Consider the following 54,873-nt stretch of genomic DNA (forward strand, 5'->3'; position numbering starts at 1 on the left):
TAACAAACAAAAAAGTTTATATAATATTTGCAGCCTTGAAATGTAAAATTAAAGATGGACATCAAAAATCAATCAGAAAATGTTGTTTTAATGTTAAAAAATCCTCTAATTTATCATCTCAACATCGAGATGTATGAATATATATAAAAAAAATATTTTTGAGTCCCAAAAATAATGCATCTTGCAATACATTATCTAGACCGACCAATTTCAATATTTTCATATGTTTATAGATCTACTTGATTTTAATCATTTTTTGAGTTTAAAATTTTATAATTAGATATGGAAATAGATTTTCAAACAATCCTAAGAATGTTTTACACCAAAAATATATGTTATGATAAAATTTGGAGGTGTGCCTTAATTGGATAGTTTAAGGTGGCAACTTTGTAGAAACCACACATAATAAGAAAAGCCAAAATATTTCTTGCTCATGAGCATATTGTCCATTTACTCCCACATCTTCAACCCATAAACTAACCTCAAAAATGAAAAACTTCAAACTGCACTATTTTCCCACTTGAAAATACAATGTCTCAAAACTGAACCAAGACTGTCCAATTTTTTAGGGTGAAATCTATGTGTTTTGAAACTCATAATTCAAAATTTTTCTTTTAAAAATAATGCTCCAGTGATTCATGGGTAGCTCCCAAAATTTTAGTTGAAAAAATCCTTCCAAATAGGTTTTCTGCCTAAGGGAGCAAATAGATAGTACAGGCTCTCACGGGAGCATAGCATAGTGTTTGTAATAAAAATATCATGAAAGTTTCATGCAGGAAAATTTAATTTAAAAATGCATATAATGTGACCATTTACTTTTGCGTTAAGGAAGTAAGGTGAAACAAGGTGGTTGAAGATTACATCATTAATAGGACTCAAAGTTCAAAATAAAATTTTTTGAACAATCGAGTTTCACATTCAATGGTTATTGGTTAAGAATAATTGTGCCTTGTACCAAAAAAAATGAGTTTTATAGTATACAACCCCAATGTTTGTAATATCTCGGCTTGTTCAACTCAAAACTGACCGGTTAGATTGGAATCAGGCACTGACCGATTTTGATGATCCACCCAGGTATTTTAAAAAATTCAAAAAAAAATAAGGGCTTTGTTTGTAATGCATTTTTTATGTTTTTTTATTATTTTGGCAAAGATTGCAAAGTGATGAATACTTACGAATCGATATTTTAAAATCTATTTTTTCACAAATTTTCAACTTCATTTGGATGTGCTGAATTTAATTATGCTTTAAATATAGTTTTCATTTTTTTTTAGATTTTTTTGTAGTTTTAATATATTTTTTACCATCAAGGACTTGTCAAGTTAGACCGTTTGAACCAGCCGATTTACCAATTACCCTGAACCAACCCTTGGCCAGTTTTCGAGGCTCGGTTTGATTTTTCGAACACTAATACAACCCAATTAATTTTCCATTTCTTCTCATTAAAAGGAAAATTGTCGGGAAATTTGAGCACATAAGAGAGAAAGGATTTGGGGAAGGGTTTATCATTCGTATATGGCACATATTGAGGGATATGGCACAAGTTATGAAAACAGTCGGATCATAGGGTTATCACCGTTGCTTCCATAGTTTGGACAATCATCATAAATTTTAATAAACGGGAAATCATAGATTTCCCCTCATGATCACACTTTCTAGACATGTCACCCCTCAAAACTTTCAGGAAAATTATTTATTTCAGGCAGGCTAGAACGCATTTCTATAAATACGATCCATAAGTATAAAGCATCCATTTTAAAAGATGTATGCAAATATGTGGTCTATCTAAAAATAATTGAAATTAACAGTCCAAATATTTTCTTAATAGAATTATTATTTTCAATTTTTAAAATTTATTTATTTTTGAGATTCATGATCTCTATATTAGCGATTATATATCCTTAAAAATTAAATTAAAAAATCGACATAAAAAATAGATTTATTAAGGGCCCAGCATTTTACATGTATGGGCTTGGCCCACATGCTAACCCCATCCAAACTTTTAATAACCCATAGCTAACCCGATACTATATATTTTTGCATCCATCCTCACAAAGTAAAAATAATAATGTTTAAGATGAAAATACCTCATGTATTTAGGATAGTTTTGCCTATTTAAAAGTTTAAAATTTTAACTTTTAGAAAGAGAAACTATCTCAAAATTTGTAGATAATGAAACTATATCAAATTTTAAAATTTTAAATAGATAAACTATCTTCAATTTTTAAAGATGAACTATCTCAAATTGTGAATTTTAGAAAGAGAAACTATCTCAATTTTTTTAGGGAGTGAAACTATATCAAATTTCAAGTTATCCCAAATTTCAAGTTTCTAAAAAGATAAATATTTAAAAATTTAAAAGCCTTAATAGAGAGTAAAGGTATGAGAATGAATGTGAGTTTATGCATTAGAGTTATTTTCGTCTTAAGAAAACCACTTTTCTGCTCGGGGGTTTGGATGCAAAAATAAATAGTATTGGAGTTAGAAGCGCGGTCGTAAAATTTATGGGGATGACGATGCCTACAAAGTATGATCTAGGAGATATCTATATTTTTTTTTAAAAAAAATGAGAATACTTAGATTAGTAAAGTAGCCTCACTATTAAGGATCATGTTTGTATAAGGTGCCCACCTTATACTATATAAGTAGGATGTGCCTCTAAATTTTGTCTAAAAATGTATTCGCGATGTTGGAAATCTTACAATAACTTGAAAAGTCATGTTCAACTCTAATTATGAAATTAAAAATTATAAAAAATATACAAATTAAGCATATCTATAAATACTTTAAAATAAACGGTCCAAATAACTTGCTACAATATACGCTATTTTAGTACTTGAAATTCTTTTGTTATTTATATCTATTAAGGGTGGCAATTGACCTAGACCCAGTCGTGGACCCTCCTCGAGTCTATGTATGGGTAAAAAAAATGGACCCAGTAGATTGGGTCTAGGTCCGGATATTGGACCCAAATACTATTTGGGTCCGAGGTTCATGTATACTCGACATGAATAGTGTGTCTATTTAAATAATATTTAATATGTAATTAATATTTAAATATAGGGTGGGTGCGGTTTGTATAGAGTCGAGGCTCTAGACAAACAAATTAGAGCCCACCTTCAAATAGTGTCGAGAAATGTGGTTTCAATGTTGGAAATCTTTGACTAGCCTTAAAATATATTTTTACCTTTAGTTATAAAAGTTAAAGCTTACAAAATAGTGTAGATGGAGCAAATCTAAGAAAACTTGAATAACTTATAAAAATTGACAGTCGAAAAATACGTTATAACGTGCTATTTCCAAAACTTGAAATCCATTTTTTTCTCAAGTCCATGCATCTTGATGGCGAGATGATCAATTTGAGGATATTTGGGTATCAAAATAACCTCTTCTAGTGAAAATTTTGAGGTAGGCTCTAATTTGATTGTTTAGAGTATAGGCTCTATATAAACGTTTTCCTTAAATAAATATAACTACAAGTTTGAGTTATAATATTTGAATTATATATATATATAAATTTTAAGTCAGGTCTAGACAACCCGACCCGATGCCACCTCTAATATCAATACATCTTGAGGTTGAGATGATCCATCTTTTTTAACTTCAAAATACTATTTTTTACTTGATTTTTCTAGGCGCATCTTGGTTCTAAAGTATACGGTTGTGACCTTGTAAAAACTTCTTCCCATCATGGTTGAAACTTGAGACCAATGAAATCAGGAAGGAGCATAAAGAAAATATAGATCAATTATAAAAAAATGTATCCATTTAACAGCCGAGGGGATGTAGCTCACATGGTAGAGCGCTCGCTTTGCATGCGAGAGGTACGGGGTTCGATACCCCGCATCTCCACTCTTGTCACTTTTTTTTTTATTTTTATATAACCAAATATTTTTGTGAATCACTTGTTTTTTATTTTTATATAACCAACTATTTTTGTGAATCACTTGTTTTTTATTTTCATAGAACCAACTATTTTTGTGAATCACTTGTTTTTTATTTTTATATAACCAAATATTTTTGTGATATAAAAAGAAATGGTTGTTTGCACAGTAATATTCACTTTTTTATTGAAGTTGTGATATGAAAAGAAAATTTCTATAAAAATATAACCAAATATTCTATAAAAATATAACCAAATATTATTTCTCTTTTTAAGAGTTTGTGATATGAAAAGAAATGGTTTGTGCAGTAATTAATATTCACTTTTTTATTGAAGTTGTGATATGAAAAGAAAATTTCTCTTTTTTATAGAAGTTGTGATAAAAATAACCAAATATTCTTTTGCTTTTTAAGAGTTTGTGATATGAAAAGAAAATTTCTCTTTTTTATAGAAGTTGTGATAAAAATAACCAAATATTCTTTTGCTTTTTAAGAGTTTGTGATATGAAAAGAAATGGTTTGCGCACTAATATTCACTTTTTTATTAAAGTTGTGTTATGAAAAGAAATTTTCGCTTTTTTATAGAAATTGTGACATGAAAAGAAATTTTCACTTTTTCATAGAAGTTGGGACATGAAAAGAAATGGTTTGTGCAGTAATATTCTTTAAATAAAGGATGAAGTTTTCTATAAGTCCTAGGTTTTATGAAAATAAAATAAAGCAGCACTTCAAATACTCTGTTTAAAAAGCACTTTTAGTAACAAAAAAAAAGAAGAAGTAAAGCACCACCTCAAAATCATCGTCTAAAAAGCACTTTAAGCAACAAAATTTTTATGATCATTCTAAACAATTTTTAACACCAACGATATAATTTGGAACTAAAAAAATGATATAAATCTTACGGATCTATGAACACTTATTTTTAAAGTCAAATAGACGGTATATATAATTTGCTCCAATATAAACAATTTTTAGGGCTTAAAATCTTAAAAAAAATTCACAACTAATATGTTCAAGCTGAGATCATCGATGTATAGATTTTTTAATGTATAGATTGTAATTTTAGTTGAATTGACGCTGTACTTATTAGAATCAGACCGCGGCTCTATCAAACCATTTTCCTTTAAAAATATTTTAATTGTCCTTACAAAATATATTTTAATTTTCACGATGATATATTATAAGACTTACTACATTCTACTAATCATTAAACAAGAGTGGGACCCACTTGTGAAAGCCAAACATAGAAACGGTCCCACATGTGGGTCCCACATTCTTGGTTGCACCTCCAACTGTCGGCACACTAAATAAGTTTAGCTTTGCCCATGGCTTTATCAAAATCAAATCTTAGTCCTCTTAGCATTATTTGTCAAAAATGTTTTTTTTATTTTTATCAAAATGACATTGAGCGTGTACACTAGGGAGCACGTGTACACCGATTCCATCGGCAAGAAAATGTACTCAGAGAGATTTTTTTTTTTTTTTTTTTTTTTAAATATGAAATTTTGCGAACCATCGAGGATTCCTAGATAATATTTTTTGGAAGAAAATATTTGAAATTTGATTTCTCAATACTTAGATCGCATTATATTAAAATTGGATTGTTTGTGTTCAACCTTGAAATATTATATCTTAAATCCGATGGTTTGTGTTACAATATTATTTTTTAGTGAGTAGATAATACAACTTTTATGTAAGCGTGAGGGCTAAAGATGTTAGGTCCCAGAGATCTTGAATATACTCTTCTACCAGGTTTTATCATTTTGGATAACATTTTTTTGGTAGACGTGAGGGTTCAAGATGTTAGGTCCCAAGATTTGAGATCTTGAATATATTCATTCCTCTACTAGGTTTTATCATTTTGGATAAGCTAATGGGTTAAAGATGTTAGGTCTCAACACTTGAGATCTTGAATATACTCTTCCACTAGGTTTTATCTGAGGGAGTAAACAAATACTATGCTCCCACAAGATCGCAAAATATTTTAGTAAAATGAAATATGAGATTTAAGAAAATGAAAATAAATTAAATGAAATATGAGATTTACAGTATACTACAATGATAAGAAAAAAAAAAAAATGGAAATAAATTATGCCAAAAAAAAATGCCTCTATCTTCAATTATTCTTTTTCTACTGCAAATAGCATTTTTTTTTCTCAAGCTCCGACTCAAAACTTAGCAGAGCATCATTACGTTTCCGGGTAAACATTTCCTCTTTTCATCATGTTTCCGGGTAAACATTTCCTCCTTTCACTCTCTTAAACATTTTTTGTTTGCAACTATTCAGTCTCTCTAACATCCCATATTTTTTATTCTATTATTCAGTCTCCTCCAACACCGCATATTTTTTCTTATTTCATTGTATTGCATGACGAAAATTCCAGTTTACTAACAAAGCTTCTGAAGCTTGTTTTTATAATTTTTAAATATGAGAAAAGCCTCACAAGTTATTTATATTATATAGATAAAATGCTAAAAAGGCATAAGAAGTAAAAAGAGGATAGAAGAATGAAGGTTTATCACAATAGAAGCGTGTTATTCTAATTTCTTATCATACTGGAAGTGTGTAATTTTATGTAAGCGCAAATGCATGAATAGTTTATATGCCCTAAGTTTGAACCAAGGTTTAAAAAATCAGTGACTTGATCCGGAATCAGACGATTTGAATCAAGAATCACCTAGGATGCTTTGGATTAGGCCAAAAAAATGGGATTCAGGCAGTTCCAAATAGTAGAATTGTTGATTTTTTCACGAAACCGCCGATTCCGACGATTATTCACCAAGTCCGACTGATTTTTCACCAAGTCAAGCAAAAAAAAAAAAGAAAAAAAGATGAAATTTTCAAGTCTTCATAGATATGCTTGATCTACACTATTTTTCAAGCTTTAAATTTTATAATTAGAGATGTAAACAAATTTTAAGGCTATCACAAATATTTCTAGTATTGAAACCACCTTTCTCGATACTATTTGAAGGTATGTTTTACTTTGATTGTTTAGAGCATCGGTCTTGTACAAACCGCACCCTTTTTTTAAACACTTAGACGTGGTCCCACCATTTAAGGACATGTTTTCTCTAAGTCCATATAGAAATGAGTCACCTCTTAAAAATTTATAGTATTGAAACCATATTTATCGAAAGCTGCGCTTTACTTTGGTTGTTTAGAGCCTCAGCCTTGTACAAACGAACGGGTACCTTTTTTTTAAACACTTAGGCATGGTTCCACCATTTAAGGACATGTTTTTTATAAGTCCATGTAGAAATGAGTCACCTCTTAAAAATCTATTTTTGAGATGGAATTTTGGATTTAATTTTTAAAGATATGTAATCTCTAACATGGAAATCATGAATATGAAAAAATAAAATAAAAATTGAAAAAATAATAATAATAATTTTATTAAAAAAACATTTAGGCCGTTAATTTCAATTGTCTTTAGATGGATCACCTATCTGTATCCATCTTTAAGATGGATGCTTTATACATATGGGAACCGCAAATGTAGAAATGCGGTCCTCGCAGCATGAAAACAATTTTCCCAACATTTAATTCATACTTCCCCATTTATAATTATTCAAAATAAACAAATATTATCCGGATGTTTTTGCCATTTTAAACAAGAGTTGGGGCATTTTAGTCATGTCGCGCAAGTAACAAACACCACCGACATTCGCGCCCTGAGCCAAAGAGCTTTAGGTTCGGAAAATACGCTCATTAGCTTCGGCATCAAACCGTACCTACTCTCTCTCTCTCTAGATTCACTGCCAGCCTGTTACGTCGATCCGAGCCTCTCGCTCTCTAACTCTCTCTCTCTGCACTGACCACCTTTTTACTCTGAAACTACAAAACCTCTTCTAAGTCCTTCAATGGCGGAGCTTATGAATTTCGTTCTCCTATTTATTTGCAGTTTTCCGCTACAATGTCCTATTTTTCGCGGATAATTCTTTAGCAGTGCAATGTCATGTTACTGAGTTTTTTTTTTGAGAGAATTCGAGCGGTGGTTGGTGAATTTTGCAAAGGCTTTAAGGTCCTTGCTTCTGCCTTGCAGTAAAATTGAACAAAGCTGACTGTAGTGTAAGAATTGCCTTTTTCTAGTAAGAATTTGGAGAAAGCTTGATGGTTTTGGATTTGTAAATTGGTTGAAGCTTCTCATTCTCATAGTTTTCGGAATTTCCTTGTTTTTGCTGTAATTATGGAGTTATACTCGTTTAATTTTGAGATATTTCCATTTTAGAGAAGAATGTGGAAATCGAAACCTTACTGTTTCTGAAACTGAAAATTGTTTAGGAAATTTGCTTGTTCTGTGTTGATTTATTTGAATTGCAGAGGCTCTAGGGCCTTACTTTCTCATTAGAGGAGGAATCAATGAAAGACTCAAACTTGGGAGAGCTTTTGGAATGAAATTTGTTGTCAAATTCCTTAATTCTGTTTTCACTTTGCAATGAGAAGTTTCTGAGTCTTTCTCCCTACAATCTTGAAATGCTGAGGCTATAATGATATAATTCAAACCTTTCTCTCTCTAGAATGGTTTACTTGAAATGCTGAGGCTCTAATGCTATATTTAGAAAATCAGGACTTTCTCTCTCTAGAATCACTTCCCTGAAATGCTGGGGTTCTCAAGCTCTAGTTTTAATTATCTCTTTCTAGACTGATTTCCTAGGTGCTTAAAATTTCTATATCTAAACACTTGATTGATAGAACCTAGTTGATCCTTAAATGCAGGTTGTTTAGGCTTCCGTTTTTGTTTCCAGCAAAATCCTAGGTTTTTGCTCTCTAGAGCCATCCATTGCCTTCAAGTTTCCTTTTCCTGTTAAAAATGGCAGAAAACTTATTATGTTTTATACGAGAAATTTCATAGGTCGTCGCACTTAACAAAAGAATTACACATATTTTATGCCTACCTCATAAATTTTGCAGAGATTATTACTGTAAATAAATTTAAATTCGATTATTTAATTTTGATTTTTCTGTATAGAGATAATTGATTTTCTCAATTTTGCATTGTTCATTTCATTGAGGTAAATCTGAAATTTATCTATTCCTGGATGCAGGATTATTCAGTTTTTCCTTTTCTCTGAGAAGTTTTATCAGAAAAGAAGAAAGAACGAAAGAACTCGAGTGACTTTCAAGTTTCCATTTTTGGTAATTAATGGCAATGGATCTTGGGATTCTTGTATTGGGTCTCTGAAATATTCGGTGCATTTTAGTGAAGGACTGAGGCTCTCGATTTCCTTTTTCTGGTAAGAAATATTGAATTTGCCATTAAAGGACATCACTTTTGTTGTAGGATTTTTTTATCCACATCAGTCTTGGACTTTTGTTATAAGGGTTTATATCCCTCCGTGTTAAAAATTAAAGATATTTTCAATCCATTGGACTCAAGGAATATTTTTTTTTAAATCCCTTACCTTTTCTGAGCACATAATTTGTGCGACCCCACTCTCTCTAACTATCTTTAAAATTAACTCGTTCCGCATGGTATTTGGGTTGATCTCTGAGATCGGCTCAAATCTGAGCATAAACACCTTCTAATTTACTATTTGGCAAAGTTCCAGATATAGTTTTTGTGTTACAGCTGATATGAACGTCAAGGAATTAGGTATTCTGTTTTTCTATGTGTTCGTCATTATTGACAATGAAGACTCTCTGAGGCTTTATCCCAGGACCTCATGATGGTATTGATTTCAATAGTCCAATGTTTTTAACCATTTCCGGAACTAAGAAGCTCAATGGTCTTTCTAAAAACCAATTTACTTTCTCTAAGTCCTTAGACTTGTTGACTCACCATTTTTGGCTTCAAACCTTAGACTTCCCACCATTTATAGGATTCACAAGCTCCAAATTCTATTTCAAGAAAAAGTTTCACTAACCTTTCTCCATCTCCATCAAAGATGTTAGCTTCATCAGAATTCTCACCATTAAAAATAGAGAATCTCTCGTTATCGTACCCAATTTGGGTGCCTATCTTTCACAGCCTTCTCTATCAAAGATGTAAGCCATATATATCCATTTGGGGTGCCAATTTTTTTTGCAGTCTTTCTTTATCAAGATGCATGCCAAATCAGACTCCGATGTCACAAGCTTGGCCCCTTCTTCTCCTTCAAGGTCTCCAAAGAGACCCGTTTATTATGTTCAAAGCCCATCTAGAGATTCTCACGATGGGGATAAGTCCTCTTCTCTGCAAGCAACTCCAGTTTATAATAGCCCAATGGAGTCCCCTTCTCACCCTTCTTTTGGAAGGCATTCTCGAGCTTCATCGGCAAGTCGATTTTCAGGGGCTTTGAGGTCTTATGGTCGCAAGATTAACCCACATGAAAGGGGTAACAAGAAGATGAATGATAAGGGTTGGCCTGAATGCAATGTGATCCAAGAAGAGGGCTCTTATGATGACATTGAGGAGAATGCCGGCTTCTCTCGGAGATGCCAAGTCTTGCTTGCTGTTCTGTGTTTTGTTCTTATTTTCACAATGTTCTCTGTCATTCTATGGGGGGCCAGTCGACCTTACAAACCAGATGTTATTGTGAAGGTATGCCCAAAAACTTTAAGAAATCAAAATGTAATTTTGCTGTGTGTCTGGGAGGGGTTTGATAAGGGACAATGATGGGTTGCTGGCTCTAATAAATCATTTTCTGCAAGTATTTGGTAATTAGAAGATTCAAAGGTCGAAAACTGTTCCAGATAATGAGAAACTGCCGGATAAACCTCTAAGACTCTTTTAACTCTTTCTGAATTTGGTATGTTATTTTGGATTATTTTATCCTGCAGGGAGCAAGTTTATAGTTACATAATAGTTTTTGGTAATTGTCATGCTGCAAAAAATGTTAGGGACAAAACACCGACATTTGCACCCAATGAAGCTGCTTCCTTGGAGGAACAAAACCATCAAAAGAATAGTGTTTCGATCCCACAACAGCTCTTGCAGTTTAGCCTAAAAAATCACAACTGCTCTCGTAGAGCCGTTATGCTTTCCCTTGTTTTTTGCAAGAAAAATCCACCGACCGCAACAGACATAGCATGTCTGGTGCGGTCAATTTTTCCACGCCGTCCAAAAAGATCCAACGGTGCCAAGCCTATGGGTAAAAACACTGTTCATTTTCGCCCATAGGTGTTACATAGTGGCATCCTTCTATATAGATTTAAACAGATCTTGTTATGTACTCAGTTACTGTATGATCTATTCTAACATTGTTGAGCATCTTCTGGCTTTCTTGGCAGCTAACTGGAGAATGGAAAGCCAAAGTGGCTTTCTATGCAACTTTTCCAATGGACAAAATGGCAAAAGTGCCCCTGAAATAAAAATATTGACCAAGTCCAAGTTCAATATCCTAATGCTGTCCATTCCAATTTAGACAAAGATTGACTAATCCTTAGTTAACTGTTGCAGAGCCTGACAGTTGGTGACTTTTCCTTGGGGCAAGGGACAGATTACTCCGGGGTGCCAACCAAGATGCTCAATACAAACTCCACCTTGAAACTAAGCATATACAATCCTGCAACTTTCTTTGGGATTCATGTCAGCTCCTCGCCAATCAACATTATGTTTACTGAGATACCTATCGCAACAGGACAGGTAACTTTCGTCTGTAACTTCTCTCACACTAAAGCTCTCTTTGTTTCTACTTGAGTACCCCATTTAAGTTTGAGAACCCTTTGTGTGAGTCCCCCTACTCGTACAATTTGTGTATTGGGCCTGATGTCTGTTTGATCTTTATATGAAAGCCAGCAGCTAGTCGGCAACAATTGCACAAGTTGGCACCTGTTGTTCTCGTGAGTTTGCAACAAATGTGATATTGTTCGCAGCTGACTTTTAGTATGCTTCAGATTCCAGCATACTAGAGATTTCCAGGAGCCCAAAAAACCTAATCACAAGCAGGGGCCTGTGCCGCTCCCAAGATGGTACTTGAAATTATGGCACGAATGTTATTGTTTGAAACACTGAACACCAGGCCCAGGAGGGCATAAAGCTAATTGCAATGTTCTATTCAATTTACCTTTGTGCCCTCCAGGGCCGTGTTTGTAGTTTACCACATTGACCTTGGAAAGAATTCGGTTTGCCATTTCAAGTACAAGACTGAAAAGGACAGAATGGTACAAGAGAAAGTTAGATTTGTCCAAGTACCTTCATATTACAGGCTGGTTTTGCAGTTTCTTGTTGTAGTTTGGTTTCTACAGGCATGAACTCATCATTGGAATTGGGCTTTTTCTAGCCATTATAGCTCTCCTCTCAGGCCTCTCCTCACTTGTCTTATCAATTATTTTTTTGCCATATTGATTTTAATTTTTTTGTGTATTTACCTATAATATTCTTTAGTTTGGCTTAGTGTCTTCCTATTTCTTTTCCCTTTCAATTCCTAGGGATGTGGGTTGCGTTAGAAACCTGCTATGTATTGAATGATTCACAATCTAAATATATAGTTCTCATATATGCAATACGTTCATGTCTTTCTGGCATAACTAGAGAGAGTAGAAAGCACTCATATGACCGATGCTTGTTATACTCTTTTTCTCTCTCACACACACCCACCCGCCCGCCTGCCCACCCACCCACACGCACACCCATCCACCCATACACACATGCACAAACACCCACACGCACTTGTAGTCTGAATGTAGTTCTTAAGTTCTTATATATGTTCATGTCTTTCTGCCATAATTAAGTGAACTAGAGAAATTAGAAAGCTCTTATCTCACCATGCATGTCTCTCTCTCTCTCTGGTGTCTACTTGTTCCTTTCACAAAAATGCCACTATCTTTGCAGTTGAAATCTCTCCTCTCTCTCACACACACACACATGGCCACGCAAGCACACATGCACACACGTAAGTAGATTTTGCTACGCACCATCTATACTTGCTCCTCACGCAATGTATCACATCCTTTGCAGTTGAAGAAATATTACCAACCAAGACAGAGCCAGAGAACCGTGTCCATTGTATTGCAAGGGAATAAAGTCCCTCTGTATGGAGCTGGGGCTAGTTTGACTGGATCATCAACTCTAGGTGCGGTTTCTCTACGGCTTGAGTTCGACATAAAATCCCGAGGAAACGTCGTTGGAAAGTTGGTAAAATCAAGAAACCGAAGGCGTATTACTTGTGATTTTGTCCTAGATTCGAGTAAGCTTAAGCCCATCAAGTTCTTGAAGGATTCTTGTACTTATGGTTAGTTTATTCAGATTTAGGGCTTCTTGTACCAATGATTAGTGTCATTTGGATTTAAAGGATAGGGATTTAGGGTTTCGACTCTCTTGTTAAGTATGGATAGTGTCCTTGGGCTTTTGCATTGCTTGGTATGTTCATTGCCTTAGTATGTTATTTATGGGGTTAATTATTTATTTCTATCTAGTGAAATCTAAGAGTTACGTGGGTGTGAAGTTGTAATATTTGAGTACATCTCTCATTGTCTCCTACAGTATTACTTTTATACCCTCTTGGAGCTGGTGTCCAGTGTTTTGAACTCGAGGTAAATTTTAAATGTTTTGAAAAGTTCTCTGCGGAAAAAAATTTATCAAAGTATACTAAAAGATGGAAGTATTTAATATAGAAAAAATATAGACCGAGACAATTTATCTTTAGTACGGTCATAATTAATCTTGACTGAAATTAGATAGTTGTATTTATTCCATTGATCAAGCTCAAAGTTCAACAGATATTTTTTTTAACTTTCAAATCCAACCAAATTATCCGATTTCCCATCAGATGGTCACGAGTAAGTGTCACCTTTTTGTAATAAAGGTTGATGGTGTCATTGAATACAATCCTTTTACTATTTCACTTCTTATTTAATATTTCACCTCTTAGTACATCGAAGTGTAACTAACATCAATGCTTGACCCATTTAATATCCCATGACGCACATAGTTCTAAGTTCTAACATGGCATTTTACGAAATGATAAGCTTTTTCATGGAGTTTGACATAATGTCTCGCAAAAAAGAATAGACATTATTGATTTTCTAGTAGTACAAATATTATTTGATCCCAATTAGTTAAGAAAAGACTTTGATGATCTCTTTAGAATAAGGGTTGGCCCAGCCCATGCATGTCCAATTGCGAGCCCTTATTACAAACCAGCCACCAAATCAATACAAAGGAATTGTCCAATTAAAACTACTCCAACCACGGCTCAAAGGTTAGACCAGATTGTTTATAGAAGAAAAGAAAAAAAAAATTAAAACTAAAATTAAAATTTATTAAATCAGAGAATTACAAGAAATATGCTTTTTTTTTTTAGATTATTAAAAATAGAACCCAATTTTTTTAAAACCCATCCATACCATTTTTCTCCACCATTAACATTTACATTTTTTTTTTTTTGATAAAAATACCCTTCAATCTTAGATCTTAGATCCGTGAAGGCGTCACGGTCGACCCAAAACCGTGATAGAATTTCAAACATCACAGTATTATAAAATACCTCTGAAACACCGTGATGCCTCTCATGACCATCCCGGAATTTTAAAAGATCAATATACAGTGCAGCAATGCTTTTTTTGTACATCACGACCTTTGAAAAACTGTTATGCCTCCCTCGACCATCATGGTAAAACACATGATGGCTATTTGGGTACTAAAATTTCAAGAGCATCACATTCCTTTCGCCACACATCACAGTTCTGGATCGACCATGATGCTTTCACATATCTAAGATTACCATGAAGAGTATTTTTGCCAAAAAAATTAAATAAATACAAATAATGGAAAGAAAAGGTACAGATGAGATTCTGAAAAAATTCGGATTTACTGCTAATAATCTTTTTTTTTTTTAATAATTTTCATAAAGTTTTTACCTACAACAATCGAACGGTTCTAAACTGGTTGGTTCGACCGTCGGAAACTTGCAAATGATAGTTGTTAACGGAACTTCGACCAAATCCGTTTTTTAATCTTAAGACCGGACCAAGTTAGTTTCGATAACCATGGTGATCTCGTGATCAGGCCTTTAAAATATGACGTTTCACGTGAGCAAAAACTTGTTGGACATTAAATGCCGGACAACCTGTGAGCTTTATTTGTATTTTGGAGCACGAAGAAAAACAATCAGAAAGCGCGTCTTTCACTTAAAAAAATAAATAAAAAATCACAACCTATCAGATGCCAAAAGGCACTTCTGACAAACCAAAAACTCTTCACTTCTTCATATCAGATAATAAACCATTCCAATATTAGAACCCACCAACAGAAACAAAATGAATACAAAATCCACAAATACCTTATACATTAAACTCCATAAATACACATTCATAATGGTCTGACAAATACCCCGAGGGCCCCTGATAAAATCAACAAATTATAGATGGATAATCCTCTGAAGATTAAACCCCCCTATGGGGAGGGGTTCCCACTTTATTTGTTCTTCTGGAGGTGTGAGAGAGAGCAACTAGAATATAGCGAGAGAGGTGAGAGAAACAAATATAGGAGCATGGAATAGAAGGATTACCCTGATATTGAAACAACATGGAGAGAGAGGCAAGAGAAAGCAAGAAGAGGCATCAGTTGGCGGCCTGAGCTGAATCTCGGTTATAGAACTCGTCCAAAATCTTGGCAGGGATACGGTGAAGAAGCTCACGAGGGAAGATCCTGAGAAGGGTCCATGCCAAATCAAGGGATTGGAAAACGTCACGGGTGTCATAGGCTCCCTGAGCCACAAACTTCCTCTCAAACTTGTCGAGGAACTCAAGGTATAGCTGTATTAATGAATGATGGTTAGAAAGTTGCGAGTAGGGAGGGGTGTGTGTGTGTAAGAAAGAGAGGGAGAATCTTTGCAATAAATTGGAGAGAGACAGAGGGATACCAAGTCTTCGGAAGAGAGTGCTTCCTCTCCCACCACGGCCTTCATTGCTTGGACATCCTTCCCAATAGCATAGTTTGCATACAGCTGAGCAAATGCATCCCAAGGATTAGCAAATGACCCAAACCAATAAAACCAATAAACTAAATACAGAAATATCAGAAAAATGCAAGATTCTCTAATTTCTTTTACCTGGTTAGACACATCAGCATGGTCTTTACGCGTCATCCCCTCACCAATGGCACTCTGAAAGATAATGAAGCCATGACCAACAATGTTCAACGTTTCAGTTTGAAAGAAAACTTTCTAGATTTACACCCAATATAGTCTCCTTTTGAGTGATCATTTCAACATAAATACAAACTTGCATTTTACCTTCATCAATCGCGATAGAGAAGGGAGCACGTTAATTGGTGGGTATATCTATAGAGACCACAAATCAACATTGATCAAAGTCAAATAATAGCTCATCAAAAAGTACACGTCATAAGTCAGCAATGTGCTCAATTCATTATCCAAAAGATATGTTCATGGGTTTAATAATTTTAAAAGCAAGAATGTGCAGGCTTGACAGTATACCTGCCGATTTTGAAGTTGTCTATCAATGTATATTTGCCCTTCAGTAATGTAACCGGTAAGATCTGGGGTGGGATGTGTGATATCTGGTCCATAAGAAAGAAATAATGAGCCCATCACCAGCAAAACAGCCCTTGGATGGTAGAACTATTCCTTCTCTTTTGACAAGAATATTAAAGGAACTATCCAACAGTCAATGTTATCTTTTTCCAAGTCATAGCATGAAAAATGTACAAAGCATATTTGTAGTAGTAATGTGGAACACCTACTATTTGATAACTGTGATTGGCAAATTTGAAATACTAAAATCCCAAAAGAATATTTGCAAACAATAAAATCAACGACATGAAAGGGAAAAAGTGAATTTTCTCATAAAAGGCAACGATTCAGTACTTTGGATGAATTTTCCTAAGAAAAATGGGGAAAGCCCAGCGACTTCATGTGATTCAACATGGATAGATTCATTCCTTCATTGGAAACCTTTAGTTGCTTCAGAAAATAGTAGAAATGTTTCACATGCACCAAGTTCCAATGTTCAAAGGACATGCTGTAAGAGCTAATCAAATTCGAATCTCTTAACTAGAGAAGCCTAGAAAGAAAAATATACAAAAGAATCATATAATCAAATGCATATAACATAGCAATCTACTTTATAACCAGTAAAACATCAGGAAAACCTCCAGTTGCCACTACAGGTATCCTAAAATCTTTTGTTTGAGAATACTTTGGGTAGCCAGCGAAATCTCAAATACGTAAAATGTAAGCCAGGTAATTCGTTGCAACTACTGGTATCCTAAAATCTTTTGTTTGTGGATACTTTGGGTAGCAAGTGAAATCTAAAATATGTATAATGTAAGCCAGGATATTACTAGAGAACATGGCTGCATGGCATGCATAGCTCAATTAGAAAATGCTTGTGGGGGTTGATTCCAGCATACTTATCAAAGGAACAACAGTTACATAAACATCGGCACATTGCTTACCATCATTAGGCATGGTCAAAATAGGGATCTGTGTGATAGAGCCTTTTCGTCCTTGAATACGTCCAGCACGCTCGTAAATGGTTGCCAAATCAGTGTACATGTACCCAGGATACCCACGTCGACCAGGCACCTCTTCTCGAGCAGCAGATATCTATGCCATAATGCAACAACTATCTTTCAAAACATTACCAATACCAACAATGACACTCCCAATATAAGTAAGAAAGCACTTTTCTTTTTCTTAAGCTATTATCCCAAAGCAACAAATGGAAAAGCAAATATCAATCGCATTAAAAGACAAAGAATATTGATTCCAAACACTACAAATACCCTTCAATTACTTGAGTCATTTCAAAACTCTGCTAACCTGATTTTCTAAGCAAAAACTCCCTATTGAATTTTCAACTGCTATTCCCTAACGGGTGTAAGAAGGGATCTTCTACAATTATATCTTTTGATCTCTCAAATAAGCAATCAGCTAATACAACTACATTGTTTGTTACTGAACAGGAGATTAGCAAGGCTCGTTTCAGTACCTCACGAAGTGCATCTGCATATGAACTCATATCTGTTAGAATGACCAAAACATGCTTCCCACACTCATAGGCCAAATATTCTGCTGTTGTCAGTGCAATACGAGGAGTGATAATACGCTCAATAGTAGGGTCATTTGCCTGTAGAGAGAGCATGAGACCAACAAATAAGATTATTAATCAGCAACTCATTTTTCTTTATCGAAAGATAAGTAACAATCCTCATTGAATTAAAATCAGAAAGTATTTCTTTATTAACATTACATTATACGAAATTCAGTTTTTGCAAGAATACTTGGGCAAAAGAGTGTCTGGTACCAGGTTTAGGAAAAGAGTAACTCTCTCCATTGACCCATTTTCCTCAAAATCGCGCTTAAAAAATTGGGCAGTCTCCATGTTTACTCCCATGGCAGCAAATACAATAGCAAAATTGTCATCTTCCCGATCCTGCCAGCTCATGATGAAAACAAATTAGAGGCAGCAACATTCATTGGTAACCTTTCCTTTCAGGGATAAGTTAATTAGTGAAGAGCAAGAAGCAAAGTTGGCTCATTGTTGCTAATCATAAAAACATCATCAAATAGTTGCATGTGGGAGATGGAACCGCCGTGCATGGGAACAGCCAACCTCATGCATTGATAACATAATCTTAATATAAGACTACCATTATTTTTCCATAGGACTATGGGTTTCTAAATTAAAAAAAATGGCATCATAGGTTTTAAATCTTATGAATTCTTATTCTATCTTTTTTATTACAATCAAATAGTTAGAATTAAAATCCTCAACCTAGGGGCTGAAATCCATAAGTAGGTTATTATTGAACCCAAGTCTGGTAATATTCAAAATAGGGGGGTAAAACAGGATTAACTGGCCAATACACCCCAAATTTCAAAACTTAATCAAAAGGCAACTCAAGGTTTGCCCTTCACTTTCTACGGGTAGATAGGGTACACGCTTACTTCAATTAAGTGAAGTTGGGCAATTAGGAATGTGTGTATGTATGCATGCATGCATAAACGTACATACAAACATATATATGTGTTTTACAAGTAAAGTTAACAATAAAAGATATATATACACATCATCATCATCATCATCATCCAAGCCTTGTCCCGGTTATTTGGGGTCGGCTAAAAATATATAAATATACATATAAACCATATATTCTTTTCTATTATATCCTACTAGAAAAGGGAACAAGCAGACAATCTCTCCAAATTTCCACATGATCTTTGAAATTTCAGTAAATTTCAATACTCTCAAAGGAAACTATGAAAATGAACCAGTTCCAAAGTATAATACCAGAAGTCCAGAACTCTCAGCAGTTCCACTAGATTTAAATCCCTCTGATGTGCACACAAAGTGTAGAATGCCTTTCCACAAGAAATAGGTAAATCCCATCATATTTTGAATATCCTAGGATAGTTCAATTCTCTTTGAAACCACTCATAGTTAAACATATTTCAACATCATCGTTCAAAAAATATAAATTTGAAAACCATAGAACTCTTGCTTTTTTTGCTGGTTTTTTCAGTAAAAGATATAATGCATAATGATATCTCAAGACTAAAATATTAGTAGCTGGGTCTGTCCCCAATTAAGGATATCAAAGGGTTTGTATTACCTATTAATATGGGACCATTATCAATTGGTTCAAGTGGAAGGCTCAAAAAGGGCAAGGGATAGACCCAAAAGGACAAGGTTGAGAATAGTGAGAAAAGATATAGGGACTTATGGCCCCACTGAAGGTATAGCCCTTGATAGAGCAGAATGACATCACGATTCGTGTAGTCGACCCTAAATAGTTGAGAAAATGTTCTGATGATGATGAAAAGTATTTGTATTACCTCGAGTAGATTTCCAGACTTCTCCTTCCGCTTTACAAGACCGGCTTGACGACAAATCTGAGCCGCAATCTCATTATGAGGAAGCCCAGCAGCAGAGAAGAGAGGAATCTTCTGTCCTCTGGCAATGGAATTCATAACATCTATAGTGGATATCCCAGTCTGAATCATTTCTTCAGGGTATGTTCTCTCACTAGGATTGATAGAACTTCCTGTAACATATTAGCAGTAAGGAGGTCAGAATCAACATACCAAAATACCCTCAAGAAAAAGGATGCATGTAAACACTTGCCAGACATTGCATGCCACACCTGAATGGACAACTGACAACATAAGAACCAATGAGTTACTGTTAACAGCTTACCTGAGATATCCAAGTATGCTTCAGGCAATATAGGAGGACCATTATCAATAGGTTTTCCAGATCCATTGAAAATACGCCCGAGCATATCCAAAGAGACTGGAGTTTTCAGAACCTACAAAATAAAACCAAAATGTGAAGAAACTCTGACAAGGAAAACAAAATAAAAGGACTCCTCAATCAGATATGACAAAAACTGCCAACGATTGATAATTGCAAAACGCCACATTACGTGTGCATGTCAATCATGTGCATTTGCTTGTGTATGTGGTTATGGAGTTCCAGGCGAATAAGGGTTACAGAAGGCCCACAAACCTCCAAGGGCTTGGTGGGAATAGGTGCGACACTGCAAGAGTCTCAGTGGGTATTCATTTTACAGTACATGGGAAAAGCTAGGAATGAGTTTCAGGGAGTAGTTAAACTAAAAGTGGACAGAGAGGCCCATATTGCAGATTGTTGAGAGGAAGCTGTTTTTGCTTTTTTTTTGGGGGGGAGGGGGGAGGGGGGGAAGGAAGGGAGAAAAGTAGAGGGGTGTCCTAGAATTAGGCAGGATTTGAGGGGCAGGTTAATGAGTAGGTGACTAACATGGCTGTTAAGAGATATCCATTCCTAGAGGGGACATAAACAGTGAAGTTTGAATTTTGCAAATTCCCAGGGTTTACTTGGTTAGACCAATAGATTGTTGAAATAGCCTTTAAGGACCCAAGAACAAGAACCGCTGGAGAAGATTGGTGACTTTTGAGTGATTTGTCAGTATAGCTGCAGTCATTAATAATAGCTTTTAGTTTATACTATCCAGCATGAAGTGTAGACAAGTAGAGGAGATGGTACTCTTATCCACCCTGCACTCACAAAAAAGAATGGGGTCACATCTTATGCTCCTTTGGTAATATAAGTGCTCCCTAATATCCAATAGGGCTAGTTATCATTTGGTTGTAGAAATTCATTTTATCTAATATGATCGGATCTTCAAGTGCCCATGGACTTCATTCTTACATTCTGTGAAGCTTAACTGATTTCCTCATTTATTACCATGGCCCAAAAACAGGTGCCCGCAGCTATTTGAAATGTAGTTCCAAGAAAAAAATTATATCCTGCATAAAATCACATTAAAGAAAGCTAAAAATTTGTCAGATCGCAGCAGACGACTGGAAAAATGAAGCCCTTTACCTCCCCAGTGAACTGTATAGTTGTAAATTTGTTGTCGATTCCTGAAGTTCCTTCAAAAACCTGGCAGACAAAACAAGATATAACCAAATATACCTTACAGTACAAACAGCCAACCAATTCAAAAAGAAAGGCAAGCAGGCAACAGTTGGAAGTAGTCTACCACACATAAAAGGAAGTTATTGTAAACTGAGCATGTATAGACACATTTCATACATCTCACAAATTTCAGGAATATGAAACATATCATGCCCCAAACCAAGCCCAGAAGACCGTAACATCAAATTTCTATGGCTTTATCTTTAACTCATCCACCTTTTATCATTTAAAAAGCAGCTTGCACCACATCTAAGCCGCACTTCAACCGCTAAAAAAATAAGCTTCAACCATATAGTGACAGTGTTTTCATTAAAAAGACTAAACACAAGCACCCAAATTGGAATTACGAAAAGATCTATGTTTTTTAGGATGCTCGCTAGGTAATTAAATTTCCAAACTAAAGACCCATTTTGAAACATTTCGTTCTAGATGCCTTGCAAAGACCGTGCAGACATTGTCATTCTTCTCCCTATTTTTGTTGCTCTCTTTTTCATACATAATTGGAATGCCTCTTCTTCGAAATAAAAAGCCACAACAACTATAGAATACAACTGATAGAAACAGTTACTTTGCCAAGAAAATACAAACTACTCATCATTGATCTGCATATTGTTTAGCAATTAAGACAAAATCTTCAACTACTACTTGGAACCAATATCCCCAAAAAGTACTGTGCATTCTGAAAGCTCACAAGTATAACCACACAGAGATATACAACCCTCCTCAATAACGGAAGTTAAAGTAGGAACCTGCACAACAGCTTTCTCTCCATCAACTTCCAGAACCTGACCACGTCGATTTGTGCCATCTCCTAGACGTATGTTGACAATCTCTTGGTATTTCGGACCCTATGATTTAGAGCAGTGACTCCAAATTAGAACGAAAAATACAAGTTTCAGAAAATACCCACAATAAAAATAAATACATGTGTATGCATGTATAAGCAGAGAAGCTTCGATTGAATAGAATAGGAGATAGCACATCAGCATACCTTAACTTTCTCCAAGATAACGAGTGGGCCAGCAACACCAGAGACAGTTCTGTACTCTGAATAGAAATCAAAATATATTACATTAGAATAGATTTAGGTTGAAATGGATCACTGATATCATATCAAAGCTTGTTCTAGTAAATGAAATCTGAACATCAAAATCAAGCATCTAGATCAAGTTCTTTATAATATCATAATTCACAGCTAGTCTAAGCAATTCATATTTAACCAAAAACACAACGAATTCCGAAATCAGAATCCAAAGCCCAGATTTTGTGAAAAGACATCAAGAAAAAGTACTGAACTCAATGCACTTATTCAAGCATGTGCATGTCATATAGCATGAACACCCAATAAGCGTAAACAAACATCAGTATGGCTGCTTCCCATACAAAGCAAGCTGAAAAGTCAAAGAATAATCCCAATTTTTCTCGGGAATTACTCAGATGATTAATAATTCTAATGTTTTTGAATCTAGTGAAAAACCTGGAAAAATGGTGAAAACTCTAGAAATAACTTACCCAAAAATCATGAAAAAAGTTGATTAATTTAAGAATCTCAACAAATGACGCTATACTTGTGTATGATTAATACAATTTAAGACAAAACTGAAATATCAATTCTCTCAAAGTTTTAAGAAATTTTACTTCACAAATATGGATATGTTTTCTTACAACTACAGATGAAAGAGAAAGTTTTTCTGATAAAAAACGGAAGGTTCCTTCTAAAATTTCTATTTCTAGTAGTAGTAAAAGGATATTTGTAGTTAAAATGAGATGAAGCATAAGGCTAACTACATTTGATTTCATAGAGACCCCTCAAATGATAATGACATGTTATAATATAATAATCAAGCAGTCCAGAAAGGTCACCTTACATGAATTTTGAATAGGATAAATTGATACGAGACAAAAACATGTACAATCATTGTTGAGGGTTAAAGTGCTATTTGTATGATTTTCTTGAACGTACAAGAAACATACCAATTCCAATCTCCAATGATCCTTCCTCCATGTCAGGAGTCTTTTGTGCGACACCCATCTTCAAACAATAATCTGAAAAAATTAAATTGCATCATTTTCAACTGATCATAAAACACCCAACAGATTCCTCATAAATTGATGAAGCGGGCTCAACACTCTGTTTCAACATAATACAACACTTTGACAGCAAAGAAAGTATGAAGCTACCATCTAGAAGTGAAAAATCCTATGAACAAGAAATTCTAGCAGGACATCAAATATGAAAAGCTAAAGAATGGATTATCTTATCAAAATCAGTGTAAAATGGACTATAGTTCCTAGCAAATGTAGGCATTTCTTGTGGAAGTGGTGAATCACATATGAGCTGTATAAATAATGACAAACATACATCATATGTATATCGATCACAGATACAATCTGAATATACTTTCATCATTCAGTTGATTGTGACAAAACATTTATTTTGTTTTGAGGAAATTGTGACCAAGTGTTAACCCAGTAACTGCAGCACAAACTTATGTTTTTTAAATTCGTATAAACTTATAAACAGTATGCCATAGCTTTTTCGAATTGTAATTATACCATATCTCTAATCCTAATTTCTGAATTCCAATAACACAATTAAGCAAAAAAAAAAAAAAAAAACCGAAAATAGAGCATGTTCTTCAACCCTAACTATCATGAATTATCATCATCATCATCATCATAGCCTTTTCCCAATTAATTGAGGTCCGCTCATAGCCTTTTCCCAATTAATTGAGGTCGGTTACACGAATCCTGGTCCACCATTCTGCTCTATTTAAGGCCATACCTTCAGTGAGGCCATAAGTCCCCATATCTTTTTAGACTACTTCCAACCACATCCTTTTAGGCCTACCCCTTGCCCTTTTCAATCCTTCCACTTGAACTAACTCGTACCTCCTAATAGGTATTGTACAAGATCAACGCCACACATGGCCAGCCCACCTAAGTTTTCTCTCTCTTATCTTATCACCTATTGGTGCCACACCTAAACTTTCCCGAATTGATTTATTTCGGATTCTATCCTTTCTTGTCTTGCCACTCACCCCCCTAACTTTCATTAATATAAATCCCAAAACTCTTAGTGGTTGCTGGTTGCCTCCATGGTTCAGGTGATTAGAAAACAATAATTTGCTGACCTAGCAGGATACTAAACCTAGTCAAAACCCTAGTTAATCAACTTAGTTGCTAGTTTTTTGTTTACAAATTTCAACTCTCACTTTTATATGTTCTCATTATTCATGCTTTTCGCCCTACAGTTCCCGTCATCCCTACTTGAGTAGTGAGAGACTCAATTAAGCCGAGTCCTAAACATAATCATGATATATTTGGAACCAGCCAGACTCTACAGGTTCCCATAGGTTTGGTCCCAGAGCAGGCAGGCCAAGTCTGAGCAACTGTGGCGAGTCCAAGTTAGAAGTGCTGAGTGTTGATTCACTACTTTTTAAGGCACATAATCACGCTTGCTCCATCACATCTTAGTGTTGGATTCTTAACCAATGAACACAAGCAAAGGCTCTTTCTAAGCCAAAATTTCTCAGAACTCTTATCCTAGGAGAACAGATGAGCACCAATCATGAACCAAAACAGATTAATCAATGCAACTCAAGATCCTCAAAGGTCAATAGTTTCCTTAATTTTGGCAAAAAAAATCCCAAGGAAAAGTATCCTCAAGAGCTCAAAAATATTCGGACATTCAAATGTACTCGAAAAGTAAAACATTCCACAAAACTGCTACCGCATAATTTCTGGACCAAAGATACACAGTTTCATATTAAAAGTTCCCAAAATGTCACAACTCACAATAACTTCATGACCAATAGCAGTAAGTATTTTCCTGTAAACACTAGAATGCAATATACTCTCTGAAATACTGGCCCAAAAATATGTTAACTCATCAATCATGGAACATTTTATAGCATGATGAGTCCAAAAAAAAAAAAGTACATAGTTTCTTCAAAGTTCGCCACAAAGCAACACTTCATTAATGGGTACTTATCAAGAAATCATTAATGGGCTACACCAGTATCAGATCACCAAAGATTTTTGGGCTGATCTGAACCGTCAAAATACTTCAATCAACTGGTCAATAATAGCATATACAAAAAACAAAATTTATAGAACGCAGTCTCGAGACTACAGAGTTAGGGTTTTCCAAACCAGAGATCCACTTATGTAAAAAGCACATCCCTCAAAAAATTTTACAACAACATACATTGGACATTATCAAATCAAGCCAAGCATTCAGTTTCTGAGAAGAAAGGATGTAAAGATCATAGTGAAATTAGTCTCACAGAGAAAGAGAGACCAATAAAAGAGACCAAAGGCAGGAGCTCATCAAATCAAACTTCACAAAGACCAGAATCAACCAAATAAAAACCCTAGCTTCCAGTAACGGACCTCAAATCAACCTAACAATATAGAATCAGGGAAAATTTTATAAGTTTGAGGTTAAAAATGATACCTAAGATCAAAAGCTCAAAGGTTCAGGGCCAATTCCACTGTGCTCGTTCTCTTGAATCTGAAAAAAAAGGAACAATACAGACATCCAGTATCAGAAGAATATATATACATCTTGAGAGAGAAAGTAAATAAATCTAGAGAGAGAATTTTTCTTTTTCATTAATTTTGTTCATGAATTTCTCATTTCACCAATAAATTTTAACAAAAAAAGGAAAAATATGGGGAAAATACCTTCGAACACAAAAGATGTAGAATCTCACATGTCAATGCGTTTTGATAATAAAGTTCGCTGCGGTTCATTTATGCCCGCTACTTTTAGAGAAATTACATACATGTCCTCAATCAACGTGGTGTCCGAAAATAGTAAAAATAAATTAATTATAGGGTGAGTTGGAATTACGAGAATGCCACTCCCCAGGGTTCGACAGGGTTTTAATGAGTTTGGTTCATTGGGAACAATGTTACCTAGATGGTATCAAATTAGTTCATCTATGCTTAAGTGGTATGATCCAAAACAAAAACCAAATTTCAGTAATAATCAGTTAAATTAGTATTTAGCAATTTTGATTCGTATGATTGGTTGACTTTAATAGGATAGATCTATAAAAATAAATTTTGGCATAGAAAACTTGCCTTTTTAAAAAAAACATTTTATATTTTAACATGAATAATGATCCTATAGGACATCATAGAAAACTTGCCCTTTAAAAAAAATATTTTATATTTTAACATGAATAATGATCCTATAGGGCCCTCCATCACCCATGTGTATAGGACCTCAAATGATCACCATTAAATTTGGTACGAATTCCTAGAAAAGTTATGACATGGTGTGGGACTTAAATTTTTTAAAGATCCGTGTCAAATTTAATAATGATCATTTGAAGTCCTATACACATGAGTGGGAGAGGGTCCTATATGATCATTTTTCTTTTTAAATTATTTTATTTTTACTTTATTTTTAAAAATTTTGATTCAACCGTTTTGATTGATATGGAGCGTAGTTTGACTTGATTGCAACTGTTTCAAATACCTGTTTGATTTTGATAACATTGATTGGAGTGCAGACGTTTGGGAACTAATGATTTAGACTACTTAATGGTCGATCTAGGGCCGACATTTTGAGTCATGGCATTCAAGAATAACCCTAAAAAAAAAATGGTACATATGAGTGTTTTAAAACCTAACAGCTAGATTGGGAATTGCCGATCGGTTCCTACGAGGAATAGGGAATTGGTCCAATTTTTATGGACTCTTCTGGTTCTGTTAAAGAACTAAGCGAGTCTATCAAGGAACCAAGAGATCTGGGCTGGCTAGATACCTCAGTTCCAACGGTCCAGATTGATTTGGGCCAATTTGACGATCACAGATATCTTGTAGTGTTTAAATTTTAAGTTTTTTTATACAAATCTAAATCACTTTAAATTTTAGGTGTGTGTTATTCTCATCAAGATGCACCTAATAAAAATATAAAAAAATAATTCACTAAAAACAAATTAACCAAAATACCCTCGAAACTTTTCAAGGGTATTTTGGTTAATTTATTTCATGTAAAATATATTTTTAATATTTCTTGAAGATTCACCTATTTTTTATGTGCACACGCTCCAAATTTAAAGTGATTTGGTTTTGTAGAAAAAAAAATTTAAATTCAAACACTACTGGACATCCATGATATTCAGATCGGCCCATATTCAATCTTTGCCGTTGGGCTCATTTTTCCCGTAAGCTAGTGGGCTCACCCTAGATCATCGATTTGCCGATCCATACCAAATTTTTTGAAGCCTTACTCACCGAACCGATACAACTTTTTGGTCCAGATGAATGTCTCATTAATAAGAATTACTCTAAGGTAACTCCACCCTAACAATGGACTTAGTATTATTACTCCTAAAATTTCTAATCATAAAACACCCTTTAAAATCTAATGCTTTGGATTAACAATAACAACAATAACTTGTTCAAAACTTTTAGTCCAAATACTTAAATTAGTGCCCTGGAAATATTGAGCAGGGTAGAAAAGAACAGCTAGACATTGGGATCATTCATGACCAGCTAGGGTAAAATCTTCCAAAAGATCCTAGTCACTCCTAGGTAACGACCAGGGGCATTTAGGTCATCATCAACAAAACCAAGGGTACTTTGTACAAGGCCCTAAACAACCAAATTAAGACACACCTCAAAAATTTATTAGAATAAGTTGTTTCCATTCACAAAAATCTCATATGAATATAATAAAATGGGAAAATGTCTCTATGTCCCTTATTTTTAGGTTTCATTTTATAATAGACCTAAGGTTTTAAAAGATATATTGGAGTATAAAAATTATAGATTTTATTTCTTCTAACTCCCAGAGCTACTTTAAACCTGTTTTTTTAGGCCAAACAAATCTAAAAAGACATACATTTTCTAAAAGCCCTCCAAAACTTCACTTTTTCTTTTTCCTTGCACCTCTGTGTTCCCATCTCTAATCGCTCACTCTCGCTCCTCCCAAACACTTTCCCACTCTAACCTTTCATTCTGTCTCATCTCGTTCTTTCTCTCTTCATATTTTTCATCTCTCCCCTCACACTCTCTCTCCTCCTAAATACACAGTAAGTATACGGAGAGAGAAAGAGAACAACATATAGATAAGGAAACAAGCTTGAATCCATCTCTCTCCCCTCACTCTCGCGTTGATGGGTTGGCCAAAAGCTTGAATCCATTGAGTGTTGCCTTGAAAGCACCGGCTTAGAGCCTTTTGGTCATGATAAGAAGCAAATCTGGCTGCTCTATTGCCTGATTTTGGCCCATTTTTGTCATTTTGTTTTTTGCTATTATTTTGCTGGAGATAGAATGGGGCTCTTGATGGTGTTGCTTCCTCATCTGATTACAAAGAACCATAAGAAATAGAAGAACTAGGCCAAGAAGATGAAGTTTGGATTCCATTGAATTTCCCAGTGTTGATGCTGGATCAAAAGCAAGATCTTGAGCATCTCATGCTAATTGTGACTGTTCTGATTGGGCTTATTGGTGGCCAATTCACGGCATTGGTTTTACTATGTTCTTTTATTTGCACTTGAAATATCCTAGAACATTGTATCATTGGAATCTTCATTTTGTCAAAATGGATTGAGTTTTATGAAATATTTGTTATAACTTATCAATAGGCCCGAGAGAAATTGGAAAGGAAAAATCATCAATGGACATGATCACACAGAGTCAAAGTTATGCATGCTTATGAATAAACATAACATTGGTGGCTTACCTACTCATAAGCCCTAGCCATTTGAGATGGGCAAATAAAAGCTTTAGTTGTAATTTGGGGTGAGCGAGAGACTGTGATTTAGAGAGAGAGGAGAGACATGGCTTTGGGCAAACATAGGAGAGAGAGATTCGGGGAAACATAGGGGAGAGTGAGATGGATATAGGGAATCATAAGAGATGAATTTAGGGAATCACAGGAGAGAGAGAGAGATTTGGGGAAACACGGAGAGAGAGAAAGGATGGGAAAAATAAAGAGAGAGAAAAGGACTTAGAGAAGCATAGTAGACAGATGATGGACAAAAAGAGAGAGAGAGAGGGGTTTGGGGAAATAGAGATAGAGAAGGGTTTGGGAGATTCACGTGGAGAGAGAATATGAAACACTGGAGGAAAGAGAGGCGGTTAGAAAAGATGTATTTATAAATTTGTTTGGGTTAAAAATGCTGAAGTAAAAATAGATAACGGTATATAGGGATTTGAAGATAAGGTTTTGAACTTTCAGTTTAGAAAGAAATAAACCAAATAAAATAGAGTTTATAGAGATATTTTTCTTAATAATATAACAAGTATTAAAAATAGGACATTTTGTAATGCATTTTTTAAAATGACAATTTTCAATATTATCAAGTATTCTGCTCAACTACATTATTTTTTAAGTTTTAAATTTTATAATTAGAGATAAAAATAAAATTTTAAACCATCACACAAAATTTATGGTACTAAAATAACATCTTTCTATACTATTTCAAAGTGTGATTTACTTTGATTATTCAAAACATCAGGTAAATATACTTTTCTAACAAATATTCAATAACCCACACTTGAGTTTAATGGAAACTAATAAAAATATTTTAAAAAAATATTTGATAGGACTACTCCATTAAAAAAATTTGGAGCTGACTCCGACCATATGTAACATCAAAGAGTCAAGACCTTAAAGTTACATTCATGCCCTATGGACTTCCATAGAATGACATACATAACCCTATCATGGCTTGGGATTTTTTCTCGCGTCTCTAGCTAATAGCACATGCCTTCACTAATTTAAATGATTTATTAATTTGTCAAATTATAGTTTTTTCATTTTCAAATTTTTACTATAAAATAATCAAATATCATTATTATATTTACTAGCCTTAAAATTTATTATTGATAATGTTCATTTATGGCAAAATTTTAAGAGGTTAATTCATAGATATTATTAGTTTCAAAGCCAATTCAAAAGGGTTTTAAAAAATTTAGGAAAGACTTGATGCAAAGGTTCCATTTTTTCCTAGCATTTTTAGTGAGGGAAATAAAAGTTACAGCCCTGAACAATCAAATAAAAGTTACACCCCTGAACAATTAAATTAAAAACGGTTAAAATCAAGTAAATCTATAAATATATGAAAATCTTAAACATAAACTGTCTAGATAATGTGTTGCAAGATACACTATTTCTGGAACTCAAGATTTATTTATTTATTTTTTCATATTCATACATCTCAATATCGAGATGATCAATTAGAAAGTTTTTCAACATTAAAACAACATTTTCGATAGATTTTTGAGGTGCATCTATGATTCTACAATTTAACGTTGCAACATTATATAAAACTTTTCCCATTAAGTTAATTCTTGAACCCTTTTCATTTCTTTAACTTTCTCCACAGTTTTTGGATACTCTCTCTCTCTTGTGACCTCTCATATAAACCTGGTAATAAAATATAAAAAAAATTATTTGGAGCTTTCCTGGAATAAATTACAAGCATTTGAACCCTTAACCTCCTTCACCCAAACCAACATGTCTACCACTTTGCAAGGGCCGAAAGGAGATGGCTTCTTTCGGCTCTGGGCGATCAACTTCGAACCAAAAGGAGATGGCTTATCCCAGCTCTGAGGGATCAACGTCGAAGGTTCGAACCCATGCCTCACCAACACAGGTGTATATGCTGAGATAGAGCCAAATAACATCGGGATATTGTAATTTCATTAAAACAAATGAGGAGTCTTAACTTTCCATTCATGTTGTTTCAAAACTGTAAAATTTGGAATTTAGAAAACTCTTTTTACTTTCCATTCATGTTGTTTCAAAACTGCCAAATTTGGAATTTAGAAAACTATGGGGTTTTCCCTGTATAAAACTGGATTTTCCTTTCCAGCACTAGCTACCCACATTGATCCATAAGGAATATCAAAAAAACCATAATAATGCCACCACACACAATGATCAAGGTTCAAGGTTCAAATCTTACACAACCCACCAAACTAAAAATCAAACCCATCACAGTAGTCCTAGGTTTACTCAGCTCATGAAAAATCTCTCTCTCTCTCTCTCTCTCTCTCTCTCTCTCTCACACACACACACACACACACACACACACACACACAAAAAGCACACCCACATCCACTCTTAAAAGTCAACCTCTCTCTCTCTCTCTCTCTCGGTGTTTTCTCTCTCACACACCCGCACAACACATCAACATCCACTCTTAGTTCTTAGGCCCTAACATCTCTCTCTCACACACACACATCCACTCTTAGGCCCTAACATCTCTCTCTCACACACACACATCCACTCTTAGTTCTCTCTTTCACACACACACACACAAAAACACACACCAATATCCACTGTTAGTATTATCCAAGTCAAGAAAAAGGAGAAAAGCAGTTTAGTAAAATAGAGATAAGAAAATTACCAGTTAGCTCTGGTAAAGTACCATTTAGAGCCACCAAATGAGCCCAAATTAATGTTCATTATGCCCAATGGTGGGGATTATACATTACTTACCCATAATTCACAAGTCTCAGTAAAACTCACAATTGAAAATCAGGTGAAAAGAGACCAATGGAAACAGCAATCAATAATGGATTACATTTACCAGATTCATGGTCCAGCTCATGTGTCGATTATAGTCACCCCGTTCATGGTGATAATCATGCATGAGTACCTGGTGATATCAGAAGAAAAACTTGGTTATAAGAGTGAAATCAGAATTTATGGGGGAACACAAAAAATTATGGTTTTCTTTCTTCATTTTTACTTTTCTTTTTTATATTGATAATGATAATTACTAGAACTACTTCATTTATCACAAAAATATTTCCCAAATATTTATTTTTTGAGAGAACAATCACAACGCACGTGAACAAGATTAGAAGAAAAAAAGGAATGGAGTAAATTGCAATTTTATGACAAACCAGCAAGAAGATACCCAGCCAAAAAGAGCGAAGTGATATATTTCCCAAATTTCAAGCACTCGGCTTCTCTCTCTCTCTCTCTCTCTCTCTCTCTCTCTCTCTCTCTCTCTCTCTCTCTGTGGTGTTCGCCATACCTCACATGAAGTCTTCTTCGAGCTCCTGCAGAGATTTGTTTGTTGAAGCAATCTGCTTGTTGGAAGTCATCTTGTCTGAAACCATGAGACCCTTGTAGCTCCGTATCTCCACCTGTTTCTCCTTTTCAAGTCTCTCCATCTCTTCACGTCGTTTCTAACATTAAAATAAAACAGGAAATAACAATGAGTAATAATTTCCCTCGATGCTATATATAATCTTCTAAAAAGCAGATATAATCCCAACAACATGGCTATAATTGCTCCCCACTTGCAGCAATAAGAATGACCTAATTAGGATTCAAACTATAATCATCTGATAAATATGTTTAAAGTCTTTTTGGGCAAGAGGGTTTACCTTGTCTCTCAGTTGAAGTTTCCTCTCTGCTCTTTCTGCAGCATTAACAGCTTCCCGTTCGGCTGGTTGTCAAATCATAAAAAGAACAATAATAAGATAAAGAAAGCCCAGTTTCCAACAAGCATGAAATTGATAGCTCGTCATTTAAACAGAACTTAAGGCAGTTTCCTCCTGTTAAAAATGGAAAGAAAGTATGGATTGTGTTGGGTTCTAATTGAAAAGGTACACCGGTACATTATTCTCATCATTTTTTTTTCTGAGGGAACATTATTCTTGTCATTTTCATTTTATCATTCAAAAAATGTATAGTGAGGCAGAAGAATTTGCAGGCTCCCACATCTCTCTCTCTCTCTCTCTCTCTCTCTCTCTCTCTCTCACAGAGACACGCGCGCACACACAACACATACATATGTGCGCGAGCACAACGCACACACACATACAGATTAAGTTAATTATGGTATGCATGACTGCATACAGGAATGCGCATAGAGAGAAAAAGAATGACCTACAGATCTCTTACTGCCAAGTATTACCTTTCAGATCTGGCTTCCTTTCAACCTTTGTCTTGTTCAATCTATTTACAATCTCATTTATGCGCTTCTCCACCCTCACTGTACGAACCTACACATGGACTAAATCTAGTTATACTCAAGCAGAACTTAGTTCACTTCTCATATTCTCTTTTCTTTCTATGGTAAGTCAAAACACGTTTATTCGAGGCAAGCCATTTCCAAGATAGAGTCCAGAGAGAGTTCAATAATCAAAACCTAGAGAAAATCTCATTATCGAATTGCAGGACCCATAATAAAACAAGCTGCAGTAATGTGTAATATCCAGACAATAGGGCTTTTAATATCGCTATTCTCTTGCATATAAGATAAAAGCATCATGACAGAAGACTTCTATCACTTCTCATGTTCTCTTTTCTTTCTATGGTAAGTCAAAACAAGTTTATTCGAGGCAAGCCATTTCCAAGATAGAGTCCAGAGAGAGTTCAATGATCAAAACCTAGAGAGAATATTCATTATGGAATTGCAGGACCCATCATCAAACAAGCTGCAGTAATGTGTAATATCCAGACAGATAGGGCCTTTAATATTGTTATTCTCCTGCATATAAGATAAAAGCATCATGAAAGAAGACTTCCATCACCATTATCAGTCTTTATTATTAATAGAAAGAATAAGATATGTCCAACTTAATTCCTCCAACGTACCTACATCAACCAATTATCAATAAACATGTGTTATATAATAGATAGTCCAGATCATGGTAGGTAAAACTAAATGCAAGCCATAGAATACTGTATATAACATTAAATGCATAAAGCTGCATTGTAAATCACAGAATGCTTCGATTGCAATATGCAATCATAGTAGCTTAACCTTCTTATACTATAGAATAGCTTAGTCCATATATACATTTCTATATTTTATAAGGGGCTTGCCTCGTCCATCCCTCTTAGGGAATCATCATACCAGCACCATTGCACTGGATCCCATTAGACCTCCCTCTATATAACAGGATTGATTGGCTACTGGCCATTTTTTTAGTGTAAAGACGCAGAAATATGGTTGTTTGTTCAATCCCAATCTCAACCATCCAAGTGACAAGAAAAATAAAAAGAAGAAGAAAAAAAAAGAAAAAGGGAAGCACATGTCTTTTGTATCTCATACAAGTATCATTATCATACCATTGCCAATATTGACACGGGTACCCTTACATCCACAATGCTATCTTTGCTAGCCATACTTCAGTAATACACATGTTTGGTGATAAATACTTCCATGTCCATAATGGGAATAGTAGCAAAAAGATGTCCTGTAGAATGATTAAATTACCAATAAAAAACCTATCCAAAAACACAAGGAAGTTTGAAAAAGGGCTAGCACACAACAAGTGGCTTGTCAGCAGCAAGCATTTCAACAAAAAATGCCATCTTCAAGTGGTACAGCATTACAGGATACCATCAGAATTAATGTCATCCAAATTCAGCTTCGGTATCTCTGAAGTGTACAATTCCTGAAACTACCCATAAACCACATTGCCAATTGCCCAAGCGATTTCCCTCTGAAAACACACGTATATAGAACTACACATGTCATGGGCATTGGCAATATTCCAGAAGAACAGAGAACTCTAGTCTTCCATTAATTTCATCGCCTTCTATCATTATGCTCATTCAAACTATTGTTCTGAGTCATTGCACGGTCTTGTATGAACATTGAATTGCTTGTAGTTGAGTCACCCAGCCAAATGTCTTTCATGCCCCTAATGTTTTGATTTAGTCAATTCATGTATGTCAAAAAGTAGATAGTCATGGCCAGTCACATCATTCATTGGAAATACAAAGATGCATGAATGAATGACACATCTTTCTTTGATATATGGGAAGCACAGCAAAGTCAATCCTTGACACATGCTACATTTGTTTATGTTCTACTCCAAATACATTAGATTAGAAAGATACTGCTGATTAGTCCAGTTGGCTTCTTTAGAGTCATACATAAAAATTTTTAATGCTGCTAGCTGTTGTCTGATTTTATTGCAGACACTTTCTTAAGTTGAACAATTACAATAACTAAACTATATGTTTTTGATGTGGGGAGGTTACAGCAGTTGTCTAGATAAAAATGTGCAATTGCAATTAACAATAATTATCCCAATACTGAGCTTCAAACTCATATAATGAGGATCAATTTACATTTAGGTGGCAAACTGTACCCTCAAGCTATTTGATGTACATGTAACCAAGAGTCCATAATTGTACACCAATTCAATTGTAGAAGTAAACACCTACACAAGTGAAAACCATGCAAGGCACCCACAGGTGGCCTACTTAGTTTCAAGCATGGAAATCGGATTCTCATGATCGGCCACATCAATAACCAAATTTCCCTAATTATCAACAACAAAAAAAAGAGTTTACTTTCCTGCAAGCATTGCACCCATTCTCTAACAACAAGACCAGCAGTCAATGAAAACCTCACAAAGTTTACTTTGTCCTATGCTTAATCTTTTTTTTCTTCTTTTATCATTATCTTCTCTTTCTTGAATATTTAGTTTGAAGCACCATCCAATGGTAACCCCATATCAGAAATAAAAGGGAAATGAAATTGTTACAGACAACAGCACAGGAAGTCTAAGTGTTGCCAAATAAAAGGACATACAAAGCACACGTACAATGTGTATGCTGGAAGATACACAGGCAGGGCATCCACCATTCATTCTCCAAACATAGGTAGCGATAAACTGGAACCACACTAGTTAGCCTGTCATTTACATACTGTGTTTCAACTCAGGCTTATGTTTTAAGATGCTCTGCTTTTATAGCTTACAAAATACAAATTATGCGCATGTTATGCTATCCCTAAATAAAGTTCAACACTCACTACAACATAGGGTTCCAAAACTTATTAATTTTTTTTTTTAAAACACGTTACACTAGGCGAACCAGTAGAAACAAATCCCATCCCATACACTTGAAATGGATATAAAGCACCACAATAACAATAATAATAATAATAATTATTATTATTATTATTATTATTATTATTATTGTTGTTGTTGTTGTTGTTATTGTTATTATATTAAGGCAAAACAGACTTTTAAGTGGAAGAAACACGACCAACTATGAATGATAAATTTATAACAAAATAAGAAAGGATTATGTAAATCATAAATTCATAATAGAGGTATCATTGTAAGTGTGCGTACATTCAAAAAGCATGAGAATCTGAATATTACAAATATTAGCTGCTCACCATTTTGGGATTGTGAAAACCAACTTGCTCAACATCCGGATTATGTGAATGATAAATTCGTAATAGAGGCATAATTATATGTGTGCGTACATTCAAAAAGCATAAGAACCTGAATATCACAAATACTAGCTGCTCACCATTTTGGGATTGTGAAAACCAACTTGCCCAACATCCATAGAAGGAGTTTTCTTCAAGTTGTACCATGGGGTATACACAACATCTACGTTGTTTACCTTATTACCTGCCAAGAAGACCTGTTAGGCATATAAAAGGGGAGCAAGGGGGCCACATATACAGGCATTATAAGATCAATGATCAAAGTAAAAGTAACTATATATTCATGTATTAGTTCATAAATGTTTTCATTCAATATTAGCATCAGAACTCTACAAGAATCCTCCTCCAATATGATAGGAAAACATAATCTATATTAACTCCCCAAAGACATGATTAGCATGCATCAAAGCCAATCTAAGCACACAAAATATGAGCTAGAAGAAATTGCCAGATGATCGACAATGTAAAAACATGAGAACATGGATTAATAAGGAAAGGGATTTCGCTATACTTGCCTTGAATGGAATTTGCCTTAACAAGCTGAGCACAATCTTCCAGTAAACCTTCACTAATATCATCAATTGTCTGACCCTTGTTCAATCTTACGTAAACATGAGCAGATGACATCTTATCAACATGGAACCTGCACATATGACCATGAACCATCAACATTTGCTCCATGACAAATGAAGTCTAGGGAATTACTAACAATATATTGATAATTTAAAGGTAAAACAGGAAAATGAGGAGGGAAAACAAACGAAAGAATCAACATAGTATTTCATCAAGTGCATTACATGCTAGACCCCAATAAATTATCAAACCAAAGAAACTGTTTGTACGTTTAGTTCTTAACGTAGGTGAGGTTGTTTTGCAAGAAGTATTTTATTTTTTAAGTTGAGGACGATCTGCACGGAGTAGGTTCAAACCCTAGACTCCACTCTTAAAACCAGGTTTTATCACTAGACCATGGATTCACTTCCATCTGCATCCATGTCAAGCAAAATTCAAAATTCCAATCCAACAAAATCATGCATATTTGGCATATTTAAGATTCAATCGAAAAGTTCAACAAAGACTGCTTAAAAGGTAAACTTTTTCCAGCTACACTAGGAGATACTATGTACTTCTCAAAATGTAAGTGTCCTCAGAGAAAAGAGATTGACCAAACTACTTGAAAATGAAAGCAAACCAATCTAAAACCTTTCCCCCAATGTGAACATTACATTGTTCACGAGTGCAAGGACATGGAGACCGTGGGTATATATTCACAAAGCAATGGTTTTAGAATCATTATTCACCATTTCTTTGCCTGAATTCTGTTTGAGGAGAGTATATAGTTTGTTTTTTTTTTGAACAATTAAGGAGAGTATATAATTCTTAAGCTAAATTACACAATAAATTGAAAGGTCAATGCATAATTGTAGTATATACTAAATTTCTTAGGATGTACAATCTTTGTCACCATCATGCAATAAAAGCCATCGATTTTGTATGATTAAGTAATAAACTTTAGATCTTTCTTCTCTTACAAAATATGAAACTGTCCTTGCACAATTTTGGATTTCTTTAAGTTTATGCTTTTAGGTAAAAAAAAAAAAAGAGGCATGCTTATTTCTTATTTTTTAGTTACAAGTTTATATTTTTGACAATCGTTTTTTCCCCTTTTAAATTCAGGCCTTCCGAAATAAGTTATCCTTTAACAAAATGAAATTTAATTCCATATACAATGAAAATTCTCAAATTATAAGAATTCCTTTAATTTTTATTTTACAATAAAAATATGAAGAGCAAATTATGTACAGACCTTATTTGGGGTCAATTACCATTTGGGAAGACATTTGCCCAATATTACAAGCACCCCACCCCCCCGGCGGCCCCTAAGTTGTTGTCTGGCAAAAAAAACACCAGACATGATTATTTTTTTTCCTAAGTCACCAATGCTGTCTGGCGTTTGCATTGCCGGATAGCTCACTTCATTTCACTTCTCCCTCTTTGGGAGTTTTGGCCATTGTTGAAGGGATTTGAGAGAGCTCCTAGAAGAAGGTGGTGTGCCACCTTTTCATTTCTCAGACTGTTGAGGTCGCTTTGATTTTTTGTCGCGTTTCGACATTATTGCAGGACATAGGGAGGGACGGGGCGGGGGGAGAGAGAGATGTATGCAAGAGACATGAGGAGAGAAATGAACAAGAAAAGGAGTAGATGAAGTGCAAAGAGAGAGAGGGAAAGGGAGATATGTCTGCCAAAGAAACGAGGAGAGATATGGACAAGAAAAAATTCCGAAACACAGAGAAATAAAGGAAGAGAAAAAGTTGCAAATGATGCCAAGAGAAAAATTGCAAATATAAGAAACACTGAGAATAGGATTTTAAAAGAGCGAGGCTAGAGAGAGATTTGGAAAGCCGGGCAAATGTGTTAGAGAGAGAGAGAACTGAGATAAAAAGAGTTTGTTAGAGAGGAGTGGGCGAAAGTGTTGTCCGAAAATGCAAACGTTGGACAGCATTGGTGACTTAAGGAAAAAAATCTTAGGTGGACTTCATCAAGACCCGATCAAGTCTCAGTTACCCATGTCAAGGCCATCGAAATCCGATAAGAAGCCAGTTATGAATGAGACAGGTAAGTACAATTCAGAGTTTCAGACTGGTCAGTTTGGAAACACTGGTAAGATCACCCAGTAATAATCATCATCACCAACCCAACCTATCTCACCATTTTTGCCCACAAGATGCTCCTTTTATGTGGTTGCCATCCATCGAACCACCTGATTCTTGAAAATAGTACATTGCGAGATAAGATCATAACATGATACTTAGTAACCACAAAATCCTCTCACATAGCTCTTCATTTCATTATATGGATTTAGATGATTGGAGGTACGGTCATAAGGTCTATTGCTATTTTGCACTCTACATTAGGTGGTCAATACATTTGAATAGGTGGTTGTTATGCACTTTCTTTTTCTTTAGCAATGTTCATCTCTATGTACTCCTGCGCTGATGCCATTGCCAAAATAAGTCCATAACTTTATTTATCATAAGCAGATAAATAATAATAGGGCAACAACTTCCCTTGAGCAAGCTGTTTTCTTTTTTCTTTAAAAAATGAATTTTTACATTACTGATAATTGGGCAAGGCATTAATGAAGCTCGACCACCCAATAAGAAAATACAGGGTACATCCAAGCAGTCTAATTAACAGATTCTTCAAATAATCAACTCATCTAATTTCTAAAGCTATACAGTAAACTATGCATCCTAATCAAAATCGCCTAAAAAAAGAACAAAAACAAAATGAATAAATCGATTATACCCAAGTCGCAATAGCGGGAAAAAACATTCTTTAAACAAATCAAAATTGTTCACAATAGAACAGATGCAATCCACTTAAAGAAAGCTCCACCCCTTATTTTATCAAGGCATTCATATATATAGGAATTGTTTCCAGTCATATTTATATGAATTGTTTCCAGTCATATATATAGACTTTGTTTCCATCGATCTTACTGAAAACTACAGACTAACAGGTAAATAGAACATGAACTGTGGAGAGAGAGATAAAGGAACATCACAGATTATCAAATAAATATGTAAAGATAGAGGAAATAGAGTACATATAGGGAAAGGGAAAGCACAATTTTTGTTAAGGAAATCAAATTAACAAATAGGGCGATACTTTCCATCATTTTTATGGGTAAATTTTGACCTACCGTCTTGATCACTGTTTCAATTCTATATATCATTATATCAGAGCGCGAGGGTTAGAGAGAGAGAGAGAGCTAACCATATATCTTCAGGGAACCCATATTTGATAAGCTCCTCATTCTCGTGCTTGTCCAAACCCATGAATATTGTGTAGTCCCCAGCCTCTGGCCTTGCCTTGAAATAGAAAACCATCTTCTCTCTAGTCTCTTCACGAATCAGATTTATCCCGGATTAATAATCAAGCAAACCAAAAGATTGAATTGCACAGAGACAGAGAGAGATAGATACTTTCTCAATGGAAAAGACCCGAGATAGATAGATGGAGACAGAGATTCTCAGTGTGAGATAGACACAATTTGAGAAAAAGAGAGATAATCAACGGGTTGATAGATAAAGATACTTGCAGCAGAGGGATGAAAAAGAGGTTGTTGCAGCAGAGAGAGAAGTTGTTGCAGTAGAGAGAGAAGTTGTTGCAGTAGAGAGAGAAGTTGTTGCAGCAGAGAGTAGAGAGAGAAGTTAGAGAGAAAGAGAGGTTGTTGCAGCAGAGAGAGAAGTTAGAGAGACAGAGAGGTTGTTGCAGTAGAGAGAGAAGTTAGAGAGAGAGAGGTTGTTGCAGCAGAGAGAGAAGAGAGAGAGAGGTTTAGCAGGTGAAGGGAAGCAGAGAAAAAGAGCAAAGAGGGATGGATCCTGATAAAGCTTATATGAGCCTGCACAGCCACACTGTTCGTATATCATTAATTTTCATCTATATTTAAAGTTCCTACGACCGTCGTTGTTGAAATCGGACGGTTCACGAGATGTTAATTGCTGTTTCGAACTAAACAGATGATATTAGTAGTTTTGCCTTGTGTATGAGAAAAGTCAAAATACTTGGTCTTTTTAAAAAGTGGGGTAAACAAGTCAAGGGTGCAGTTGGCGTAGAGGTAAGGTGACCTCCAAATTTTATATGCCATATAATTATGATGTCAAGTGCTTTTAGGATTATCTCAAAATTTATTTTTATATCTAACTATAAAATTTTTAATTTTATAATTAGTTAAAATCAAGTAGATCTATACACATATGAAAATCTTGAAAATGGACGGTGTAGATAATATATTGTAAAATACATTATTTATGAGACTTAAAATCTTTTTTTCTTTTCCATGATCATACATCTCCACATTGAGATGAATAATCAAAGGGTTTTTCAATATTATAACTACTTTTTCTGGTGGATTTTTTAGGTGCATTTGTAGTTCTACATTATAAGGTCCCATGAGGGAATATTTGGGTCTTTCTCTTTTGGGTTAAATAAGTCCAAAATTGGGTACTGTGCAAAAGCTGGGCAGGTCCAAAATCGGGCTAGGGGTGGCAATGGAATCGGGACCTGGGTAGACCCAATCCAGGCCCCAATATGAATCAAAAAATTAATATTGATAGGTGTGGTTCAAGTTCAAATCTTGGACCTGAATACTATTCGGATATGAGGCCAGATCTGATAGTGTCCAGATCCGATGATATAATCAGGTCCCAATATATTGAATATACTTTAATATAGTTAAATACATAGATATTTTAATCTTTAGGTCAGGCTCAGATCTCAGTGGATCCGACCCAACCCGTTGCCATGCCTGAACATGGTCCCTCCTCGATTGGCCCATACCTCAAAAACCACAAAATATGGCTCGAGAGTCGGGCCATCCTAGCCTAGCAATTGGGTTTGGACAAGGGCCACATCAGGCTTTTCTAAACTATTTAGCTCAATCCAAATAACGTTAGCCGCTAGGCCCCTCTTGGCTCGGTTTGGCCGAGCCAGGATGAACTTGGCCTATCCTCTGGAGACCCATTATGACCTCAAGCCAAGGATGGCCCATAGGGCAAGCAATTGCGAGGCCTATACTGGCGAAGCTCAAGTAGATTTTACAATGATAAATACGTTTATAGATAGTCTCTCATTGCGCTTTTCATTGATGTACATTTTTGTTTATAAATAGTCTCTCATTGATCTTTTCATTTATATACTTGTTTGTTTATAGATAGTCTCTCATTGCGCTTTTCATTGATGTATTTTTTTGTTTGGGATTGTCCAGGACGAGATCAGTTATAGTTTATACAAAAGAGTCACAATTATTTATAATCATCGAATCTAAAATTGATAGCATGGATATATCACATGGTTCAAAAATATTTGTTTTGAACTTTAAGCTTAGTTTATAAAATGAATAGTGCTACCCAAATTCACATCCAATGGTCAAGATTAACTGCAACCACCTTCTACCAAATGTAAATGGTCCCATTGTATATTGTCCCTTTTTGCTTAGAGGTCTTTGATTTTTCACACTCCTCAAATGATTTTGTACTCTAACTGGACCATACTTGCTCCCTCGGGTAAGTAAGAGGTATTTTTAGCACCAAAAAATTGGGCAAGTATCATCTTCAACCTGGCAAAGAACCTCAAAAGAGATAAATCAAATGCATTATTTGTGAACCAAAAAAAAAACAATGCCTTAGAATTGAATGTAGACAATCCAGCTATTGTACAATCAGATCTAAGTATTAAAGAGCTCAAAATTCAAATTTTGTTCTTTAAAAATAGTCACAGTTTTCGTAAGTGGATCTTTTTAGCTTCTTTTTCACCAAATGAGTGGATAGTGTGCTTGCTCGAGAGCATGGTGTTTATTTCTGAAGTGGATTAGTACTTATGCATCCTAAGGCATACCCAACCTAGAGGCAATTTTAGGCACCATTCATATTCTACCAATTTTATGTGTTGGGTTTATGTGGCCTTTAAAGGCCTTTGTGAATGTGTATTGAAATACTTTTATAGTGAAACATAAACTCAGTGGGAGTGTGGTCTTTTAAGGGCCATATTAAGCAAATAATGCTTGTTTATATCGGACTGTGATTATCGATCTAGACCAAACAGTTGGAAAACCCAATGTACCTGGGCATAAATAATTAACCGATAAGAGTTTTGGGTTAGCCCTTGATGAGGTCGAAGATTATGCTATATGAATGAGCCGAGGGACTATGTGACACTTGTGGCCGAGGGACTATGTGACACTTGTGCGCGATGGTAGGCCTACTGAGATGGGGGCCAAAACCTCATCCATGTTCCATCACACGGCATGCATATTGATAAATCGTTCGGGAAAGCCAGATATTAACATTTGGGTGAAGCGTATGCATGTGCGAGAGATACCCCTATCCGCAATAGAGCTGTGATCACATCAAGTCGTGGTGATCTTAACTCTTCTCTAGGGGAAGAGCTGTAATCTACATATTGTGATTGCAATCCCTTGAGTCATCGACCTGACTTTGGTGACCTGCTAATGAACCCCTGCTTGGATTGTGGGACATGAGAAACACTGGGTCGGTTCGATAAAGCTAGTAAGGTATGTAGTCCACAGTTGAAGGTGGAGTACCTCGTTATTACAGATTGGATTTCTAAAACCATATGGATCATTTTCCCATCATATTAATTTAATTATATTCATTTTATTATTTAAATGATTTTAGTTTTATTATTTGAATTTTTATGAATCTCTCAATATTTTATTTGTGATTTTTTGGACTTATAAAAATACAGTTATTATTATTACAAAGTTATAAAAATCCAAATATATATTTTAAATTGTTTTATTCAAATTTAACAATAATATTTTTTTAATAAAATTCCATGAGGGCCCATAGTGTACATGGGCCCACCATGTGGCATGTGGGTGGGGGTCCACATGTGCCACAAAAGCGTGACACGCCCCAGCCTCTTTGAATTCTCTTGTTTGCTTTTAAGATAAGGGTAGTTTGATTTGTGGCATGTGATCAAATCTTGGAAGGGATATATTGACCATGACTTTATCTACTTGATATTATTTGATATATCCTTATAGAATATGTGACATGGATTGTGTAATTTTATAGAATGCATGATATTTATTTTATTTAAATATATTGATGGGAAAATGGTTGAAGCACTTTCCATAATGTTGATGGCCCATCTATGAAATTGATAGCTCAGATATTTCACTCCACAAGTCACCTTGATTAACGGTCTAGATTCAATCTCATGAAAGAAGCAAATTATTGAAAAACCCTAAGAAACCCTAAATCTAAATATTCGCTTCCCCTTGCCCCCCAATCTCAACACAACCTCACTCTCAGTCTTCCATCTTCTCTCTCTAATTTGCTCTATTCAAAATTTAGGTGGTACTCTAAGTTAATTTTGAGGGTTAAAGTTTTAATAGGGCTTTTAAGGGGTGATTATCTAGTTTAGCCGAAATCAGCTATCCCGTTTCGAGATTGAAACTAGACCACAGATCCTATGCCATTAGATGCGGTGACTCGGTGTGGGGTGTAAAAAGCCCGGTTGAGGTAATCTCGGTCATCTTTTATTTTTTTTGTTAAGTTCTTTTATTTTTATATTCTCAAGTAGAGTATTAGGTTGTATGAATGGTATAAAGTAGTTGAGATTATTTTTTTAAAATTTCTATTGTTTGTAATAAAACCATCTGTGAGTGATCTTGTTGCCAAAATTATAAAAAATAATTATTATTAAAAAAAATATATATTTCCCCAACAAAAGATCACGTAGGTCTTTTTTTCATTATAAACATCCTCATTATGAAACGTTGACGGTCAACTTAACACAACCCTCCTTTCTTCGAGCTTGGGACAACATAATTGACTTAGGACCGGGCATGGTCGAATTGCTTTTATGAACATCATACCTCATGCAAAACTTCATTTCACAGCTGCATAGTATTTGATGGTAAAAAACCAATATTAGGTAGCTCTTTATAGACATATTCAAAACAAAATGGTCATCTATCCTTATGCATGTACAGTTGTGGGCAGGATAGTGCGCCACATTCAACTTAACCATGTTTTTATAGACCCGCACTGCTGCACGAGGTGTCAAAGCATGCATGCCATAATTAATTCGGTGGTTCAAATAAAATACGAACGGGGGAGCTGGTCTTGCATCACAATCGTTGAAACACCAGAATCAGATCATGACCGTTCGGCTCACCTATAAGATATACCCAAGCAGCCTCACATGACCATATATATATATTATTAAAAATAATAACAATATCTATATATATTATTTTTTAAGTTCCATTTTTCAACATACCCAAAGTTTCAAAACAAATATTGCGTCATAAAGATCCAGTATTATATCTTCTAGCCTCCTTTAACCAACGTTATCTCATTTTTTTAGTTTAAATAAAAATTCAAAAGACATCATTTTTTCTATGCATTTATAAATCCATTTCTCTCTCTTCTTGTGTTTATCTTCAAACCCTTTTTTTCAATATTAAAAAAATATATTATTTCAACAAAGATAATTTTTCAATATTTTATAAAAAAAAAAAGAGTGGTTTGGAGAGAAACAAGAGAGAAGGAGATTTAAAACAGAATAAACAAAAGAATGTCTTTTGAACAAAAGGATGAGGTAAAATTGGTTTAGTAGGTTAAAAGATATAATACATGGGATGCTCTTTAAAAATATATGTTTTAAAAGAGGATGTACGGATATATTTTTTCTTAAAAAAATTGTGTTGGATCGGATCCATTTGTACACTAATCATGTTCAAATTACTTTTAAAATCTAAATTTTGGATATAGATCCAAATTTCGGATCTATACCTAGATCTAGATGGAATCCGAAATTAGGGTTTCATATTCAAACCTGGTAAATTCTTAGCTCTAGGTTCAACTCTAAAATTTGTTTGGATATATACTTCCTGTACCAAACTTTATGATGGGTTGAATTTTTTTTTTAATCCACTAATTTTAAGACTTGTAATTTTGGATTTTTCACATCTATAGATATCAATTAGAGGGTCAACACTCTCTTCTAAACAATTCTTTAGGTGGACCAACGTTCATTAGTGTATAAGTATGAGGTTGACACCTAAGACAAGGTTTTTTTAATAAGGACGTCCTTAATATTGATTGCCATTTTGGTGCTCCCGCGGGATCAAATTGCACATTTAGAGTTACTCTATTAATCAGTGTAGTAATAAAGGTTAGTACAGTTCGAATGAAAGGTATAAAGACACAGAAATAACGCCATAAAACCCTAAACCCCGTTTCTCTCTTTCTCCAGATCCTGACTTTCTCTCCCCTCCCTCTTTCTAAACTCCATTTCCCCTTACGCTGTCTCTCCAAACCCCATTCATCACTCTCTAATCTCTCTCTCTCTGAGCCGCACAGAGCTTTTAACCTGCGAATCGTCTGCACAATAATGTCGTTGGTTCATCTGGATGATGAAACTGCAAAGAAAGTTATTCGTCAGGTGTGAACTTGTTTCTCTTTTAGCAGTTGAAGATCAATGCAGAATACTGATTTATTTCAATTTGTTGGATAAATAAACCATAACACCAATACAGTCGCTTCATCGTGATTTCTGCTTAACAACTGTGTTTTATTCATTTTTGTATCAGGTTGAGTTTTACTTTAGCGACAGCAATCTCCCTCGCGATCGATTCCTCAAGAAAACGATTGAAGAGAGTGAAGATGGACGTATCCTTAATTTCTCCTTTTTTGTTAATTTCACTTAAATCCTTTAAATTTGTGAAATTTCATGTTTATTTATTATAATGTTTTGAAAGTTTAGATGTTTATATATTTGTACAGTTAATTTCTCTGTACAGACATGCGTGATGTGATTACTGACTAATTTTTGCAGAAATTCATGACTGTTTTATATTTGTTTTGATTCTGATCTTGTTATCTTTTTTTTTTTTTTAATTGAATTATCGAAGGCCTCACGTGTAGATCTCATGGTCCTTGACTCTAATTTAGTGGTGGGTTTGAGTATTATTTGTGCATTTTCTCGAATGAGAAGTCATCTTGGGCTCGGAGAGTGCAAGGCTGATGATGTCCCTGCTGATAAGGTTCTTGCAGTTGCAGAAACCCTAAGAACCTCTTCTTCTCTCAAAATCTCAGAAGATGGTAAATTGTTGTATCTTTTGTATGATTTTTGCCCCCTACGTTGCTATTATTGGTACTTGAATTTGACCAGAATTTATTTTTATATAGAATATGAGCAGTTGATTGTACTCAATTTCTCAATAACTTACTGTATTAGTTGAATTGTTGATTTGGAGAAGAGTGAAAATCAGTTTATGGGAGAGAGTTATGCTGTGATAGTTATCAGAAGACAAATTATAACAAAATGAACTGAAGTTAAACCATCTGTGTGCATAACTACTCCCAAAATAATACAGAGGGAATAGACAGTCATTGCTGTATTGATATGAATTTTATGTTCACTTTGTCGATATGAAATTTATTTGTAATTTGACTGTTCAGGAAAGAGGGTAGGTAGGAGTACTGAACTTTTGAATGCTGAAGAGGTGATAGAGCAAGTGGATTCAAGGACCATTGCAGCTTCTCCTCTTCCATACGATGTTAAGCATGAAGATGTGGAGTCTTTCTTTGGAAACTATGGGAAGGTACCAAATACGTACTTTCAAATTGTTTTATAACAATTATTTTGCTCTTGGATCGTATATTACTTGTATTGTTTCACGCCAAACATTTCCCCATCCTGTGCATTGGTAAATAGTAATAACTGTTTTTATATGTAAATGATTGGACTAATCCATGAGACAGAAGATTTCGATTGATTTCTTTATCGAAGAATGTGAAAATCCTTTTTGTATCAGATAGACCCCAACTAGAGTTTCTAGATTGGTAATAAGGTTTAACGAACATTGTTTCTCATCTGCTTTGGTATCTTTGAATGCATGGAATAGAGCTTCCTAGTCAACCTGCTTACTCAATAGTAGTCTTGTTAAGTTCCTTTCAGTTTTTAACGCCACCCAATTTTCTTGATAATATAGTTATGTGAGGAAACTAGCAACTGGTTTTCATCCATTCATGGAAACCTATAATTGTGTAACTTATTCTAGTAATTGAAAATAGTTTGTCTCCTTTCTCCATTATATTTGATTCTTTATCTTCTCGTCGTATAAAAAAGTCTATCTGAGATGGTAGTCCTTACAGAAGTGTATTTTTAGTTTCATTTCTCCAAGTGAACATCTTTCCCACATATCTTGCATCTCCAAGATTCTTAACCTTCACTTATGTTATATTTTCCACATGAAAATTGTGTGCTTTGTTTATAGTATTATGGACCCAAATGTTGGCAAGAATTAGTTCATCTTTGGGATTCCTATGACTTTGTAGTGATTACCAACAATTTGATGTTTACAGGTGAACAGTGTGAGGTTACCTCGCCATATTGCATCCAAGAAACTTTTCTGTGGCACTGCTTTGGTTGAATTTTCGTCAGAAGAAGATGCAAATAAGGTTTTGAAAGAGAGTTTGATTCATGCTGGTGCAGAACTTGAGCTAAAACCAAAGTAAGTTATTATCCTTATGGCTGTTTGCTGATAGAATATTGTTTTGCTCATTGAGTTTCTTTTGTTGTAATGTCAGTTTTGGACAGTTAGGTTCAGTACTGTGGTTACCTCTAATTAGAGACACTAAATACGTATACAAAAATAGAACTTGGCTCAAGTTGAGTTGATTCATCATGCTCAGATATTTTTGGAGAGTCCTTGTTTCTCCTTGATAAGTCACAATCTACTGGAAAGTCAATGAATCAGAAAGGCTTTTCTTTCTCATAAAATACAGTATTTGAACATTTCATTGTTTTCATTTTCAAAATTACAAAAAGATAGAAAAAGCTTCAGATATAAAAACTGTAAATACTGAGGGCTATTCAATGCCTGGAAGTCCTCTAATGGTTAGATTTTCGTAGAACTGGATAATGAACTTTAGGTTATGCCTGATCCTCAGGATCCATTACTATTGCATAAATACATTTCAACTTGACCATGAGATCATAAGACCAAAATACCCTGTCACTATACATTAGGTAGGTGTAGAGTAGAAACGACTAAAGTACAGTCATACAAGTACACTTAAACATGGTACCCCGTTTTTCATTCTTCATTGCGTATCTGTTTGCAAGGGGCCGAACCTCTGTTTTGAATGCCATATGCTTCTGTTAAAGGATGGGACTCTTTAGAGTACATTGAACCTTTTCATTCCTAGTGTCTATAACATATAAATGTATGTTGTTTAGTTAAAAAATTTTACATATGAGTATATGTTTATTTTGATCCATCATTCTGCCAGGGTTTTACTTTTGGGGATTTTTGCTAGAAATATGTGTTTTTGCAGTTTGCTTGTTTTTGACCTTTGCAATTGAATCTCACAGTGAGTGCATTCTTACTTTATAGTATATGCTCCAGCCTAGAACACTCTGGTACCTTGCATATGCTTATATCAGTTATCTATCGATTGCAGGCAGGATTTTGATGCAGAAAGAAGAGCCTTGATAGAGAACCTAGAAAACTCAAATTTCGGTCATGGTCACCAGAAGAATGGAAGGTAGGATTCAGGATTTTTCTAGATTAGTCTTTATTTGTTTCTAGAACGTTTTCTAGAATTTATCTTTATCTGTTTCTAGGACGTACTTATGTTTTTGTTATTTTCAGGGCAGGAGGTGAAGATAACAGTTATCCAAAGGGGCTTATAGTTTCATTCAAATTGAAAAGTATGTCAGAGGATGAGTCTAAAGGGCATAACAGTAATGTTGAGACAGAGACAGAGAGTGAAGGAAAGGTCCTTGAAGAAGCTGGGAAACCAAGCGAAGATTCAACCGTGGAAGATTCTAAGAAAGAAAGTGAAGATGGGGTTAAAGAAGATACTAAGAAGGAAAGTAAAAATGAACCTGGAGACTCAGCCATGGAAGATGCTAAGAAGGAATGTGAAGATGGGGCTACAGAAGAAGCCAAGAAGGAAAGCGAAAATAAAGCCATTGAAGATGTCAATAAGGAAAGTGATGACAAAACCACTGAAGATGTTAAGGGGGATGGTGATGGAAAGACCCTTGAAGACACTAACAAGGGGAGTGAAGAGACAATCTTACGGGAGGATATAAAGAGTGTCTTTGCAAAATTCGGTACTGTCAAGGTAAGTTTCCATGCTTATGTGCAGTTAATTTTTCGTATTTTGTGTGAATATTGCAGTAGATCCTTGACTATCTTCCTTGAAATATAGAAGCATGATCCTAGTTCACTTCTCAGTGTCCCAATATCTACTGGGGTTGCAGTTGAATGCCATATATTACATGGTTACCAGTGGGCAATGTTTTAATGGATAATTGATGTTTTCACACGTTAGGTATAATTGTTCAATCACACAAATTTTTATCTGATTATTAGCACATTTTAGTTTGATAATTATAGAGCTGAGGTAGCAAGGGTTACTGGCATAATTGAGAGCCTAAGGAGTAAGGATGCAGGAAATCCCAAAATCCTAGATCAATATTCACAATGTTTTACAGGAGACCCATGATTTTTTCCTTCCAGCCTCAGTGGTAGGGTCCTAAATGGGTTGGGTCAGGCCTGATCTGGACCTCACCACCAAGTTCCAAGGGTCAACTCATTCCCGACCTGGACCTAGTTGGGTCTTAGATTGATCGGACTAGGATGGTAGGATCTGGGTAAAAATATAAAAAATAAAAATTGTATTTAGTATATTGCGTATTGTTTATAATGTAAAAAGAATACATTAATAGAATGTATTAGGTCAGGTTTTGGGATTGAACCGACTTTTGGCTTGTCCTGGACCCAACCTACCAAGTCTAGAAGTTGGACCCCAACCCTAACCAAGGATGATTTGCCGACCCGGCTCGATCACCCGGGCTACTCAATGGCGCCATGCCCATTTTAGCCACCCTATTTTGTTGAGACTTGAGAGAATTGCATCCAAGATAGCCAGATTTTTAAATTATTATGAACCCCTTCAAGACGTGCCATTTATAAGCATTGACCAACTTGATGGCACAGAGGTCCAGTGGTCTCATTAGTGCTTGAGGATGCGTCTCTATGCATAACGCTGCCATTTAGTGCTTGATCAAGTGGTGTTTTTTTTTTTGGTAATTCAGTGGGGAAGACATGCCCCTACCTGTTGTTTCAAATAGTTTAGGAGTTTGTTTTTTGAAGGTGTTACTGGGTTGGTGTCAGTGGGAATGGAAACCACAATGTGGTGGCTAGGGTGTGGGGGTGCTACCATCACGACCCCAGCCCCTTTCTTGGAATTTTAGCGCCAACTTTCCATCCCCTTGTGCCCAAGAGCTGGGCCCACTCATGAAGCTTTAGATATCCTCCTCGTACAGCTGGTCATTTATGGAGGTCCAGTGGTCACATTTAGCGCTTAACGATGCATCTGTCTGTAGGACACTGCCATATCGCATAGGGCCCAAGTTGCATTGACACACCTACGAATTTCTGGGCTATGCATTTTCTTCGAGGCATTGAGTTAGGGTGGGAAAAGAGTGATATCATAAGGGGCATGGGTGATACGTGCATTTTAGGTGGGGGGCTATTTTCTTTATTTGTGCTATTGTGAACCTTTATTTTATAGTTATTTCTTTACCCACAAATTTTAATTATCAACAACTAAAAAGGGAGCCAAAAAAAAAGCAAATTACTGTAAGTCGACCTTTATTATCCATACTAGGGGCGTGGACTGTACTGTCTTGAAGCATATTGAAGTTTTCTATGTGGCAGAACCGCATGAACGGATGATGAAATGAATATTGACATAGTTCGGAATGAAAGGTCCATAAAGGAGGGGATTTTGATCATTATAAAAAAAGCAAAATCTTAATCATATTGAGGTGACAGGAAATTGTTTAGCCTCATGCGTGGTGTCGGGAATCTGCAGAGGCTAAAAACAGAACTTTTGATTTCTTGCGTTATGAAATGTATAAATGATAATAATTTTACCTTGTTAATGAGAAAAAAGTTACCAACATGTTAATAATAACTTTATGCTGTTTGGATATAATGTTTCCCATGCATCATTAACTAAATGTTCAAAAAGTGGAACAGAGAGAAATCAATGTTTCTTTACCAAAGAAAAGGAAGAAATCAATGTTTACTGCTAGTAAGTGTTTGACAAATGCTCTTATTTGTGTTTTACCCCCCTGCATTTACTGCTTGCTTGCATTCACAAAATTCTTAACTCAGGTTCTGTACTTTGTAATTGACAATGCTCGATTCTTCTTTGTTGGATTGTATGAAGTATGTTGATTACACGAAGGGAGCAGAGTCAGGGTATGTTCGTTTTGAGCATCCGGAAGGAACCGAACGGGCTCGTGCTGCTGCTGTGCTTGCTGAAGAGGGTGGCTTGGTAGTGAAGAACCACATTGCTATCCTGGATCCCGTAACAGGTAAGAATTACCATCTCCCTCCCCCCCCTCCCCCTATCTCTCTATGATTGTATGTATGTAATCATGCATGTATGTCAGTTTATATTTGTGATTGTTTGTGTGTCTGTATATATAGACATGTATATGTTTCTGCTTTTATTTGTTCTCAAGATTTGTCTTTTGTGATCACTCAGATTTTTGCTCTTGATGGATTCACAAAGCTACATGCATACACTGTTACATGGATATGCACACACATTGATGTCCAACAAGTATCATTGTCTAGTACTTAAGTCTAAAAAGTTGATACGGTTAGGCACACCTGTACAATCATTTTATATACGTCGAATATTGCGTTTACTAGTATATATTATACAATTTCCTATGCTCTTTTTAGTTTCTCACATATGAATTGGTTGGTAAGGTGGTAGAGCTTTCAGTGATAGCTGAAGATTAGTTTAGATTGAAACCTTCTTCCCAGGTGTCAACATGTGTCTAACTGGTGACATGTGACACCAGCTATAGACTCGAGTTGGAGTTTTGGTTTAAGATGCGGTTAGCATGCGGCCAGCCCGCATATTGTATAAATGCGAACTTGGCAATAAATATATTTTTTAAATATAATTTGATCCTAATTTTTAGAATATATATAGTCTTTAACATGGAGATCATGAATAGGATAAATAAATAAATTGAAAACTAAAAATAATAATTATATTAAGAAAACATTTGGACCGTTAGTTATAATTGTTTTTAGATGGACCACTTATTTGCATTCATCTTAGTTACAATTGTTTTTAGATGAACCACCTATTTGCATCCATCTTTAAGATGGATGCTTTATACCTCTGGACCGTATATTGTAGAAATGCGGTCCAGACCGCATGAAACAATTGTTCTTTGGTTTAACACGGCATTTGAACTAGTATAGTGGACAAAACAATTAATTAATTTGCAACAAGTGTACCTCAAATCGATAGTGTTCTAAATAAACAATCATCTGTTTCCTCGATATTGTTTAATTGGTGTGACTGATGTTTTAAAGGAAAATTATTGTATTACTGACTGTGTTTGCTTTTTTTTTTTGTTTTTTTGAGAAGTGAAGTTTCTTTTGATTTGAGTAATGCTTACTGAAAGTAGGACTAATGGTTTTTCTTTTTATTTGAATTTTATTTCTTTTTCAGGTGATGCTGAGAAAGAGTACTGGAATAAAGTCCGTGAACATCAGGATAGGTGGCGCGATAGCAGAGGCACTAGGGGAAGGTATGCATTTATATGGTGTTTTTATAATATGCTGCTATCTTGTTAGTTTGTAGCGTAGGGTCGTATTTAATTCCTTCGGTGCTCCCAAACGTATTCCAAAGGACTTTCACCAGCACGATATGAGGCCCCAGTATTTGACTGGAAGGAATGTTTTATCTGGTCTGGCTTCAGTGAGAATGTATCGATTACATTGAGAGAGAGAGAGAGAGAGAGAGAGAGAGAGAGACCTATACACACTGTTGAGAGAGAGAGAGAGAGAGAGAGAGAGAGAGAGAGAGAGAGAGAGAGCCCTATGCACACTGTTCGTAAATTCGATGAAACTTCCAATTGTTTTTTCTTGTGCACGTTCGTGCTGTGGCACCCCACCACCTTGACCACCTATGCCTTGACTCTATTCCTAGGGACACTCCCGAGTTTATATAACCCATTATTAATTAAAGTTCATGCTTCTTTGTGTTATAATGCATGGGTTAGATCTGTGTCTCTATACTGATAGAGAGAATTTACATATTGCAGGGGCAGGGGGAGGGGCAGGGGAGGAAGAGGTGGGAAACATCAACGCCATCGCGACTTTGCCCATGGTGAGCGACCCAGTAAAGCTCAGAGAGTCTGAACCTCTAGTTAGTGTGAGAAATGGTGAGCACTTTCTTTACTTTTGGCGATACTAATCTTTGTTTAGAGGTACCCAAATTAGGATTATGTTATCGTTCCCTATTTAAGTGTCCTAGTTTTTTGTCTGTCTTAATTATGAAGTTTTTCTTTAAACTATTCAGTATTTATCGCTATCATTTTGTTGCAACGAATGGTGTTATAATTGCGATTTATGTATCATTATCTTCTTAAGTTAATGGTGTTCAGTAAGAGTGAATGAATGTTGAAACTTGAAAGAGATCATCATAATATGCTTTCCGTTACAGTTCACTGTTTCTAGCAGGAGAGATTCAGTGGTGGTGATTTGAAGTTGTGGTTTTCTCTATGTTTTTCTTTGTTTTGATGGATGGATTGTCCTGTAGGTCAATTGCTAATTGTACTCTCTCTCTCTCTCTCTCTCTCTCTCTCTCTCTCTCTCTCTCTCTCTCTCTCTCTCTCTCTATAGAGCCATAATTTGAATATTTAGAACCATGAAGCCTCATGTTGAATGATAAAAAAGTTAAAAGTCTGATAGATGGATCCCCATTTCTCTAAATTTGTGGCTGGGGTTTTCTTGCTTTATTAGGGTGGCTTTTAAAGGTTAGGAGTGGTTGCACTTCTCTTTTCAGTACA

The 54,873-nt window shown here is 35.2% G+C and overlaps 4 protein-coding genes and 1 non-coding gene across 13 annotated transcripts; 3 read left to right on the forward strand and 2 right to left on the reverse strand.

The window, feature by feature from the left end:
- The first annotated feature begins 3,779 nt into the window (after positions 1 to 3,779).
- On the forward strand, positions 3,780 to 3,852 carry TRNAA-UGC (transfer RNA alanine (anticodon UGC)). The gene has a single exon. It is a non-coding gene; the product is annotated as a tRNA-Ala (tRNA).
- Positions 3,853 to 7,711: 3,859 nt separating this feature from the next.
- On the forward strand, positions 7,712 to 13,257 carry LOC18426588 (uncharacterized). Of its 6 annotated transcripts, none has more exons than XR_016055511.1 (5): positions 7,712 to 7,974; positions 8,932 to 9,120; positions 9,915 to 10,406; positions 11,096 to 11,450; positions 12,765 to 13,257. XR_016055511.1 is itself a non-coding variant. In XM_088866607.1 (5 exons), exons 3-5 carry the CDS (start codon positions 9,930 to 9,932, stop codon positions 13,041 to 13,043), a joined length of 942 nt encoding a protein of 313 aa, XP_088722733.1. In that variant the 5' UTR covers positions 7,712 to 7,974; positions 8,932 to 9,120; positions 9,915 to 9,929; the 3' UTR covers positions 13,044 to 13,257. The 6 variants fall into 6 exon arrangements, 3 of the variants coding, with proteins under 3 accessions (XP_088722733.1, XP_006833312.1, XP_011620548.1); XR_016055509.1 differs by having other exon boundaries at positions 7,712 to 7,954; XR_016055510.1 differs by having other exon boundaries at positions 7,712 to 7,907.
- Positions 13,258 to 14,986: 1,729 nt separating this feature from the next.
- On the reverse strand, positions 14,987 to 25,767 carry LOC18426589 (V-type proton ATPase subunit B 2). The gene is made up of 15 exons (XM_006833250.4): positions 25,692 to 25,767; positions 23,207 to 23,278; positions 22,224 to 22,279; positions 21,982 to 22,080; positions 21,137 to 21,196; positions 19,970 to 20,081; positions 19,609 to 19,817; positions 18,077 to 18,205; positions 17,762 to 17,899; positions 17,226 to 17,376; positions 16,246 to 16,328; positions 16,042 to 16,089; positions 15,859 to 15,912; positions 15,670 to 15,753; positions 14,987 to 15,562 (listed from the first exon to the last, which is right to left on the reverse strand). Exons 2-15 carry the CDS (start codon positions 23,262 to 23,264, stop codon positions 15,368 to 15,370), a joined length of 1,476 nt encoding a protein of 491 aa, XP_006833313.1. The 5' UTR covers positions 23,265 to 23,278; positions 25,692 to 25,767; the 3' UTR covers positions 14,987 to 15,367.
- Positions 25,768 to 31,571: 5,804 nt separating this feature from the next.
- Positions 31,572 to 40,796, reverse strand: LOC18426590 (coiled-coil protein). 4 transcript variants are annotated; one of them, XR_016055512.1, is made up of 8 exons: positions 40,204 to 40,796; positions 36,939 to 37,066; positions 36,504 to 36,607; positions 33,402 to 33,711; positions 33,136 to 33,223; positions 32,603 to 32,664; positions 32,248 to 32,401; positions 31,572 to 31,863 (listed from the first exon to the last, which is right to left on the reverse strand). XR_016055512.1 is itself a non-coding variant. In XM_020662675.2 (8 exons), the coding sequence occupies exons 2-7, from the start codon at positions 40,314 to 40,316 to the stop codon at positions 32,249 to 32,251; spliced, it is 648 nt and encodes a 215-aa protein (XP_020518334.1). In that variant the 5' UTR covers positions 40,317 to 40,330; positions 40,413 to 40,796; the 3' UTR covers positions 31,572 to 31,863; position 32,248. The 4 variants fall into 4 exon arrangements, 3 of the variants coding, with proteins under 3 accessions (XP_020518334.1, XP_006833314.1, XP_088722734.1); XM_020662675.2 differs by lacking the exon at positions 33,402 to 33,711 and having other exon boundaries at positions 40,204 to 40,330; positions 40,413 to 40,796; XM_006833251.4 differs by lacking the exon at positions 33,402 to 33,711.
- A 5,333-nt stretch (positions 40,797 to 46,129) lies between these two features.
- On the forward strand, positions 46,130 to 54,531 carry LOC18426609 (la protein 1). Its single transcript, XM_088866610.1, has 10 exons — positions 46,130 to 46,407; positions 46,556 to 46,634; positions 46,917 to 47,066; positions 47,427 to 47,569; positions 48,333 to 48,481; positions 49,434 to 49,517; positions 49,625 to 50,102; positions 52,221 to 52,368; positions 53,532 to 53,610; positions 54,127 to 54,531. The coding sequence occupies exons 1-10, from the start codon at positions 46,357 to 46,359 to the stop codon at positions 54,221 to 54,223; spliced, it is 1,458 nt and encodes a 485-aa protein (XP_088722736.1). The 5' UTR covers positions 46,130 to 46,356; the 3' UTR covers positions 54,224 to 54,531.
- Positions 54,532 to 54,873: the final 342 nt, after the last annotated feature.

This window comes from Amborella trichopoda, chromosome 5 (assembly GCF_054954075.1).
Source record: "Amborella trichopoda isolate Santa Cruz 75 chromosome 5, AtrichopodaSantaCruz75HAP2 v2.0, whole genome shotgun sequence".
Taxonomy (NCBI): Eukaryota; Viridiplantae; Streptophyta; class Magnoliopsida; order Amborellales; family Amborellaceae; genus Amborella; species Amborella trichopoda.

Excerpts from the sequence above, each read along its gene's own strand:
- LOC18426588 (XM_088866607.1), top strand. The coding sequence starts at position 9,930 with ATGCATGCCAAATCAGACTCCGATGTCACAAGCTTGGCCCCTTCTTCT. Across the intron at positions 10,407-11,264 it reads AACCAGATGTTATTGTGAAG|AGCCTGACAGTTGGTGACTT; the intron begins GTATGCCCAAAA and ends TAACTGTTGCAG. Across the intron at positions 11,451-12,764 it reads TACCTATCGCAACAGGACAG|TTGAAGAAATATTACCAACC; the intron begins GTAACTTTCGTC and ends CATCCTTTGCAG.
- LOC18426589 (XM_006833250.4), bottom strand. The coding sequence starts at position 23,264 with ATGGGTGTCGCACAAAAGACTCCTGACATGGAGGAAGGATCATTGGAG. Across the intron at positions 22,280-23,206 it reads ATCATTGGAGATTGGAATTG|AGTACAGAACTGTCTCTGGT; the intron begins GTATGTTTCTTG and ends ATTTCTATTCAG. Across the intron at positions 17,377-17,761 it reads ATGCAGATGCACTTCGTGAG|ATATCTGCTGCTCGAGAAGA; the intron begins GTACTGAAACGA and ends ATTATGGCATAG.
- LOC18426590 (XM_020662675.2), bottom strand. The coding sequence starts at position 40,316 with ATGGTTTTCTATTTCAAGGCAAGGCCAGAGGCTGGGGACTACACAATA. Across the intron at positions 32,665-33,135 it reads AAGGAAGCCAGATCTGAAAG|CCGAACGGGAAGCTGTTAAT; the intron begins GTAATACTTGGC and ends TTTGACAACCAG. Across the intron at positions 32,402-32,602 it reads AACTTCAACTGAGAGACAAG|AAACGACGTGAAGAGATGGA; the intron begins GTAAACCCTCTT and ends TTTTAATGTTAG.
- LOC18426609 (XM_088866610.1), top strand. The coding sequence starts at position 46,357 with ATGTCGTTGGTTCATCTGGATGATGAAACTGCAAAGAAAGTTATTCGT. Across the intron at positions 46,635-46,916 it reads TGAAGAGAGTGAAGATGGAC|TGGTGGGTTTGAGTATTATT; the intron begins GTATCCTTAATT and ends ACTCTAATTTAG. Across the intron at positions 49,518-49,624 it reads GGTCACCAGAAGAATGGAAG|GGCAGGAGGTGAAGATAACA; the intron begins GTAGGATTCAGG and ends TGTTATTTTCAG.